At 48.9% G+C, this 56,229-nt stretch overlaps 4 protein-coding genes across 9 annotated transcripts; 2 read left to right on the top strand and 2 right to left on the bottom strand.

The window, feature by feature from the left end:
• Window positions 1-3,340: 3,340 nt before the first annotated feature.
• On the top strand, window positions 3,341-14,065 carry CDK2AP2 (cyclin dependent kinase 2 associated protein 2). 5 transcript variants are annotated; one of them, XM_072130443.1, is made up of 4 exons: window positions 3,341-3,430; window positions 11,060-11,160; window positions 13,698-13,833; window positions 13,920-14,065. In XM_072130443.1, exons 2-4 carry the CDS (start codon window positions 11,146-11,148, stop codon window positions 13,985-13,987), a joined length of 219 nt encoding a protein of 72 aa, XP_071986544.1. In that variant the 5' UTR covers window positions 3,341-3,430; window positions 11,060-11,145; the 3' UTR covers window positions 13,988-14,065. The 5 variants fall into 5 exon arrangements, with proteins under 5 accessions (XP_071986544.1, XP_071986543.1, XP_071986542.1 ...); XM_072130442.1 differs by having other exon boundaries at window positions 3,363-3,588; window positions 11,011-11,160; XM_072130441.1 differs by having other exon boundaries at window positions 3,363-3,609; window positions 11,011-11,160.
• Window positions 13,695-25,018, bottom strand: AIP (AHR interacting HSP90 co-chaperone). The gene is made up of 6 exons (XM_072130389.1): window positions 24,831-25,018; window positions 18,053-18,232; window positions 16,025-16,213; window positions 15,559-15,735; window positions 15,020-15,161; window positions 13,695-14,353 (listed from the first exon to the last, which is right to left on the bottom strand). The coding sequence occupies exons 1-6, from the start codon at window positions 24,984-24,986 to the stop codon at window positions 14,151-14,153; spliced, it is 1,047 nt and encodes a 348-aa protein (XP_071986490.1). The 5' UTR covers window positions 24,987-25,018; the 3' UTR covers window positions 13,695-14,150.
• A 19-nt stretch (window positions 25,019-25,037) lies between these two features.
• TMEM134 (transmembrane protein 134) lies at window positions 25,038-35,072 on the top strand. Of its 2 annotated transcripts, none has more exons than XM_072130411.1 (8): window positions 25,038-25,085; window positions 30,630-30,776; window positions 30,935-30,987; window positions 31,109-31,198; window positions 32,290-32,366; window positions 32,443-32,487; window positions 32,567-32,620; window positions 34,708-35,072. In XM_072130411.1, exons 1-8 carry the CDS (start codon window positions 25,053-25,055, stop codon window positions 34,788-34,790), a joined length of 582 nt encoding a protein of 193 aa, XP_071986512.1. In that variant the 5' UTR covers window positions 25,038-25,052; the 3' UTR covers window positions 34,791-35,072. The 2 variants fall into 2 exon arrangements, with proteins under 2 accessions (XP_071986512.1, XP_071986513.1); XM_072130412.1 differs by lacking the exon at window positions 25,038-25,085 and adding an exon at window positions 25,240-25,351.
• Window positions 34,958-46,010, bottom strand: LOC140106147 (calcium-binding protein 2-like). The gene is made up of 6 exons (XM_072130408.1): window positions 45,667-46,010; window positions 45,047-45,077; window positions 42,206-42,349; window positions 39,652-39,761; window positions 36,744-36,891; window positions 34,958-35,071 (listed from the first exon to the last, which is right to left on the bottom strand). Exons 1-6 carry the CDS (start codon window positions 45,949-45,951, stop codon window positions 35,043-35,045), a joined length of 747 nt encoding a protein of 248 aa, XP_071986509.1. The 5' UTR covers window positions 45,952-46,010; the 3' UTR covers window positions 34,958-35,042.
• Between the last annotated feature and the right edge of the window lie 10,219 nt (window positions 46,011-56,229).

Below are 56,229 nucleotides of genomic sequence, written 5' to 3'. Positions count from 1 at the left end.
AAAGGGCCAGCATGCCGATAATTGGGCGGCTGCCTGATCTGTTTAAATTCCAGCACCTTCCTGTGTCACCTGACGGATCCTTGCACCCGAGAGAAAGCTTTGATCCTATGCCCTGTGCTGGTATTGTGATTTCCCATTGTGAACCCCCATTCCGTTCCTAACTACGCTCCTCTGCTGCCTGCCTTGACCTTTTTCTACGTCCCCGACTCTGATCCCGAGCTGCCTTTCCTGACCTCCTCCCCGACTACGATTCTGCTTTACGTCTCTGTACCTCGCCTTGGCTGCAGCCACGGACAAAGTCGCACCTGTGGAAAGACCTGGTGATACCACGCCGCAGCAAGTCCAACTCGCTTTGCGGTGGGATCCACTTAGACTTAGTTGTGCAGGGGCTTTATTATCCAGTGCTCCTTGCATATTGAACTTATGCCAACATAGTTCGTCATGGAACGTCTAGGGTGGCTTTCATCAGCCTCCTCTCCGGGAAGGCCCTGGCATGGGCTACTCCCCTCTGGGACAGGAAAGACCCAGTTACAGCTGTCATCATCTCCTTTTTTCGCTGAATTACAGTCTGTCTTTGTGGAACCTGCAAGGGCATCATCTGCCGAGACTGCACTGCTGAACCTATGTCAAGGGGACTCGTCTGTCAGTGATTGTGCTGTTCAGTTCTGTGCTATGGCTTCTGAACTGACCTGGAATGAAGCAGCTTTAGCTTTAAAAAGGGACTTTCTGGGCCGATTAAAGACGCACTGTCTGCACGTGACCTGCCATCTACACTGAGTGGTCTCATCTCTCTGGCTACTCAGATTGACATCCGGTTTGCTGAGCGTTCTGAAGAGTAGCGTCTGGAACAACCGCAAGTCAGGACCCGATGTTTTCCCCGCCTAGCTCCTGTCTTCCAGAGACTGTCTGCCACCTTCCGTGTCTGCTGCAGAGGAACCAATACAGGTGGATAGAGCTCGTCTGACCACCTAAGAGTGTATCAGACAAAGAAAGGAGAACCTCTGTCTTTATTGTGCCAACCAGGCGCACTTTCTTGAGACTTGTCCAGCCTGTCCTCAGCGTCCGGGAAACGCACACACCTAGGGTTCTTGGGGAAAGCATCCCTAGATGAGAGTAAAGCTTCTCCATGTCTGAATATTCCCGTTCGGCTCAGCTCTGGCACAGGTAGCCAGTTCCAGATTTCTGCCTTCTTGGATTCCGGCTCTGCAGGAAACGTCGTGGATGCTGCTCTGCTCTCCCAGCATCATTTCACTGTGGTCCGTCTCAAGAAACCCCTGGCACCAAGCCTCTGTTCCTGCAAGTCGAGTGCTTCACTATGAGAGACTGTCTTTTTATGTGCTACTCCGATCCATGTCTTCTATTCTGTTGGGTCTTCCATGGTTGAAGCTCCCTGCACCCATGCTTAACTGGAAGACAAGGGAGATTCTTTTTTGGGTGCCAGTCTTGTTGTATGGTGGTTCCCCATCCTGTGTCCATCACGGTCTCTCTGGTATCCACCAAGCCTCTGAATTTTCATACACTAAGTGTCCGCTAATTGAATCTTGTATGAAGTCTTGTGGGAAGTCTTGTGGTGTGGGGCCATTGGGGCAGTCCGGGTCCTTGGCCCGGTCCAGAGGTCTGCAGGACCCTTGGGCCGGTCTAGAGGTGTGCAGGACCTTAAGTCGGTCCTGAGGTGTGCGGGCCCTTAGGTCTGTCCTGAGGTGTGCGGGCCCTTAGGTCTGTCCTGAGGTGTGCGGGCCCTTAGGTCTGTCCTGAGGTGTGCGGGCCCTTAGGTCTGTCCTGAGGTGTGCGGGCCCTTAGGTCTGTCCTGAGGTGTGCGGGCCCTTAGGTCTGTCCTGAGGTGTGCGGGCCCTTAGGTCTGTCCTGAGGTGTGCGGGCCCTTAGGTCTGTCCTGAGGTGTGCGGGCCCTTAGGTCTGTCCTGAGGTGTGCGGGCCCTTAGGTCTGTCCTGAGGTGTGCGGGCCCTTAGATCTGTCCTGAGGTGTGCGGGCCCTTAGATCTGTCCTGAGGTGTGCGGGCCCTTAGGTCTGTCCTGAGGTGTGCGGGCCCTTAGGTCTGTCCTGAGGTGTGCGGGCCCTTAGATCTGTCCTGAGGTGTGCGGGCCCTTAGATCTGTCCTGAGGTGTGCGGGCCCTTAGGTCTGTCCTGAGGTGTGCGGGCCCTTAGGTCTGTCCTGAGGTGTGCGGGCCCTAAGGTCTGTCCTGAGGTGTGCGGGCCCTAAGGTCTGTCCTGAGGTGTGCGGGCCCTAAGGTCTGTCCTGAGGTGTGCGGGCCCTTAGGTCTGTCCTGAGGTGTGCGGGCCCTTAGGTCTGTCCTGAGGTGTGCGGGCCCTTAGGTCTGTCCTGAGGTGTGCGGGCCCTTAGGTCTGTCCTGAGGTGTGCGGGCCCTTAGGTCTGTCCTGAGGTGTGCGGGCCCTTAGATCTGTCCTGAGGTGTGCGGGCCCTTAGGTCTGTCCTGAGGTGTGCGGGCCCTTAGGTCTGTCCTGAGGTGTGCGGGCCCTAAGGTCTGTCCTGAGGTGTGCGGGCCCTAAGGTCTGTCCTGGGGTATGTGGGCCCCTAGGTCTGTCCTGAGGTGAGCGGGCCCATAGGTCTGTCCTGAGGTGTGCGGGCCCTTAGGTCTGTCCTGAGCTGTGCGGGCCCTAAGGGCGCGGTCCCACGTTGCGTTTGCAAACGCAGACGCAGACCAAACCGCGGTCCAATCGCATCGGCGTTTCTCTATGTTTCTATTGAAAACGCCGATGCGATTGGACCGCGGACCGCCCGGTGGGCGCGGTTTGGTCTGCGTCTGCGTTTGCAAACGCAACGTGGGACCGCGCCCTAAGGTCTGTCCTGGGGTATGTGGGCCCTTAGGTCTGTCATGAGGTGTGCAGGCCCTTAGGCAAAACACTGGCGGCTCGTTGCCGATCGCAGGCGTTTCCATAAAAACGCCGATGCGATCGGGCCGAGGCCCGCCCCGGTGGGCGCGACTTTGTCTGCGTTTGCAAGCGCAGACAAAAGCGCCACGTGTGGCGCCGGCCTTAGGTCTGTCCTGAGGTGTGCGGGCCCTAAGGTCTGTCATGGGGTGTGCGGGCCCTGAAGTCTGTCCTTGGGCCGGTGCTGAGGTGTGCGGGCCCTTTGGCCGGTCCTGCAATGTACTTGCCCTTGGCCCGACTTGAGCCTCCATACTACAGACTGAGGTTGGCTATTGCTTGTTGTCGGTTACCATGGAGGCATACAGGGGCACACAGGGGCTGTAGACATAAGAGGTAGCACATGATTTTTGATGAGAAATTCCTGTCAGGACGGATGACAGAACCTCCTGGATGTCTCCTCACAGACGCTCAGCACAGAGGCGGCTGCATTGCGCGCGGCGCCAGGGGGCGGGGCTGGTCGGTGGCGGGCCGTGCGTCATGACGTCACGATGCGTAGGGGCTGCCGGAGCCGGGTGAGCTGAGGTGAGGGGGTGAGAGCGCTCCGGCGCCATTATCCCTGGACCGGGAGGCAGGACACAGCCGGAGAGGACACAGCGCAGCCATCAGCACCGGCAACATGTCGTACAAGCCCATCGCCCCCGCACCGAGCAGCAGCGCCCCGGGCACCCCCGTCACACCCGGTAACCGGCACAGCCCACCCAGTGTGTACCTTTATAGGGGACCCCCAAAGTGTATAGACATAAAGGGATCCCCCTGCCCAGTGTGTGTGTGTATATATATATATATATATATATATGGGAAACCCCCCAAACCCCACCCAGTGTAAATGGGGTACTCTCGCCATAACAGCCCCCCCCCAGATATAGAGTAGTCCTCTTACTATAACAGGATCCCCCAGTGTATAGATATAAAGTAGTCCTCTTACTATAACAGGATCCCCCAGTGTATAGATATAAAGTAGTCCTCTTACTATAACAGGATCCCCCAGTGTATAGATATAAAGTAGTCCTCTTACTATAACAGGATCCCCCAGTGTATAGATATAAAGTAGTCCTCTTACTATAACAGGATCCCCCAGTGTATCGATATAAAGTAGTCCTCTTACTATAACAGGGTCCCCAGTGTATAGATATAAAGTAGTCCTCTTACTATAACAGGGTCCCCAGTGTATAGATATAAAGTAGTCCTCTTACTATAACAGCGTCCCCCCAGTGTATAGATATAAAGTAGTCCTCTTACTATAACAGGGTCCCCCCAGTGTATAGATATAAAGTAGTCCTCTTACTATAACAGGATCCCCCAGTGTATCGATATAAAGTAGTCCTCTTACTATAACAGGGTCCCCCCAGTGTATAGATATAAAGTAGTCCTCTTACTATAACAGGGTCCCCCCAGTGTATAGATATAAAGTAGTCCTCTTACTATAACAGGATCCCCCAGTGTATAGCTATAAAGTAGTCCTCTTACTATAGTGGGGTCCCCCAGTGTATAGATATAAAGTAGTCCTCTTACTATAACGGGTCCCCCAGTGTATAGATATAAAGTAGTCCTCTTACTATAACGGGTCCCCCAGTGTCTAGATATAAAGTAGTCCTCTTACTATAACAGGATCCCCCAGTGTATAGACATAAAGTAGTCCTCTTACTATAACAGGATCCCCCAGTGTATAGATATAAAGTAGTCCTCTTACTATAACAGGATCCCTTAGTGTATAGATATAAATTAGTCCTCTTACTATAACAGGATCCCCCAGTGTATCGATATAAATTAGTCCTCTTACTATAACAGGATCCCCCAGTGTATCGATATAAAGTAGTCCTCTTACTATAACAGGATCCCCCAGTGTATAGATATAAAGTAGTCCTCTTACTATAACAGGATCCCCCAGTGTATAGATATAAAGTAGTCCTCTTACTATAACAGGATCCCCCAGTGTATAGATATAAAGTAGTCCTCTTACTATAACAGGATCCCCCAATGTATAGACATAAAGTAGTCCTCTTACTATAACGGGGTCCCCCAGTGTCTAGATATAAAGTAGTCCTCTTACTATAACAGGATCCCCCAGTGTATCGATATAAAGTAGTCCTCTTACTATAACAGGATCCCCCAGTGTCTAGATATAAAGTAGTCCTCTTACTATAACAGGATCCCCCAGTGTATAGCTATAAAGTAGTCCTCTTACTATAACAGGGTCCCCCAGTATATAGATATAAAGAGGACCCCCCCCCCCCTTCCTATGTATAGATATAAATGGGGTATTTTTACCATAATGGCTGCCCCCAGTGTGTGTATATAATATATAAACCCCTCCTCCTCTCCAGTAAATAGCTATAAAGGGGTCCTCTTATAACTCCCACCTTCTCTGTATACGCATAAAAGGGATTCTTCTAATAGGGCTCCTTCCCCTTAGACATACAGGGGTACTCTGATGGCCAGTGTATGGGGGATGGCTGTCCATCATGCAGGGGTCTCCTGTTCCCCTTATAAATGTGCAGTGTATAGGGGGTGGCTGTCCATCATGCACGGGTCTCCTGCTCCCCTTATAAATGTGCAGTGTATAGGGGGGGGCTGTCCATCATGCAGGGGTCTCCTGTTCCCAGTATAAATGTGCAGTGTATAGGGGGGGCTGTCCATCATGCAGGGGTCTCCTGTTCCCCGTATAAATGTGCAGTGTATAGGGGGGGCTGTCCATCATGCAGGGGTCTCCTGCTCCCCTTATAAATGTGCAGTGTATAGGGGGGCTGTCCATCATGCAGGGGTCTCCTGCTCCCCTTATAAATGTGCAGTGTATAGGGGGGGGGGCTGTCCATCATGCAGGGGTCTCCTGTCCCCCCTTATAAATGTGCAGTGTATAGGGGGGGCTGTCCGTCATGCAGGGGTCTCCTGTTCCCCTTATAAATGTGCAGTGTATAGGGGGGGCTGTCCATCATGCAGGGGTCTCCTGCTCCCCTTATAAATGTGCAGTGTATAGGGGGTGGCTGTCCATCATGCAGGGGTCTCCTGTTCCCCTTATAAATGTGCAGTGTATAGGGGGGGGCTGTCCATCATGCAGGGGTCTCCTGCTCCCCTTATAAATGTGCAGTGTATAGGGGGGGGGGCTGTCCATCATGCAGGGGTCTCCTGTTCCCCTTATAAATGTGCAGTGTATAGGGGGTGGCTGTCCATCATGCAGGGGTCTCCTGTTCCCCGTATAAATGTGCAGTGTATAGGGGGTGGCTGTCCATCATGCAGGGGTCTCCTGTTCCCCGTATAAATGTGCAGTGTATAGGGGGGGCTGTCCATCATGCAGGGGTCTCCTGTTCCCCTTATAAATGTGCAGTGTATAGGGGGGGCTGTCCATCATACAGGGGTCTCCTGTTCTCCATATAAATGTGCAGTGTATAGGGGGGGCTGTCCATCATACAGGGGTCTCCTGTTCCCCTTATAAATGTGCAGTGTATAGGGGGGGCTGTCCATCATACAGGGGTCTCCTGTTCTCCATATAAATGTGCAGTGTATAGGGGGGGCTGTCCATCATACAGGGGTCTCCTGTTCCCCTTATAAATGTGCAGTGTATAGGGGGTGGCTGTCCATCATGCAGGGGTCTCCTGTCCCCCCTTATAAATGTGCAGTGTATAGGGGGTGGCTGTCCATCATGCAGGGGTCTCCTGTTCCCCTTATAAATGTGCAGTGTATAGGGGGTGGCTGTCCATCATGCAGGGGTCTCCTGTTCCCCTTATAAATGTGCAGTGTATAGGGGGTGGCTGTCCATCATGCAGGGGTCTCCTGTCCCCCCTTATAAATGTGCAGTGTATAGGGGGTGGCTGTCCATCATGCAGGGGTCTCCTGTTCCCCCTTATAAATGTGCAGTGTATAGGGGGTGACTGTCCATCATGCAGGGGTCTCCTGTTCCCCGTATAAATGTGCAGTGTATAGGGGGGGGGGGGGCTGTCTATCATGCAGGGGTCTCCTGTTCCCCGTATAAATGTGCAGTGTATAGGGGGTGGCTGTCCATCATGCAGGGGTCTCCTGTCCCCCCTTATAAATGTGCAGTCTATAGGGGTGGCTGTCCATCATGCAGGGGTCTCCTGCTCCCCTTATAAATGTGCAGTGTATAGGGGGTGGCTGTCCATCATGCAGGGGTCTCCTGCTCCCCTTATAAATGTGCAGTGTATAGGGGGTGGCTGTCCATCATGCAGGGGTCTCCTGTTCCCCTTATAAATGTGCAGTGTATAGGGGGGGGGCTGTCCATCATGCAGGGGTCTCCTGCTCCCAGTATAAATGTGCAGTGTATAGGGGGGGCTGTCCATCATGCAGGGGTCTCCTGTTCCCTGTATAAATGTGCAGTGTATAGGGGGTGGCTGTCCATCATGCAGGGGTCTCCTGTTCCCTGTATAAATGTGCAGTGTATAGGGGGGGCTGTCCATCATGCAGGGGTCTCCTGTTCCCAGTATAAATGTGCAGTGTATAGGGGGTGGCTGTCCATCATGCAGGGGTCTCCTGTTCCCCGTATAAATGTGCAGTGTATAGGGGGGGCTGTCCATCATGCAGGGGTCTCCTGTTCCCCGTATAAATGTGCAGTGTATAGGGGGGTGGCTGTCCATCATGCAGGGGTCTCCTGCTCCCCTTATAAATGTGCAGTGTATAGGGGGTGGCTGTCCATCATGCAGGGGTCTCCTGTTCCCCGTATAAATGTGCAGTGTATAGGGGTGGCTGTCCATCATGCAGGGGTCTCCTGTCCCCCCTTATAAATGTGCAGTGTATAGGGGTGGCTGTCCATCATGCAGGGGTCTCCTGTTCCCCTTATAAATGTGCAGTGTATAGGGGGTGGCTGTCCATCATGCAGGGGTCTCCTGTTCCCCGTATAAATGTGCAGTGTATAGGGGGGGCTGTCCGTCATGCAGGGGTCTCCTGTTCCCCGTATAAATGTGCAGTGTATAGGGGGGGCTGTCCATCATGCAGGGGTCTCCTGTTCCCCTTATAAATGTGCAGTGTATAGGGGGTGGCTGTCCATCATGCAGGGGTCTCCTGTTCCCAGTATAAATGTGCAGTGTATAGGGGGTGGCTGTCCATCATGCAGGGGTCTCCTGTTCCCAGTATAAATGTGCAGTGTATAGGGGGGGGCTGTCCATCATGCAGGGGTCTCCTGTCCCCCCTTATAAATGTGCAGTGTATAGGGGGTGGCTGTCCATCATGCAGGGGTCTCCTGTTCCCCCTTATAAATGTGCAGTGTATAGGGGGGGCTGTCCATCATGCAGGGGTCTCCTGTTTCCCTTATAAATGTGCAGTGTATAGGGGGGGCTGTCCATCATGCAGGGGTCTCCTGTTTCCCTTATAAATGTGCAGTGTATAGGGGGTGACTGTCCATCATGCAGGGGTCTCCTGTTCCCCGTATAAATGTGCAGTGTATAGGGGGGGCTGTCCATCATGCAGGGGTCTCCTGTTCCCCTTATAAATGTGCAGTGTACAGGGGGTGGCTGTCTATCATGCAGGGGTCTCCTGTTCCCCGTATAAATGTGCAGTGTATAGGGGGTGGCTGTCCATCATGCAGGGGTCTCCTGTCCCCCCTTATAAATGTGCAGTCTATAGGGGGGGCTGTCCATCATGCAGGGGTCTCCTGCTCCCCTTATAAATGTGCAGTGTATAGGGGGTGGCTGTCCATCATGCAGGGGTCTCCTGTTCCCCTTATAAATGTGCAGTGTATAGGGGGGGGCTGTCCATCATGCAGGGGTCTCCTGTTCCCCGTATAAATGTGCAGTGTATAGGGGGGGCTGTCCATCATGCAGGGGTCTCCTGTTCTCCGTATAAATGTGCAGTCTATAGGGGGTGGCTGTCCATCATGCAGGGGTCTCCTGTTCCCCTTATAAATGTGCAGTGTATAGGGGGGGCTGTCCATCATGCAGGGGTCTCCTGTTCCCCTTATAAATGTGCAGTGTATAGGGGGTGGCTGTCCATCATGCAGGGGTCTCCTGCTCCCCTTATAAATGTGCAGTGTATAGGGGGTGGCTGTCCATCATGCAGGGGTCTCCTGTTTCCCGTATAAATGTGCAGTGTATAGGGGGTGGCTGTCCATCATGCAGGGGTCTCCTGTTCCCCTTATAAATGTGCAGTGTATAGGGGATGGCTGTCCATCATGCAGGGGTCTCCTGTTCCCCTTATAAATGTGCAGTGTATAGGGGTGGCTGTCCATCATGCAGGGGTCTCCTGTTCCCCTTATAAATGTGCAGTGTATAGGGGGTGGCTGTCCATCATGCAGGGGTCTCCTGTTTCCCTTATAAATGTGCAGTGTATAGGGGGGGGGGCTGTCCATCATGCAGGGGTCTCCTGTTCCCCGTATAAATGTGCAGTGTATAGGGGGTGGCTGTCCGTCATGCAGGGGTCTCCTGTTCCCCGTATAAATGTGCAGTGTATAGGGGGGTGGCTGTCCATCATGCAGGGGTCTCCTGTTCCCCTTATAAATGTGCAGTGTATAGGGGGGGCTGTCCATCATGCAGGGGTCTCCTGTTTCCCTTATAAATGTGCAGTGTATAGGGGGTGGCTGTCCGTCATGCAGGGGTCTCCTGTTCCCCGTATAAATGTGCAGTGTATAGGGGGGTGGCTGTCCATCATGCAGGGGTCTCCTGTTCCCCCTTATATATGTGCAGTGTATAGGGGGTGGCTGTCCGTCATGCAGGGGTCTCCTGTTCCCCGTATAAATGTGCAGTGTATAGGGGGTGGCTGTCCATCATGCAGGGGTCTCCTGTTTCCCTTATAAATGTGCAGTGTATAGGGGGTGGCTGTCCATCATGCAGGGGTCTCCTGTTTCCCTTATAAATGTGCAGTGTATAGGGGTGGCTGTCCATCATGCAGGGGTCTCCTGTTTCCCTTATAAATGTGCAGTGTATAGGGGGTGGCTGTCCGTCATGCAGGGGTCTCCTGCTCCCCTTATAAATGTGCAGTGTATAGGGGGTGACTGTCCATCATGCAGGGGTCTCCTGCTCCCCTTATAAATGTGCAGTGTATAGGGGGTGGCTGTCCATCATGCAGGGGTCTCCTGCTCCCCTTATAAATGTGCAGTGTATAGGGGTGGCTGTCCGTCATGCAGGGGTCTCCTGTTTCCCTTATAAATGTGCAGTGTATAGGGGGTGGCTGTCCGTCATGCAGGGGTCTCCTGTTCCCCGTATAAATGTGCAGTGTATAGGGGGGTGGCTGTCCATCATGCAGGGGTCTCCTGTTCCCCGTATAAATGTGCAGTGTATAGGGGGTGGCTGTCCGTCATGCAGGGGTCTCCTGTTCCCCGTATAAATGTGCAGTGTATAGGGGGGGGGGCTGTCCATCATGCAGGGGTCTCCTGTTCCCCTTATATATGTGCAGTGTACAGGGGGTGGCTGTCCATCATGCAGGGGTCTCCTGTTTCCCTTATAAATGTGCAGTGTATAGGGGGGTGGCTGTCCATCATGCAGGGGTCTCCTGTTCCCCTTATATATGTGCAGTGTACAGGGGGTGGCTGTCCATCATGCAGGGGTCTCCTGTTTCCCTTATAAATGTGCAGTGTACAGGGGGTGGCTGTCCATCATGCAGGGGTCTCTTGTTCCCCGTATAAATGTGCAGTGTATAGGGGGTGACTGTCCATCATGCAGGGGTCTCCTGTTCCCCTTATAAATGTGCAGTGTATAGGGGGTGGCTGTCCATCATGCAGGGGTCTCCTGTTCCCCCGTATAAATGTGCAGTGTATAGGGGGGGGGCTGTCCATCATGCAGGGGTCTCCTGTTCCCAGTATAAATGTGCAGTGTATAGGGGTGGCTGTCCGTCATGCAGGGGTCTCCTGTTCCCCCTTGCCGTGTATTCTGTATAAGGTTCTGCTGCTGGCGGCCCGGTCAGATCTGTGGTTGTCAGCAGCGGTTACATGTGTGTAGTAGTTGCCTCTGCTGAGCCTTTCTCCGGGGCAGCCGCTGGCCGATGCCTCCCCCTTCCATGGGCGGAGGGGCTCTCCCCGTTGTAAGGTTCACCACTGGCTGCTGTGCGGTCCTGTGCTGCTCCTGTAGTAACCCTTCTACCTCTCTGTCACAAATCTTTCTCCATCCACATCCGTGTCCTGTCTGTGTCCCCCGTGTAATGCTTCTTATACTGTGCACTGATAGTTGTGTGCAGCCATAAACATCTCATCCCCTCGTCTGATGTGGTTTGCAGTGCCAGGAGCCGCGGTTTCCTCTCCCTCAGGGGCTGTGTCGGTCTCTTCTTTCCGACCCATCTTCAGTGACTTCGGACCCCCGTCTATGGGCTTTATTCAGGTGAGAGACCCTATGGCAGGTGTCCATTTATCTCCATTCTCAGAGCCGTAGGGGGCGCTGCGCCTCTCGTATACTGACTTGCAGGAAGCGCAGGTCAGACGCGGCTTAGTTTTGCTCCAGGTTTGTGTGAAATCTCACCCATTTACCTTTAAAATAATCTCCCCCAAAGTCAGGAAAATATGACTCAACTCATTTCACGAGTCAGGTTTAGTGGTTGCAGGGTCAGAAGCCCCCATCGTCTGTTCTGTGGCACCTAGCAACATGCTGCTGGTGTCATATTAAAGATAAGAATTTCATCTTGTAGATTCCATATAGTTATTGGTTTTGTGGCCTACAAAATCGGAGATACAGGCGGTAAAAAAATAGATGGGAACAGGATCTTCACCTGCAGCTTACATTTCCAACTATGTCTGTAGCTGCCTGTCTATCTGGTTCTGTAGCTCTCAAAGCCATTAGCCTGATGTGATCTGAAAGAGGAGATCCTTAGCATGGGATTATATACCTTTGTTTTGGCTTTTTATGCAAGTTTGGTGGCACATGGGCACTTCTGCAACTTTTATTTGCACCCATTGCTCCCTTCAAAGTTAGCAATGGGCAAGTTTTCTGCAGTGTTTCTTAGGCTACCATCCTATTCCAGGTATTTAAGTTTTAACTCGTCTCCAACCCTGTGACCGCCGGCTCTGTAGGGGTTAATCAGAGCTGGGTCCCAGTCAAGCTCTGATCAAACATCAGCCCCCACAGAGGATGGTTTCCCCGATAACTGAGGCTCTTATAGACGCCCCCAGTTACAGGGGAAGACTTATGTAAGGGGAAGAATAAATGTAAAAAAAAAAAAGTTTTTAAAAAGCGTAAATGTCCAACAGTGGCTTTTGACACACACACAATATATAAATAATGTACATAAATAATTTCCCAATAAATAAAAGAAATCCCCATCTACAGTATAAAACCTCACCAGTCTCCCCAGTCTATACACATTTTAAAACGGCCATCACACACTGGGGAATTCATTTATAATGGTGAAAGTTAAAATATATGCACTATACATTACAAAAGGCATTTTTCCCTCTATGTAAATTAAAAAAAAAAAAAAATGGGAAAAGGCCCTTTGTGTCATGAAAAACGCTGCAAAATTTTTGAAGCAGAACTGTAAAGTTATTGACAAAAAATAGTTTTCGCACAGCTGGAAAGACTTTGATAAAAATTCCAATGGTACCTGTATTGTGCTTCTTCCTGGACTGAAAATATCTATCACCCTGTCTTATAAAAAAAAAAATCATATTCCGCTATTCCTAAAGTGGGTGTCACTTCCTGGTTGTGACATCAGCCATTCACATGAATCAGGACAGCATGTTTGTAATCAGACGGCCTGAAGCATGTGATGTGTCACATGCTTGTGACATCACTCCAGGTCCTATTTTCTTGCACTCCTCTCCAGCACGGTTTCCCATGGTTACCAGGAAGCGTGACAAAAGGAGATTAGCCTGGGAGACAAAGTAAAGCCTCTGCTAACTGCTAGCTGCAATTAGAGTAAATTAGAGAATTTTTTGCTTAGCACAGAGTTAGGCAAAAGTTTTCATACTTGTACATTAATGTAGCACACAAACCAAAAGAAGTTATGGCCTTTAAATTGCTAGGTACAGAAATTTGTTAAAAATGCCCCCAGGCCATTAAAGCCTTTTCAGACTTGGTCAGCTGCAGGCGACTTTAGTGGTTTTGAACAAGAAAAAAAAAAGTCCCCACCAAAAACCTCAGATGTATAAAAAATTAAAAACTCCTAAGACGCACCTGACCAGCAGGAAAGAAAGATACATACAATAGGACAAAGATGAGCTTAAGATACGTGTACCTCCATGTTTCTAGGTGCTATAGAACAGAAGATGGGGCACCCCCCCTCTCCTGCAGCCTCTAAACTTGACTCGTCTCATGTGAAAATGAGAAGACACATACTAGCCTAACTTGTTATTTCTCATAAAAGGACCTGAACTGAGAGGCCTAGTACTTTAGTGGGGTAAAACCTACTGACCAAAAGAAGTGGACCACAGATAACGTGCACATGCCATATAAGCGCCCTCTGGCTGTGTTCACACATTCAGGTTTTTTGATGTCCACAGTAGTAGAAGAGTGAAAGAAAATGCAGTGGTGGCCGGCCTCAATGATATGTTCTCACAAATTATCCATGCATCAGAAAACCTGAATGTGAGAGTGGGGTAGCTGGAGGGAGGGTTTGGTGACGGTCCATATCCAAAGACCTCCGAGGTCCCATGTACCCAGTCTGTAGGCACAAAACAAAACCCCTGCCCTCGTCACATCCGTAATTATAATCTGCAGTAGTATTCCATGTGGACATGCTGGGATAAGAGGTGTCCTGCAGTATTTCGATAACTCTGAATGAACAGCGCCACATGTGGTCACACTCAGACACTGCAGAGATATGTACATTTCATTTATTGAGTACACAGAAAGCATGCAGTGATATAAATATACAAACGATACAAAAAAAAAAATGTGACATGGAGCATCCCAATCTATTCCAGGGAGTGAAGCCGGCGGTATCACAGGCCGTGTCCCAGGGGACCTATAGCGATCTGCTGTCTGTCATCGAAGAGATGGGGCGAGAGATCAGACCGACCTACGCTGGGAGCAAAAGTGCAATGGAGAGGTTAAAAAGAGGTGAGTGGGGGAAAAACAATGGTGGCAACTAAAAGCCGCGGCTGCTGAGTGCCGCCCTGACTAATGGGAGTCTTCTATTGCCGCAGGTATCATTCACGCCAGGGCTCTCGTGAGAGAGTGCCTCGCCGAAACAGAACGCAACGCACGTACGTGACCATCCCCGAATCTGCACTTTGTTACACTTTCCACTTTTTATATATATAAGCGAATAAAGTTCCCATTGTTGACAGAAGGATGTGTGCCTTTATGTGGAGCAGATTACACTGTATGACGATGCCTCACGCTGTCCTATGTCAGAATGGAGCCCCAGCCAATAGTCACTTGAAGATGCCCCGAAACCTGGCTTTGTCCTCTTCGTCTTTTTCACTCATAAGTTTCTCCAGCTTCTTTAGCTCTTTGGCCACCAGGGGTGCGAGGGAAGGGTCCAGTTCTACAGCCCGGGCAAAGTCTCGCTGTGCATCCTCCGCGTTCCACACCGCTGCGTGCGCTCGCCCTCGCTTAAACAAGGCTTTTACGTTATCTGAAACGAAACGGGGTAGACTGCTAATGGAGCATTCTAGTTACACGATGACTCGTTACATACACAGTATCCAGGTTAAGACCAGGAGACCATATATCAGCTGGATTTTATGGAAGGACCTGAACTGCCAACATCTATAATGTCAGGAGTTGCTGCAGGGGCTCCTAGCATCATAAGTGCTTGGATCCCAGGGCAATGCCCCACTGTAGCTGTTGGGCAGTCTGATCACAGGTGGACAAAAATGTGCGATAGGAGAATATAGTCACTTGGTACGGTGGCTGAGTGGGTAGCACTTCTGCCTTGCAGCACTAGGGTCCTGGGTTCCAATCCCACCCAGGTCAACATCTGCAAAGAGTTTGTACGTTCTCTCCGTGTTTGCGTGGGTTTCCTCCCACACTCAAAAACATACTGTTAGGTTGTTTAGATTGTGAGCCCCATGGGGACGGGGACCAATTTGACATGCTTTGTGCAGCGCTGCGGAATCTGTGCGCTATATAAATAAAGAATTATTAGTATAGCCACCTACACATACAGCAGGTCTGGCTATGCAGATGCTTGAAGCAACACTATGCCTAGAAAGAAAGCAAATGATCTTGCCCCAAAGGGTTTGCACAATCAAAGTAGTTCCCTGCGGCTCTTACCAGTTGGCCCTGGCAGTGTACCTACCTGAGTACTTGTTGAGTATTGCAGTGCAGTGCTCCAGCACTTGGTAGTATTCCCCCTCCAGCAGTTTGCACTGACAGTAGTTAAGCAGCAGTGGAGTGATCTTTGTGTCCAGGTTGATCCAGTCTGGAGATCCTGGCTGCTCCTGCAACAACAGATCCAAAACGATGTATTATAGCGCCATCCCCAGGTCGTGTGCCGGAGCAATTACTGCTGAAAACAAGTGCAGAGATACTGAGGGATTTCATCCTCCCACGTCATGCGTCAAATTCCCATACACGGAGAGGCTTCTAGGCTGAAACGCAGCATTTCACGTGGCCATATATACAGAGAAGATTAGGTCAGTGGTTTGCATCTTAGTGCTGCCTAGAAGATGCACAATCACTAGTAATGGTGCAGGGAACAAGTACACTGCCATAACCTGGCCTCCCCTGCACCGGAGAAGTGGACAACTAGCGCTGACTGTATGTACCCGGCCACAGCTATAGTCACCATGTAGAAGAGTCTGACAACTAAGTATCCTGGGGTCTGCCATCACCTACCTTCATCTGTAAGGACTTCAGGCAAGCAATAGCTTCATAGTATTTGGCAGCTGCTTCTGGAATATTCCCCTCCTTGAATAAGTGGTTTCCTTCTTGGTGGAGAAGCGGCACAGCATCCAGTTTTTCTTGATCGGACATTGCCCACGCGTCTTGTCTGTATGATCCCGGCTCCTCTACCTGGAAGAGAAGATCAGGTATTCTCCATGAAGAAGCAGGCACGACTGTATGTATGTGTGGGGGAGGGGGTACAGTGCTGGTTATATGGCATGTATGGGGGATGGTACGGCAGTAGTTTAGTGCATAGTTCAGACTATCAGTCGGTGCTGTGTAAGCCGCTGAATGCAGGGCCAGTGCTTGCATGACGTGGCCCCAGACTTACAGCGAGCAGTGCCTGATGGGATGCAGGTGATCCGCAGATGATGTGATGTCACAGGCTGCAGCCTTCATGTACCACTAACCACCTTACCTTTAATAGTGTGATGACAAATATCAGGGGCTGAGGGTCTTTCTGCAGTGCATCGAGGTCTGGATAACCCAGGGAATGGTCGTGGAGCTGTGCGATCCCCCCGCAGCAGTGCCTTTGGCCATCACGAGGGTCCTGTCCTGCTGCGATCCGCCGCAGACTACGAGAGACTTGAGGGTACTCGATGACGTGCTGGAAATGTATAGGGAAGAGGCAGCATTATATACGGGGTATCGGGCCATATACAAGACCCCCACCCCCCATTACATGAGATTACCAGTCAGGGCTGGTGCTCCTGGTGCCTATATGTACATAGCAGAGAAAATTGTTCACAGCTTGATGAATGAAAGAAAAACCCACATCCCAATAGTCCAGTATTTTTATTCTTGGGTGTTTTGGGTGATTATCCCATTGCAGGCCGTGGCCCGATACGCAGCACAGGATCAATCAGACAACCTAGGATAAAAGTACCCCAGAGATTCTAAAAAATAGTGAAATGGTTTTAAAAAAAAAACCCTAAAAATTCATATCGCCCCCTTTTTCCTTGAACTGATATAAATAAACAAACAGTAAAAATCATAAAACATGTCAGGTATCGCTGACTCCCAAAATATAATAATTGTTATTCCCGGTGTTTAACCACGTAACGGAAAATAGCGCCCAAAGTCGAAAGTAACACTTTTTTTCCCCATTTTGCAAAATAGAAAAAATTGAGTAAAAAGTGATGAAAAGGTCGTACAGTCCTCAAAATGTGCTGCCAGCCTAAAGTATGAAAAGGTTATTGGCGCCAGAAGACGGCAACACAATTTAATTTTTTTTGTACAGGAAGTTTTAATTTTTGTAAACATATGAAAACATAAAACCTGTACATATTTATCCACGTGATCATACCGACCCAAAGAATAAAGGAGAGCTGTCATTTGGGGCGCACAGTGAAAGCAGTAAAATCTAAGCCCGCAAGAAAACGGCGCAAATGTGTTTTTTTTTTTTTTTTTTTTAAACCAATTTCACTGCATTTGGAATTTTTTTCTTGCTTCCCAGTACACGGCCTGGAATACTAGATACCAATATTCACAACAGGGAGGGACGGGCACTACCAATGTAAACCGCTAGTTGAAAAGTCCCAACATCCCAAACAATTAGACCATATAAAAAACAGAAACAGATGGATGTGTAGGTTGGACATAAGCAAAGACGGGACAGACAATTGTTAAAAACCACTTAAAGGTGACACCAGAAGGGTGGACAAGGCTATCTTGATAAATCCATGTGGAAAGGGCTGTAGAATAAGGTCCGAGAGCCAGGGAGGCGGTGAGCCCAACACGTATCGTCACCTCGGGGTGACTCGGCTCTCTGACCTTTTTCTACAGCCCTTTCCACGTGGATTTATCAAGATTTGGGCTCATTCACTCGGCCGCCTGGGGGATGTACATACGGCTGCATATACAGCTCCATAGACGGCAATGGCGACGGTACGGTGCCTCCTCGCCAGCACACGCCTGTGAATGTACCCTAACCCGGTCGGGTATAGGTAAGTAGCTTGGATTAGTGGCTCTTGTCCATTCACTTATATCACTACATGGTTTTTGCATGGTAGACTGAGCTAGGGAGTAGGTGGTCATATTCTGACCCGTGGCAGCCTGGTCCACCCTTCTGGTGTCACTTTTAAGTGTTTTTAACAATTGTGTGTCCTGTCTTTGCTTATTTTTTCTATTTTGTTTCATAATAAAAATTGTTATTATTCTCAAGTCCTACATCCGCATCCATCTGTTTCTGGGTTTTTATGAATACTAGATGCCCTCGTACAGCTCTCTTCATGTAAAAATACAAAAAATTTATGAAGGTGTAAAAAATGCAAAAAACGAACAAGGAGCTGGTGGTTGAGGGGTTAACAATCCTGGTGAAGCGGGAGGTGAAGCGATGTCTGCCTCTCATGTGTGTGTTTGTGTACACATTTATACTTTTGTTAGATACAAGTTATTTGCCTTGTGCGTGTATATAATGTATACAGTTAGATGTTACTGGCCGCACCGGGGTGTCACACAGGAACTCGGCCACCTCGCCCTCCTTCATGCTGCGGATGATGGTCTCCCACACCGGAAGCTTAAACTTCTTGCCGATGATGAGCTCCATGGGTTTGTCTCTGGTGGAGCTGTCGTCCAGCATGGTGCGCTTCTCATCACACAGCAGCGTGCGGTAGTGGAAGGTAGCCTGCGGGAGAGACAGACGCGTCAGTATGAGAGGCGCTACTATACATCATCCCCCATATACAAGACGCGTCACTATGAGAGGCGCTACTATACATCATCCCCCATATACAAGACGCGTCACTATGAGAGGCGCTACTATACATCATCCAGCATATACAAGACGCGTCAGTATGAGAGGCCATACTATACATCATCCCCCATATACAAGACGCGTCACTATGAGAGGCCATACTATACATCATCCCCCATATACAAGACGCGTCAGTATGAGAGGCCATACTATACATCATCCCCCATATACAAGACGCGTCAGTATGAGAGGCCATACTATACATCATCCCCCATATACAAGACGCGTCAGTATGAGAGGCCATACTATACATCATCCAGCATATGCAAGACGCGTCAGTATGAGAGGCGATACTATACATCATCCCCCATATACAAGACGCGTCAGTATGAGAGGCCGATACTATACATCATCCCCCATATACAAGACGCGTCAGTATGAGAGGCGATACTATACATCATCCAGCATATACAAGACGCGTCAGTATGAGAGGCCGATACTATACATCATCCCCCATATACAAGACGCGTCAGTATGAGAGGCGATACTATACATCATCCAGCATATACAAGACGCGTCAGTATGAGAGGCGATACTATACATCATCCCCCATATACAAGACGCGTCAGTATGAGAGGCCGATACTATACATCATCCCCCATATACAAGACGCGTCAGTATGAGAGGCCGATACTATACATCATCCAGCATATACAAGACGCGTCAGTATGAGAGGCCACACTATACATCATCCAGCATATACAAGACGCGTCAGTATGAGAGGCCATACTATACATCATCCCCCATATACAAAAGACGCGTCAGTATGAGAGGCACTACTATACATCATCCCCCATATACAAGACGCGTCAGTATGAGAGGCCGATACTATACATCATCCCCCATATACAAGACGCGTCAGTATGAGAGGCCATACTATACATCATCCAGCATATACAAGACGCGTCAGTATGAGAGGCGATACTATACATCATCCCCCATATACAAGACGCGTCAGTATGAGAGGCCGATACTATACATCATCCCCCATATACAAGACGCGTCAGTATGAGACGCCGATACTATACATCATCCAGCATATACAAGACGCGTCAGTATGAGAGGCCAAACTATACATCATCCAGCATATACAAGACGCGTCAGTATGAGAGGCCACACTATACATCATCCAGCATATACAAGACGCGTCACTATGAGAGGCCATACTATACATCATCCCCCATATACAAGACGCGTCAGTATGAGAGGCCATACTATACATCATCCAGCATATGCAAGACGCGTCAGTATGAGAGGCGATACTATACATCATCCCCCATATACAAGACGCATCAGTATGAGAGGCCGATACTATACATCATCCCCCATATACAAGACGCGTCAGTATGAGAGGCCATACTATACATCATCCCCCATATACAAGACGCGTCAGTATGAGAGGCCGATACTATGCATCATCCCCCATATACAAGACGCGTCAGTATGAGAGGGCGATACTATGCATCATCCAGCATATACAAGACGCGTCAGTATGAGAGGGCGATACTATGCATCATCCCCCATATACAAGACGCGTCAGTATGAGAGGCCGATACTATGCATCATCCAGCATATACAAGACGCGTCAATATGAGAGGCCGATACTATGCATCATCCAGCATATACAAGACGCGTCAATATGAGAGGCCATACTATACATCATCCAGCATATACAAGACGCGTCAGTATGAGAGGCCGATACTATGCATCATCCAGCATATACAAGAAGCGTCAGTATGAGAGGCCGATACTATACATCATCCCCCATATACAAGACGCGTCAATATGAGGCCATACTATACATCATCCAGCATATACAAGACGCTTCTCTATGAGAGGCCATACTATACATCATCCAGCATATGCAAGACGCGTCAGTATGAGAGGCGATACTATACATCATCCCCCATATACAAGACGCGTCAGTATGAGAGGCGATACTATACATCATCCAGCATATACAAGACGCCTCAGTATGAGAGGCCATACTATCCATCATCCAGCGCATACAAGACGCGTCAGTATGAGAGGCCGATACTATCCATCATCCAGCACATACAAGACGCGTCAGTATGAGAGGCCATACTATCCATCATCCAGCATATACAAGACGCGTCAGTATGAGAGGCCATACTATACATCATCCAGCATATACAAGACGCGTCAATATGAGAGTCCATTCTATACATCATCCAGCACATACAAGACGCGTCAGTATGAGAGGCCATACTATACATCATCCCCCATATACAAGACGCGTCTGTATGAGAGGCCGATACTATGCATCATCCACAATATACAAGACGCGTCAGTATGAGAGGCCATACTATACATCATCCCCCATATACAAGACGCGTCTGTATGAGAGGCCATACTATACATCATCCAGCATATACAAGACGCGTCAATATGAGAGGCCATACTATACATCATCCACAATATACAAGACGCGTCACTATGAGAGGCCATACTATACATCATCCCCCATATACAAGACGCGTCACTATGAGAGGCCATACTATACATCATCCCCCATATACAAGACGCGTCACTATGAGAGGCGATACTATACATCATCCCCCATATACAAGACGCGTCACTATGAGAGGCCATACTATACATCATCCCCCATATACAAGACGCGTCAGTATGAGAGGCCATACTATACATCATCCCCCATATACAAGACGCGTCAGTATGAGAGGCCATACTATACATCATCCCCCATATACAAGACGCGTCAGTATGAGAGGCCATACTATACATCAGTGATGGCTAACCTATGGCACGGGTGCCAGAGGTGGCACTCGGAGCCCTTTCTGTGGGCACTCAGGCCATCACCAGAGATGACTCCCGGTATCTTCCTGCAGTCCCAGACATCCCAGGACTTGCTGTGCACAGAGGTATTTTAAAGTGACAGCTCGACCTGGGACTATTTTCTGCTTTATTGGTGTCCTCAGGTGCTGGTATCAATGAAAACTGTGACAGAGAAGGGAGTATAAATCACAAATTGAATTTCTGTGTTGGCACTTTGCGATAAATAAGCGGGTCTTTGTTGTAGTTTGGGCACTCGGCCTCTAAAAGGTTTGCCATCACTGCTATACATCATCCAGCATATACAAGACGCGTCAGTATGAGAGGCCATACTATACATCATCCAGCATATACAAGACGCGTCAGTATGAGAGGCCATACTATACATCATCCAGCATATACAAGACGCGTCAGTATGAGAGGCCTTACTATACATCATCCAGCATATACAAGACGCGTCAGTATGAGAGGCCTTACTATACATCATCCAGCATATACAAGACGCGTCAGTATGAGAGGCGCTACTATCCATCATCCAGCACATACAAGACGCGTCAGTATGAGAGGCGCTACTATCCATCATCCAGCACATACAAGACGCGTCAGTATGAGAGGGCGATACTACAGTCATGGCCAAAAGTTTTGAGAATGATACAAATGTTAATTTTTTACAAAGTTTACTGCATCAGGTGTTATAATGGTAATTTGCATAAACTCCAGAATGTTATAAAGAGCGATCATCAAAATGAACTTATTCCCCCAAAACACATTTCAACTTCATTGCAGGAGCCTTAAAAGGAGCAGCTAACATCATTTCAGTGATTGCTCCAGTAACACAGGTGCGGGTGCTGATGAGGACAGGGCTGGGGCGTGGAGTAGCCGGACTCCACGCCCCAGTAGCCACGTTACTCCGCCTTCCATTTCATTTTCGGCCGAAGATGAAATGGTAGGAGGAGAAAAGAGGCTACTGGGGGGTGGACTAGCCGCTTAAAAAAAATGTACATATCCGCGTATTAAAGTTTTCTCAAAGAAAGCCGGGACGTGAGGATTAGCCCAAAAAAGGTCTATCCTCACGTCCCATTCATCCACCTACCACCCGATCTACCTTTATAGGGAGAATCGTGGTGGTAGGTTCTCTTTAAGTAAGAATCACATCACTGGAAACTGTAAAAGGAGGCTGGTGCTTGGCATCATTGTTTCTCTTCTGTTACCCATGGTTATCTCTAAAGAAACACGTGGAGTCATCATTGCACTGCACAAAACTGGCCGAACAGGGAAGAGTATCGCAGCCAGAAAGATTGCACCTCAGTCACCAATCTATCGCTTCATCAAGGAATCCAAGGAGAGAGGCTCCAGTGTTACCAAAAAGTCTCCAGGCGCCCAAGAAGGACCAGCAAGTGGCAGGACCGGCTCTTAAATGGGTTTCAGCTTGGGGATGGGGCTCCCAGCATCGCAGAGCTCAGGAATGGCAGCAGCAGGTGTGAGGCATCTGCACGCACTGTGACACTGCGGAGACTCCTGGAGCAAGGCCTGGTGTCCAGGAGGGCAGCAAAGAAGCCGCTTCTCTCCAGAAACCATCACGGACAGACTGATATTCTGCAGGAGGTGCAGGAAGTGGACGCTGAGGACTGGGGGAAAGTCATTTTCTCTGATGAATCCCCTTTCCGATTGTTGGGAGCAGACAAGGTGAGCGATACCACCAGTCTTGTCTCATGCCAACTGTAAAGAATCCCCCAACCATTCATGTGTGTGTGTGTGGGGGGGGGGGGGGGGGGGCTTCTCAGCCAAGGGAATCGGCTCTCTCACAGTCTTGCCTAAAAACACCTCTATGAATAAAGAATGGGAGCAGAATGTCCTCCAAGAGCAACTTCTCCCAACCCTCCAGGAGCAGATGGTGATGAGCAATGGCTTCTCCAGCATGATGGAGCACCGGCCATAAAGCAAAGGGGAGAACTAAATGGCTCCGGGAACAGAACACAGAGATTCTGGGTCCATGGCCTGGAAACTCCCCAGATCTTATCCCATTGAGAACTTGTGGTCAATCATCAGGAGACGGGGGACAAACAAAAACCAACACATTGTGACAGAATGCAGCAGTGATTGTGCAGGAATGGACGGCGATCAGTCAGGATCTGGTGCAGGAGGTGAGTGACAGCTGCCAGGGAGAATTGCAGAGGTCCTGGAGAAGAAGGAGAGGTCCTGCAGATACTGACTCGCTGCAGTAACTCCTCCTACCTGACAATAAAAGCTTCTGCTCCCCATAATATGATTGCACTTGTATCTCTGTATGTGATAAACATCTGACAGACCAGAGGGACACATCATGTGACAATAGAAGATTTGTATTATTGTATTTGTTTCATTCTCAAAAGTCCAAATAATCGTGATCTATGATCACATATTTACAGACCTGCTCTACTCCCGATGCGTTGGCCTTCTTTCGCCAAGGTATAAAGGAAATTAGTAAAGATGAGGTCCGCGGACCTCGGGGGGACATTAATTTTAGTCTGTTAGACTGTTTTGAGCATTTTTTGGCGGAGAAATCTGCCGCATCTCGTTAATTTGGTGCATTTATGCAAAGTTCAGCACTTAGTGGTTCTGAGTCCCTGCGCCTTATCTGACATAGTGAGAGCTTCCTATACAGATGTTTGCTCGGCATCGATCACTAATTTGCGCCTAAAAAGGCGCAAAAAATGCACCTACTCTGAGCAGGTGCACTTTCAAAAAAAAAAAAATCACTTTTCATTACTAAAAAACATAAATATTCGTTTGCCAAATGAAGAATCACCTCTATGCAACATGGAAAATCCTTCAGTGCAGTTTTATAATGTAAAATTTCTCCAGTAACGACTCCATCATTGTCTATGGGATCATCTCTGGGAGTGATTATTGTCTTATTGTACAGATCTGTGAATATTATCAGTCTCCATTTCATGTAAATTATAATAAAAAAGGAAAAGACTCATTTCAGCAAGAATTTTTTTTTTCCATCTCTGTAACTTTTAGTCCCTGCAGTTACATCACAATGTGGTCTGGACATTGTACAAGCTGAGACTTTATGTGCAGAGATGAAGCCCTGAACGTTCTGTCACATTTTCTCAGTCTCCTTTCAAATAAGATCTAATAATTTGAGACAAATTTGGCGCAAATGAATGGGACATGAGACAAATCCAAAGTGCATTTACTAAGGCAGAACCAGATCCATCATAGATCAGGAGCCAAAAAGAAGAGCAAACCAGGCGCAAAAATAGGCGAACCTGAGACCCACTATGATTAATGTCCCCCCTTGTCTTTACTAATTTCTATCATTCTCAAAGGTTATGGCCATGACTGTACACATCATCCACAATATACAAGACGCGTAAGTATGAGAGGGGGTGGGGGCCGTCACCATCTGCTATAGAAGCCGCTGACCCCCTGCAGCAGTATGACGTCACATGTGTGCTGATGACATCATAGCACTGCATTACATCGGTAATAACACACTACTCCTCAGTGGAAGGCAAGATACAGGCCTGATCATTACGACACACACACAGAGATCAGTTGGAATAATCAGCGGCCGGCGATGACGTCACGCCCCCCATGCTGACGTCATTTCAGCCGTCACATAGCCTCCCGCCGCGGGCCTGGGTCAACACCACAGTCTTTTTACCTTGGTGCCATCTTGGTATTGAGACAGTGCGGCATTGCTGGGCGTCGTTACGCGTTTCCTGATGCCCTCACCCACAGACACAACCCCTGTCGCCATCTTCACCGGGTGATGACGTCCGGGCGTCCATACACCAAGAATAAAGGACCGTGTGCGCATGCGCGGAGCCGCCAGTCCCCAGCCGCCCTTACGGAGCATGCGCGCGGGAGGGGGGGGGGTGAGCGGATGCCGGCGGCCATTTTGTGTTGCCGGAGAAATGTAAACAAAGACGTGAAAACGTCCTGATAACGAGTATAACGTACAATAGACGGGGCTCTCCGCCGCCACACACACGCTCCCGCCGCTTACTACATGGCAGTCTTGTAGATCAGTGGAAGCGCGTTACCGGCTCCGTGTGAATGCGGCCGCAGGGGGAGGGTCACGTGACCGAGGGGGAGGGGGGCTGAACTTGTGAGGAAAGTTTGCAGGATGTTAGTGAGGGAGGAAGGAGCGGAGGGCTGAGGGCAGCAGCTGCTGTACTACAGGTGGGTGAGGGGGCGAGAGGCCGGGTACCTACCGCGGGTCATGTGACTGCGGTGTCACTGACCTGCCCCACGGGGGGGCGCTACAGGACAATAGAGGGGAGAGTCCGCATAACTGTACAGTAGGGACATGTTCACACATGCAAGAGCCATACACAACCGCATAACTACTGCACTGTCTACAGGTCTGGTCCCCAGAGCTTACACTCTATGAGGAGAGAGAGACACAGGAGCTTACACTCTATGAGGAGAGAGAGACACTGGAGCTTACACTCTATGAGGAGAGAGAGACAGGAGCTTACACTCTATGAGGAGAGAGAGAGACACAGGAGCTTACACTCTATGAGGAGAGAGAGAGACACAGGAGCTTACACTCTATGAGGAGAGAGACACGGGAGCTTACACTCTATGAGGAGAGAGACACGGGAGCTTACACTCTATGAGGAGAGAGAGAGATACGGGAGCTTACACTCTATGAGGAGAGAGAGAGACACGGGAGCTTACACTCTATGAGGAGAGAGACACGGGAGCTTACACTCTATGAGGAGAGAGAGAGACACGGGAGCTTACACTCTATGAGGAGAGAGAGACACGGGAGCTTACACTCTATGAGGAGAGAGAGACACTGGAGCTTACACTCTATGAGGAGAGAGAGACAGGAGCTTACACTCTATGAGGAGAGAGAGACAGGAGCTTACACTCTATGAGGAGAGAGAGACAGGAGCTTACACTCTATGAGGAGAGAGAGAGACACAGGAGCTTACACTCTATGAGGAGAGAGAGAGACACGGGAGCTTACACTCTATGAGGAGAGAGACACGGGAGCTTACACTCTATGAGGAGAGAGAGAGACACAGGAGCTTACACTCTATGAGGAGAGAGACACAGGAGCTTACACTCTATGAGGAGAGAGAGAGACACAGGAGCTTACACTCTATGAGGAGAGAGACACGGGAGCTTACACTCTATGAGGAGAGAGAGACACTGGAGCTTACACTCTATGAGGAGAGAGAGACAGGAGCTTACACTCTATGAGGAGAGAGAGACACAGGAGCTTACACTCTATGAGGAGAGAGAGAGACACAGGAGCTTACACTCTATGAGGAGAGAGACACAGGAGCTTACACTCTATGAGGAGAGAGAGAGACACAGGAGCTTACACTCTATGAGGAGAGAGAGAGACACAGGAGCTTACACTCTATGAGGAGAGAGAGAGACACGGGAGCTTACACTCTATGAGGAGAGAGAGAGACACGGGAGCTTACACTCTATGAGGAGAGAGAGAGACACGGGAGCTTACACTCTATGAGGAGAGAGACACGGGAGCTTACACTCTATGAGGAGAGAGACACGGGAGCTTACACTCTATGAGGAGAGAGACACAGGAGCTTACACTCTATGAGGAGAGAGACACAGGAGCTTACACTCTATGAGGAGAGAGAGACACTGGAGCTTACACTCTATGAGGAGAGAGACACGGGAGCTTACACTCTATGAGGAGAGAGAGAGACACGGGAGCTTACACTCTATGAGGAGAGAGACACAGGAGCTTACACTCTATGAGGAGAGAGACACAGGAGCTTACACTCTATGAGGAGAGAGACACGGGAGCTTACACTCTATGAGGAGAGAGACACGGGAGCTTACACTCTATGAGGAGAGAGACACGGGAGCTTACACTCTATGAGGACAGAGACACGGGAGCTTACACTCTATGAGGACAGAGACACGGGAGCTTACACTCTATGAGGAGAGAGAGAGACACAAGAGCTTACACTCTATGAGGAGAGAGAGAGACACAGGAGCTTACACTCTATGAGGAGAGAGAGAGACACAGGAGCTTACACTCTATGAGGAGAGAGAGAGACACAGGAGCTTACACTCTATGAGGAGAGAGAGACACGGGAGCTTACACTCTATGAGGGGAGATGGAGGGGCGCAGGAGCTTACACTCTATGAGGAGAGAGAGACACGGGAGCTTACACTCTATGAGGAGAGAGAGAGACACGGGAGCTTACACTCTATGAGGAGAGAGAGACACAGGAGCTTACACTCTATGAGGAGAGAGAGAGACACGGGAGCTTACACTCTATGAGGGGAGATGGAGGGGCGCGGGAGCTTACACTCTGAGGAGAGAGAGAGAGAGACACGGGAGCTTACACTCTATGAGGAGAGAGACACGGGAGCTTACACTCTATGAGGAGAGAGACACGGGAGCTTACACTCTATGAGGACAGAGACACGGGAGCTTACACTCTATGAGGAGAGAGAGAGACACAAGAGCTTACACTCTATGAGGAGAGAGAGAGACACAGGAGCTTACACTCTATGAGGAGAGAGAGAGACACAGGAGCTTACACTCTATGAGGAGAGAGAGACACGGGAGCTTACACTCTATGAGGAGAGAGAGAGACACGGGAGCTTACACTCTATGAGGAGAGAGAGACACAGGAGCTTACACTCTATGAGGAGAGAGAGAGACACGGGAGCTTACACTCTATGAGGGGAGATGGAGGGGCGAGGGAGCTTACACTCTGAGGAGAGAGAGAGAGACACGGGAGCTTACCCTCTATGAGGAGAGAGAGAGAGACACGGGAGCTTACCCTCTATGAGGAGAGAGAGACACAGGAGCTTACACTCTATGAGGAGAGAGACACAGGAGCTTACACTCTATGAGGAGAGAGAGAGACACGGGAGCTTACTCTATAAGGAGAGAGAGAGACACGGGAGCTTACACTCTATAAGGAGAGAGAGAGACACGGGAGCTTACACTCTATGAGGAGAGAGAGAGAGACACGGGAGCTTACACTCTATGAGGAGAGAGAGAGACACGGGAGCTTGCACTCTATGAGGGGAGATGGAGGGGCGCGGGAGCTTACACTCTGAGGAGAGAGAGAGACACGGGAGCTTACACTCTATGAGGAGAGAGACACGGGAGCTTACACTCTATGAGGAGAGAGAGACACTGGAGCTTACACTCTATGAGGAGAGAGAGAGACACGGGAGCTTACACTCTATGAGGGGAGATGGAGGGGCGCGGGAGCTTACACTCTATGAGGAGAGAGAGACACGGGAGCTTACACTCTATGAGGAGAGAGACACGGGAGCTTACACTCTATGAGGGGAGATGGAGGGGCGCAGGAGCTTACACTCTATGAGGGGAGATGGGGGGGCGCAGGAGCTTACACTCTATGAGGGGAGATGGAGGGGCGCGGGAGCTTACACTCTGAGGAGAGAGAGAGACACGGGAGCTTACACTCTATGAGGAGAGAGAGAGACACGGGAGCTTACACTCTATGAGGAGAGAGAGACACAGGAGCTTACACTCTATGAGGAGAGAGAGAGATACGGGAGCTTACACTCTATGAGGAGAGAGAGAGATACGGGAGCTTACACTCTATGAGGAGAGAGAGAGACACGGGAGCTTACACTCTATGAGGAGAGAGAGAGATACGGGAGCTTACAATCTATGAGGAGAGAGAGAGACACGGGAGCTTACACTCTATGAGGAGAGAGAGAGATACGGGAGCTTACACTCTATGAGGAGAGAGAGAGACACGGGAGCTTACACTCTATGAGGAGAGAGAGACACAGGAGCTTACACTCTATGAGGAGAGAGAGAGATACGGGAGCTTACACTCTATGAGGAGAGAGAGAGACACGGGAGCTTACACTCTATGAGGAGAGAGAGACACGGGAGCTTACACTCTATGAGGAGAGAGAGACACGGGAGCTTACACTCTATGAGGAGAGAGAGACACAGGAGCTTACACTCTATGAGGAGAGAGAGAGACAGGAGCTTACACTCTATGAGGAGAGAGAGAGACACGGGAGCTTACACTCTATGAGGAGAGAGAGAGACACGGGAGCTTACACTCTATGAGGAGAGAGAGACACAGGAGCTTACACTCTATGAGGAGAGAGAGAGACAGGAGCTTACACTCTATGAGGAGAGAGAGACACAGGAGCTTACACTCTATGAGGAGAGAGAGACACGGGAGCTTACACTCTATGAGGAGAGAGAGACACGGGAGCTTACACTCTATGAGGAGAGAGAGAGACACGGGAGCTTACACTCTATGAGGAGAGAGAGAGACACGGGAGCTTACACTCTATGAGGAGAGAGAGAGACACGGGAGCTTACACTCTATGAGGAGAGAGAGAGACACGGGAGCTTACACTCTATGAAGGGAGATGGAGGGGCGCGGGAGCTTACACTATGAGGAGAGAGACACGGGAGCTTACACTCTATGAGGAGAGAGAGAGATACGGGAGCTTACACTCTATGAGGAGAGAGAGAGACACGGGAGCTTACACTCTATGAGGAGAGAGAGAGACACGGGAGCTTACACTCTATGAGGAGAGAGACACGGGAGCTTACACTCTATGAGGAGAGAGAGAGAGACACGGGAGCTTACACTCTATGAGGGGAGATGGAGGGGCGCGGGAGCTTACACTCTATGAGGAGAGAGAGACACGGGAGCTTACACTCTATGAGGAGAGAGACACGGGAGCTTACACTCTATGAGGAGAGAGACACGGGAGCTTACACTCTATGAGGAGAGAGACACGGGAGCTTACACTCTATGAGGAGAGAGACACGGGAGCTTACACTCTATGAGGAGAGAGACACGGGAGCTTACACTCTATGAGGAGAGAGACACGGGAGCTTACACTCTATGAGGAGAGAGACACGGGAGCTTACACTCTATGAGGAGAGATGGAGGGGCGCGGGAGCTTACACTCTATGAGGAGAGAGAGAGACACGGGAGCTTACACTCTATGAGGGGAGATGGAGGGGCGCGGGAGCTTACACTATGAGGGGAGATGGAGGGGCTCAGGAGCTTACACTCTATGAGGAGAGAGAGAGACACGGGAGCTTACACTCTATGAGGAGAGAGAGAGACACGGGAGCTTACACTATGAGGGGAGATGGAGGGGCTCAGGAGCTTACACTCTATGAGGGGAGATGGGGGGGCGCAGGAGCTTACACTCTATGAGGGGAGATGGGGGGGCGCAGGAGCTTACACTCTATGAGGGGAGATGGAGGGGCGCGGGAGCTTACACTCTATGAGGGGAGACACGGGAGCTTACACTCTATGAGGGGAGATGGAGGGGCGCAGGAGCTTACACTCTGTGAGGGGAGATGGAGGGGCGCAGGAGCTTACACTCTGTGAGGGGAGATGGAGGGGCGCAGGAGCTTACACTCTGTGAGGGGAGATGGGGGGGCGCAGGAGCTTGCACTCTGACCCTGTGACCTCTTCTCCGGGGTGTCCTGCAGGTCGGGCCGCGCTGTGACTCGGATTTCATGGGGAACTTCAGCATTGATGATGCGTTTGAGATGTCTATAGAAGATACTGGACCCAGATTCGGGGCTCTGCATTTCGGGGGGGATAATGAGACCCAACAGAACCGCCACAAGTACAAGGTGAGTGTGTGGTGGAGCCTCAGTCACAGCGTCATATAGAAGTCTGTACACGGCCACATTGGACCACTAGGGTGCGCTATCCCGCACCTCCATGTCTGGATGAGCTGCCTCCTCCCTCGCGTCTCTTACACATTCTGACCATTATCTCTTTATACTAGAACCTGGAGAACGATGAGGAAACGGAAAACGTGAAGATGAAAGATGTGGAGAGGTACGGAATATTACCCCATGTACAGCGCCACACACTGTGGTGGCCGTGCCAGGGTACTGCAGCCTGTGATCACACAGATACATGTATGTTGTACAGTGACCTCAATGCCTTCTCCTTGTAGAGGTCTCCCGACACTGTCCTCCCGCAGCTCCCAATGTTCATTCAGCACCATCAGTAACACCACCCAGCTGTCCACACAGGAGTGCTTCAGGTAAGTCATCTGCCAACTGCCCCTCTGGGGGGGGGTGTTTCTTGGGGGGCGGCCCCTGCCCCTCGGGTGGATGTGTCGTGGGGGGTGGCCCCTGCCCCTCGGGTGGGTGTGTCGCGGGGGGCGGCCCCTGCCCCTCGGGTGGGTGTGTCGCGGGGGGCGGCCCCTGCCCCTCGGGTGGGTGTGTCGTGGGGGGCGGCCCCTGCCCCTCGGGTGGGTGTGTCGTGGGGGGCGGCCCCTGCCCCTCGGGTGGGTGTGTCGTGGGGGGCGGCCCCTGCCCCTCGGGTGGCTGTGTCGTGGGGGGGCGGCCCCTGTCCCCCGGGGGGGGGGGGGGTGTCGTGGGGGGCGGCCCCTGCCCCTCGGGTGGGTGTGTCGTGGGGGGCGGCCCCTGCCCCTCGGGTGGGTGTGTCGTGGGCGGCGGCCCTGCCCCTCAGGTGGGTGTGTCGTGGGCGGCGGCCCTGCCCCTCAGGTGGGTGTGTCGTGGGCGGCAGCCCTGCCCCTCAGGTGGGTGTGTCGTGGGGGGCGGCCCCTGCCCCTCGGGTGGGTGTGTCGTGGGGGGCGGCCCCTGCCCCTCGGGTGGGTGTGTCGTGGGGGGCGGCCCCTGCCCCTCAGGTGGGTGTGTCGTGGGCGGCGGCCCTGCCCCTCAGGTGGGTGTGTCGTGGGCGGCGGCCCTGCCCCTCAGGTGGGTGTGTCGTGGGCGGCCCCTGCCCCTCGGGTGGGTGTGTCGTGGGGGGCGGCCCCTGCCCCTCGGGTGGGTGTGTCGTGGGGGGCGGCCCCTGCCCCTCGGGTGGGTGTGTCGTGGGGGGCGGCCCCTGCCCCTCGGGTGGCTGTGTCGTGGGGGGGCGGCCCCTGTCCCCCGGGGGGGGGGGGTGTCGTGGGGGGCGGCCCCTGCCCCTCGGGTGGGTGTGTCGTGGGGGGCGGCCCCTGCCCCTCGGGTGGGTGTGTCGTGGGCGGCGGCCCTGCCCCTCAGGTGGGTGTGTCGTGGGCGGCGGCCCTGCCCCTCAGGTGGGTGTGTCGTGGGCGGCAGCCCTGCCCCTCAGGTGGGTGTGTCGTGGGCAGCCATTACTCCTCACGTCTTCTTGCATCTCCCGCAGCTGGACCAGACATCCTCTTGTACAGAAGAATAAGAAGGTGGTTCTGTCGTCGTTCCTCCTCCTGCTCCTGGGTTTGGGTGAGTCACATTTCGCACCCCATGTGACCTGATTGCATCCTTCGCTGCTGACACCTGTGTTCTCTGTTTCCGGCAGTGTTCGTCTTTGTAGGGGTAGGACTACAGGTCAGCCCCTCGCCAGGTATACAGCGCTGTACTGTATTACATTATGTTGCGCGCACCCTCACACCATGACTGACCACTATTGTCTCTCCTCACAGCCGTATCAAGTGCCATCTTCTTCGTGCCTGGTTTACTGTTGTTGATTCCAGGAGGTGAGAATGTGCCCTTTACTCTTTCATTTAGAACTTTATAGCTGCGTTCACTAAGTGGTTTCCAACAAGTAATGTCATGTATGTACACAGTGACTGCAGCAGAATAGTGAGTGCAGCTCTGGAGTATAATACAGGATGTAACTCAGGATCAGTACAGGATAAGTAATGTCATGTATGTACACAGTGACTGCACCAGCAGCAGAATAGTGAGTGCAGCTCTGGAGTATAATACAGGATGTAACTCAGGATCAGTACAGGATAAGTAATGCCATGTATGTACACAGTGACTGCAGCAGAATAGTGAGTGCAGCTCTGGGGTATAATACAGGATGTAACTCAGGATCAGTACAGGATAAGTAATGTCATGTATGTACACAGTGACTGCACCAGCAGCAGAATAGTGAGTGCAGCTCTGGAGTATAATACAGGATGTAACTCAGGATCAGTACAGGATAAGTAATGTCATGTATGTACACAGTGACTGCACCAGCAGCAGAATAGTGAGTGCAGCTCTGGAGTATAATACAGGATGTAACTCAGGATCAGTACAGGATAAGTAATGTCATGTATGTACACAGTGACTGCACCAGCAGCAGAATAGTGAGTGCAGCTCTGGAGTATAATACAGGATGTAACTCAGGATCAGTACAGGATAAGTAATGTCATGTATGTACACAGTGACTGCACCAGCAGAATAGTGAGTGCAGCTCTGGAGTATAATACAGGATGTAACTCAGGATCAGTACAGGATCAGTAATATCATGTATGTACACAGTGACTGCACCAGCAGCAGAATAGTGAGTGCAGCTCTGGGGTATAATACAGGATGTAACTCAGGATCAGTACAGGATAAGTAATGTCATGTATGTACACAGTGACTGCACCAGCAGCAGAATAGTGAGTGTAGCTCTGGAGTATAATACAGGATGTAACTCAGGATCAGTACAGGATAAGTAATGTCATGTATGTATAGTGACTGCACTAGCAGCAGAATAGTGAGTGCAGCTCTGGGGTATAATACAGTATGTAACTCAGGATCAGTACAGGATAAGTAATGTCATGTATGTACACAGTGACTGCACCAGCAGCAGAATAGTGACTGCAGCTCTGGAGTATAATACAGGATGTAACTGTATAGGCGGTGGTGTTGGGAGGACGGGGGGGGATGTATAGGCGGCAGCGTGGATAGGACGGGGGGATGTATAGGCGGCGAGGGGAGAAGGGGGGATGTATAGGCGGCAGCGTGGGGAGGAGGGGGAAAGTATAGGAGGCGGCGTGGGGAGGACGGGGGGGGAGTATAGGTGGCGGCGTGGGGAGGACGGGGGGAAGTATAGGAGGCGGTGTGGGGAGGACGGGGGATGTATAGCGGGCGGTGTGGGGAGGAGGAAGGATGTATAGGCAGCGGTGTGGGGAGGACGGGGGGATGTATAGGGGGTGGTCTGGTGAGCAGGTGATGTATAGGTGGTGGTGTGGGGAGCAGGTGATGTATAGGGGGCGGTGTGGGGAGCAGGTGATGTATAGGGGGCGGTCTGGGGAGCAGGTGATGTATAGGGGCGGTCTGGGGAGCAGGTGATGTATAGGGGGCGGTCTGGGGAGCTGGTGATGTATAGGGGGCGGTCTGGGGAGCTGGTGATGTATAGGGGGCGGTCTGGGGAGCTGGTGATGTATAGGGGGCGGTCTGGGGAGCAGGTGATGTATAGGGGGCGGTGTGGGGAGCAGGTGATGTATAGGGGGCGGTCTGGGGAGCAGGTGATGTATAGGGGGCGGTCTGGGGAGCAGGTGATGTATAGGGGGCGGTCTGGGGAGCTGGTGATGTATAGGGGGCGGTCTGGGGAGCTGGTGATGTATAGGGGGCGGTCTGGGGAGCTGGTGATGTATAGGGGGCGGTCTGGGGAGCAGGTGATGTATAGGGGGCGGTGTGGGGAGCAGGTGATGTATAGGGGGCGGTCTGGGGAGCAGGTGATGTATAGGGGGCGGTCTGGGGAGCAGGTGATGTATAGGGGGCGGTCTGGGGAGCAGGTGATGTATAGGGGGCGGTCTGTATATTTGTGTGGTGACCTCTTCTCACGTGTCTCCTCTCCCCTCAGTCTATCATGTGATATTTATATACTGCGCTGTCAGGGGCCGCCACGGTTTCCAGTTTTTCTACCTCCCGTATTTTGACAAGTGATGAACCTTGTGACCTTCCCCACACACTGAACACTATGGAACCACTATGGACCCTGGTACCGGACTACTGGAGGGCAGCGCCCGGACACTTGTGTCTCACCCACAGGATTCTGCTTTTTTATTTAATTGTTTGTAGATGTTTAATGGATTTATAAAGACGTGGAAAGATTTTACTACAAAAATCAGATGCACTTTAATAGCATAAGAGCGAATGTATAGACCCCCGCGGGAGGACGGACGTCCGCAGCCTCGCTCATCTGGAGGACAACATCATGACGAACTCTGCAAGACAGGAGAGAAGGACACACAAGGTCAGGAGACGTCCGCCTCACTCAGGGGGTCCCACACTGTGACCTGCAACATTTTACTGGGGGGTTCCTGAGAGTCAGTGTTATCCCATAGACACAGGATGATGGGGGTCATCCTACCCTGCAGGAATGGGGCAGCAGGTAACCGGCTCTGTTACCCCGGAGCTACCTCCTCCCACTGCTGCTTTCACTTCACCTGATCGGTGGGTCCCTGTCGTCTCGCCCCCTGACACACCAGCCCATGGGGTTGGGGTATGACATTGACTCCTGGGTTTACCCCTTTTAGTGGTTGTCCAGCTGAGGGAAATCTCAGACACCGCTGCCACTCTTGGCGTCAGGCTGTGGCTGGTATTGCAGCGTTCACCAATCACAGCCGCAGCTTTTTGTGGAGTCTGTATTTTTCCCTACGACTGACAATCCCTTTACCTCTTACTCTCCAAATCTGGGAGAATCTTGGGATCTGTTACATTTAGGATGATATGATGGACCCGACCCCCTCCACTGGACCATAAAGAGCAGTATGAGGCCTGTATGGAGGGAGGGTGCGGAGTCCAGATAACTAAATGTCAGAGGGGAGGGGGGGGTGTTTTTTTTTTATGGTTTTAATAAATACATTTGTCTTAATAAAGATTTGTCTTCCTAGATGTTTATACAATGTGGTTAAAGCCGCACTGTGCTTGGTTACACAGCTCTGAGAGGAGAGGATTTACTCCTTCGCTTTCATAGCTCCTCAAGTTTCCTACCATAGAGTTGTGTATTCCAGCCTGTACGGTGTGGGTCTATAGAGGCTGTGGGACCTCACAACTAATCTCCCTGTTGGTTACACAGCTCTTAGATGGGAGGATTTACTCATTCACTTTCATAACTCCTCACGCTCCTCCCTCCCATAGAGATGTGTATTCCACCCTGTACAGTGTGTGTCTATGGAGGCTGCATGAGGTCACATCAAACTACTTGCGTTTGGTTACACAGCTCTTAGATGGGAGGATTTACCCCTTCACTTTCATAACTCCTCACGCTCCTCCCTCCCATAGAGATGTGTATTGCACCCTGTACAGTGTGTGTCTATGGAGGCTGTGGAAGCTCACAACTAATCACCCTGTGTTTGGTTACACAGCTCTGAGAAGGGAGGATTAATCCCTTCACTTTTAGCTTATAGTGCTCATAGCATACTATAGCCAGGGAGAGTACAGCACAGCTGTGTCACACAGGAGAGAGACCCGTCTTAAATCCTGTAGACAGATTTCCCTTAGCAACTTAGAAGACGCATTGTAACTAAGGGGCACTTTCCCGTCTTTTTCTTTACAAACTAAGGAGTATTTCTTAATGAAATGTATTACCCCCACAAATCATCGAAAACGCCGGTTACTCTTCCAGGCCCCCGGACATGACCATAATGGTGGCCACTATTGTGGTCTATGGCACCTGGTCACGGCACAGGCAGCACACCATGTCTCAGGGTTCTTCTGGGTGCCAGCTCTGGTGAGCACAAGGATATGTGCAGGAAACCTAAGAGTGACAACCCTAGAAACCCAGCACCGGCCTGGATGCCAGGAAGGGTGTGGAGAGATGCCGCAGCACCGGTGGCGAGCCGACATCTGACCTCCGTATGTGACCTATGACCTGACCCAGTGCAGAATACTCACCATCAAAGTCCACTCTGCCGTCACCATTCAGGTCTACGTCATGGATAATCTCCTGCACTTCGCTCGGGTTCAGCGGTTCTCCTAAGAAGCTCTGAGCGGCGTCATGTAGCTCCAGGCCGCTTATATGGCCGTCTCCATTCATATCAAACTGGGGAGAAATTACAAGGGTCAAAGTTCTCCAGGTGCTCAAACTTTGCAGTACCAGTCTCCACCATTAGAGGCGCCGCAGTAATGGTGGGGGCAGGGAGACCCTCCATGCTGTGTATCCGACATTAACTGCGTCTTCTAATCACTCTCAGTTGTGCCATCGGGGGCTGTCGTGCTGACTACGGCCCCATTACAGATAATCCTATAGATAATCCTGCCATCAGTACATCAGCACGTGGCATATTCTGTTCTCAGGCTGCCGCTAAATAACAATGCTGCTACTGTGCCCCCTATAATCACTAGGGTCAGCAAATAATCTATACATATAATACTGCCAGTATATTGTCTCCAGACCCTACACAGCCAGGTAAGTCATATCATCCATTAGTGTCCCAATATATAATACCGCCTGCTGTATACACTTTGTAAACAAATCTGTTAACAAGGAAGCAATACATCCAAGAAAAGTCTATAACGGTGAAAGTAGAGTAAACCCTTGGACAATGTTTCCTCAATAATACCGCCTGCATAGCCATAAATAATACAGCAATCAGGGCCACTCCATAAATAATACCGCAATCAGAGCCACTCCATAAATAATACCGCAATCAGAGCCACCCCATGAATAATACCATAATCAGAGCCACTACATAAAAGATACCGCTATCAGAGCCACCCCCTGAATAATGCCGCAATCAGAGCCACCCCATGAATAATACCACAATCAGAGCCACTCCATAAATAATACCACAATCAGAGCCACTCCATAAATAATACCGCAATCAGAGCCACCCCATGAATAATACCACAGTCAGAGCCACTACATTAAAGATACCGCAATCAGAGCCACCCCATGAATAATACCACAATCAGAGCCACTACATTAAAGATACCGCAATCAGAGCCACCCCATAAATAATGCCGCAATCAGAGCCACCCAATGAATAATACCGCAGTCAGAGCCACGCCATAAATAATACCACAATCAGAGCCACCCCATGAATAATACCACAATCAGAGCCACCCCATGAATAATACCACAATCAGAGCGACCCCATGAATAATACCACAATCAGAGCGACCCCATGAATAATACCACAATCAGAGCCACCCCATGAATAATACCACAATCAGAGCGACCCCATGAATAATACCACAATCAGAGCGACTCCATGAATAATACCACAATCAGAGCCACTACATAAAAGATACCGCAATCAGAGCCACCCCATGAATAATACCACAATTCGAGCCACTACATAAAAGATACCGCAATCAGAGCCACTCCATAAATAATACCACAATCAGAGCCACTCCATAAATAATACCGCAATCAGAGCCACCCCATGAATAATACCACAATCAGAGCCACTACATTAAAGATACCGCAATCAGAGCCACCCCATGAATAATACCACAATCAGAGCCACTACATTAAAGATACCGCAATCAGAGCCACCCCATAAATAATGCCGCAATCAGAGCCACCCAATGAATAATACCGCAGTCAGAGCCACGCCATAAATAATACCACAATCAGAGCCACCCCATGAATAATACCACAATCAGAGCCACCCCATGAATAATACCACAATCAGAGCGACCCCATGAATAATACCACAATCAGAGCGACCCCATGAATAATACCACAATCAGAGCGACCCCATGAATAATACCACAATCAGAGCCACCCCATGAATAATACCACAATCAGAGCCACCCCATGAATAATACCACAATCAGAGCGACTCCATGAATAATACCACAATCAGAGCCACTCCATGAATAATACCACAGTCAGAGCCACCCCATGAATAATACCGCAGTCAGAGCCACCCCATGAATAATACCGCAGTCAGAGCCACCCCATGAATAATACCACAATCAGAGCCACCCCATGAATAATACCACAATCAGAGCGACCCCATGAATAATACCACAATCAGAGCGACTCCATGAATAATACCACAATCAGAGCCACTCCATGAATAATACCGCAGTCAGAGCCACCCCATGAATAATACCGCAGTCAGAGCCACCCCATGAATAATACCGCAGTCAGAGCCACCCCATGAATAATACCGCAGTCAGAGCCACCGCATGAATAATACCACAATCAGAGCCACTCCATGAATAATACCGCAGTCAGAGCCACCCCATGAATAATACCACAATCAGAGCGACCCCATGAATAATACCACAATCAGAGCCACTCCATGAATAATACCACAGTCAGAGCCACCCCATGAATAATACCGCAGTCAGAGCCACCCCATGAATAATACCGCAGTCAGAGCCACCCCATGAATAATACCACAATCAGAGCGACCCCATGAATAATACCACAATCAGAGCCACTCCATGAATAATACCGCAGTCAGAGCCACCCCATGAATAATACCACAATCAGAGCGACCCCATGAATAATACCACAATCAGAGCGACTCCATGAATAATACCACAATCAGAGCCACTCCATGAATAATACCGCAGTCAGAGCCACCCCATGAATAATACCGCAGTCAGAGCCACCCCATGAATAATACCGCAGTCAGAGCCACCCCATGAATAATACCGCAGTCAGAGCCACCCCATGAATAATAATGCCCACAGTGATTCATACTCCTAAAACGTCCTGCCAGCAATGTCCCCCATTAACAATACTGCTGGAAAAGTGAATTATACCGCTACGAGACTGCGGCCCATCAGAGTCCTATGATTCCCACATACAGGACAGGTCATAGCTCCAGTATCTTCTCACCTCTCTGAACGCAATCTTCAGCTCTCGTACTCCCACCATGTTTTCGGTTTCTGCCAGCATCTTTGGTCCAATCAATTCTACAAAATCTTCAAAGTCCACACGACCACCCACTGCAAACAGGACATGAGAGGGAATTAGAATGTCAGCAAGTAAACAAATACTGCAGAAAATAAACAGTGTATGCTAATAGGGAGGAGGAGCTAACTACACACAGCCTGCACTGCAAGGCTTCATGGGGATTGGAGTAATATAGACAGTGTAATACTTATCCAGGTAATGTGTGCCGCCATATGGTACCAACACCTGTAAAATGCTATATGTACCTAATAATTCCTGTAGAGGTGAACTTTCCAAGATGGGGGTCCCTTTTCTGGCATTCCATTTTAAACAGAGCTCCTATCCTTCAGTTTAAGCCTTGATACATGAGAGTGTTATACCCAAGGTAACCTTCTTCATGTCATATATCTGGGTACACAGCAGGGCACAGGGGGAAGGAGCGCTGCTTGGACTCCAAATTACAGATTTGGACTGTTTAATGTCTGAACGCCATGCCCAATTTGTAGAACCTCTCAGATGCCAGTACAGGCAGTCCCCAGGTTACGTACAAGATAGGGTCCGGAGGTTTGTTCTTAAGTTGAATTTGTATGTAAGTCGAAACTGTATATTTTATAATTGTAGATCCAGACAAAAAAAAAATTGGCCCCAGTTACAATTGGAGTTTTTTGCTGTAATGGGACCAAGGATTATCCATAAAGCTTCATTACAGACACCTTACAGCTGATCATTGCAGCCTGGGACTATAGTAACATCCAGAGAGGTCACCAGAGGTCACAGTGGGCAGAGGGGTCTGTCTGTAACTATGGGTTGTCTGTAAGTCGGGTGTCCTTAAGTAGGGGACCGCCTGTATAGTGGATTTCCCTGCACTCCAAAGTTTCACTGGTGATAACCCAATGATTAGTTTTTGGTGTATGATTCCCTATTACATATTGGGCTGACAAGAGGTGCGATAAATGTAAATTTGGGTTTTGCACCATCCACATTGCATTACTTTTTGGGAAGAACAGATGAGGTCAAAATGTGCACTAAACCAGGTGATAACTTTCCGTTATTTTTTGTGTAAAAGTATGAACACCAAAATTCTAAATGTGAAAATGTGAAATTTCACCTTGATTCTGGTTTAATAACTCTGAAGTTCTTAAAAGGGTTAATAAGCTTTCTCAAGGCCGTTTTTAATTGCTTGAGAGGGTGCAGAAAATAGAATGATTTATAGGTGGTTCTGAGAACAGTCAAATATAAAATGGGCCCGAAATAATTGGTTCAGACATTTCCTTGATAATTTGGAAAAAAAAATAAAAAAATCGCTCAATTTCTTAAGGGACATTTAAAAAAATGCTGCCGAGATGAAACAGAGATAGGGAAAATGTAAATGTGTAACTAATTGGGGTGTAAAGACTCGAAAGTCTGAAAAGCAGATTATTCAGAATTTTCTAAATGGTACATTTTTTAAAATTTGAGTTTTTTAAATTAATTTATAAATTTAACAAAGCCAAATCAACCAAAATATGCCAATAACGTGAAGCACAACACATCGAAAAAAAACTATCTCACATTTACACAGGTTTGGATAGACAGGGCTGAACTAAAGACCTAAGCTGGTCCTGTTCTCACAGAAATGGGCTAAACTAGAAGCTGATGGGCCCCAGTGCAAAGTCTGGGTCAGGACCCCCGACTATAATGTATGGTTTATAGTACTAGTCTTCTCATATGGGAAAGTGACTCCATAAGGGCCCCCTAAACCTCTTGGGCCCGGTTGCGTCCGCACCCTGTGCACCCCCTCAAGTTGCGCCCCTGGGGCTAAAAATGTGCACTAGGGCATCTTTTTATTCTAACTCGTAAAAGTATTGAAAAGTGCCGTGAAAATCCTAAATATACTGAGATAAAAGGATCTGGGAACAATGGGTGAGTCTCATGGGGCAGAGGGTGCGGTCACAACTGGGCCCAAGAGGTTTAGGGGGCCCTTATGGTGTCACTTTCCCATATGAGAAGACTATTACTATAAATCATACATTATATTCGGGGGCCTGGCAGAGATTTTGCACTGGGGCCCATCAGCTTCTTGCTACGCCACTAGCGAGCCCGCTCTTTCCAATGTAGCAGTCAAAAATGGGGAGGAATAGCTTCTGACTGTTGCATAGTCATAAAAATAGATGCCCCAAGGCGGAGGTCCTACACGTCCCTGAGGTCTATCCTAGTGAATGAGATTCCCCAGTGAAGAGCTAAATCTCATGATTCCAATAATCCCATGACTAAAGCTTTTAATCTATAGTAATTGCTAATTGATCGGGGACTTCACTACTTCACCTTTCCTCTGTCAGGCTGCTGTCCATGTGATGTGTCAATCATCATTAAATGGGTTGGTCCTAAGATAAAACCCAACCAACCCAATCTACCGCCTATCCCTTACCCTCCAACCAAATATAAAGCAAAATGACAAATGGGCACTGGTTACTCATGATGGTGGGCCATATCTTACATGGTAAAGTAAACCACTTACTCCTCATTTTGATGTGCTGGGAGATCTCTATCAGTTCCATTTCGGTTGGCATGTATCCCATTGTTCTCATGCACTCGCCTAGTTCTTTATACCCGATGAATCCATCTTGATCAGCGTCAAACTCCACAAAGGCGGCATGTAATTCTATGGAGAGGAAGCCAAGAATCTGAACCGACAAGAAAACATCATACATAAAGAAGATAAAACCTCCAGGGTTCAGATTCACTGGCCACTAGTCTGCCATTTCCAAATGTGGAGCCGCCACATCCCCCTCACAGGATGCAGTGACTCGTTCCATTCCTAGACAGATAACCCCAAAGATGCCATATTTAGTGCAGGCCATGGCAAACCCACCGCCTACCTGTGAGACAAACATCACAGATTGCAATGACAACCAAGCACCCAATAGGGTCCCCATGATCATCCTGGACTAGGGCATTGCTTACTGCAGCCCTCCTAGTGGGAATAAGTAAAACTATAGCTTGCTCCACAAATAACAAGCCCCTACAGAGCTTCAATGACAAAAAACTACAGCTCGCTCCATAAATAACAAACCCCCACAGAGCTTCAATGACAAAAAACTTCAGCTCGCTCCACAAATAACAAGCCCCCACAGAGCTTTATTGACATAAAACTACAGCTTACTCCACAAATAACAAGCCCCCACCCCACAGAGCTTAGTCGACAAAAACTACAGCTTGCTCCACAAATAACAAGCCCCCACAGAGCTTTATTGACAAAAAACGACAGCTCGGTCCATAAATAACAAGTCCCCACAGAGCTTCATTGACATAAAACTACAGCTCACTCCATAAATAACAAGCCCCCACAGAGCTTCAATGACAAAAAACTACTGCTCGCTCCATAAATAACAAGCCCCCACAGAGCTTCAATGACAAAAAACTTCAGCTCGCTCCACAAATAACAAGTCCCCACAGAGCTTTATTGACAAAAAAACTACAGCTCACTCCATAAATAACAAGCGCCCACAGAGCTTTATTGACAAAAAACTACATCTTGATCCATAAATAACAAGCCCCCACAGAGCTTCAATGACAAAAAAACTACAGCTCACTCCATAAATAACAAGCCCCTACAGAGCTTTATTGACATAAAACTACAGCTTACTCCACAAATAACAAGCCCCCACCCCACAGAGCTTAGTCGACAAAAACGACAGCTCGCTCCACAAATAGCAAGCCCCCACAGAGCTTCATTGACATAAAACTACAGCTCACTCCATAAATAACAAGCCCCCACAGAGCTTTATTGACAAAAAACTACAGCTCAGTCCATAAATAACAAGCGCCCACAGAGCTTTATTGACAAAAAACTACATCTTGATCCATAAATAACAAGCCCCCACAGAGCTTCAATGACAAAAAAACTACAGCTCACTCCATAAATAACAAGCCCCTACAGAGCTTTATTGACATAAAACTACAGCTTACTCCACAAATAACAAGCCCCCACCCCACAGAGCTTAGTCGACAAAAACGACAGCTCGCTCCACAAATAGCAAGCCCCCACAGAGCTTCATTGACATAAAACTACAGCTCACTCCATAAATAACAAGCCCCCACAGAGCTTTATTGACAAAAAACTACAGCTCAGTCCATAAATAACAAGCCGCCACAGAGATTCATTGACAAAAAACTACAGCTCACTCCATAAATAACAAGCCCCCACAGAGCTTCAATGACAAAAAACTACTGCTCGCTCCATAAATAACAAGCCCCCACAGAGCTTCAATGACAAAAAACTTCAGCTCGCTCCACAAATAACAAGTCCCCACAGAGCTTTATTGATGAAAAAACTACAGCTCACTCCATAAATAACAAGCGCCCACAGAGCTTTATTGACAAAAAAACTACATCTTGATCCATAAATAACAAGCCCCCACAGAGCTTCAATGACAAAAAAACTACAGCTCACTCCATAAATAACAAGCCCCCACAGAGCTTCATTGACATAAAACTACAGCTCGCTCCACAAATAACAAGCCCCCACCCCACAGAGCTTAGTCGACAAAAACTACAGCTCGCTCCATAAATAACAAGCCCCCACAGAGCTTCATTGACATAAAACTACAGCTAACTCCACAAATAATATTTTTTTTCTTAGTCACCCAAAAGCAAAATATAATATATTTATGCTCATAAAAACTACACATCGTCCTACAAAACACAAGAGCCCCATTGGCTACAATGAAGGGTTAAATAAATGGTGTTAACTGTTGAACACAGGAGATGGGTATTAAAGGCGAACTAACAAAAGAACTGCTCTCCAGGGAAGAGGTAAAATTAAAGTAAGACCCCCTGCACCCACATGTTTTATTCTGGCCATGTGCTGCCCGTACCAATAAGACCACATTCACTTCAATGGGCAATGCAGTCACCCATATTGACCACTGTACTGTATCTGAGCGGTGTGGAGAGGGGTGACGAGCACTCACCCACACTCCCTCCTGCACCCGGCAAGTGCTACACCGAGTACGGCCCGGGGGCCTAAGGCATAACCACTGTGACCGCTGAGGGCCACTCATTGGTCTCAGTGCTGAATAGACGGATGCCTGAATGCCTTCTTCTTTCATTTTACACCTCCGCACATCTAAAAACATTATTCCATTGTGACATTTTTGGGCAGTTTTCATCCCATGCCCAAAACTAAAGTTGAAAAAGACTTTAAAAAACTTCCAAAATAGTCATTTAAAAACCAAGTGTGTTGACCCCGGACTGATCTCCCGCTTACCAAGGATCACAGTATTAAGCTAAATACTCAGAATCACAGCAGAACCCCCCGGGTTATACAACAAGTTAATCATAAGCTCCTCAAACTCACCGTCCATTTCTTCCGGGGCCAAATCCCGCTCCTACATGATAAAAAGAGAAGAGACCATAAGGCAGCACACAACCTAGACATGGGTACAGAAGTGACGTACAACTTACAGTATGTGGGCCCAACATAGGAACTCATTTATAAGGACCATCATATTCGAAGCCCCAGAGGACCACAGAACATCTACTTGGTCTCCAAAACAAATCAGCAGATATTGGTGGAATTTTTGGGCCCTGTTCCCACTAGCTCCATGACAAGACAGGGCCGGAGTGAGATTGCCACCATTTGGGCATTGTTGGCATATTGCCAGGATGAACCTATCTAACGTGAGACAATCTTTAGAGAACATTTAGCCTCAATATGGTGCAAGTTTTTGTCATCCAAAAAAAGCCGGAGCAGTTGTCTGGTGAAGAGACGTAACCCAAACTGTATAAAGCACCAGACATGATCCGATTGTACTAGGAGGATATAACAACAAAGCGGCAACTTTCTAAAAAGTAGTGGCTGACACTTCGGCAGACACCTCCCCGATGCCCTTCTTTCTACGGGGCCTCCAGAGTTGATTCTGTGACCGTACGATTAAAGGTTTTTTCGGCCTTTTCTACAGGCAGCAGTTCACCTACCTTGCTGAAAAGTGAATTGAGGAACGGAGAGTAGGTCTTGGTTGTGATGCTCTGGGTGTCGCTCACCCTCTTGCCTTTGTGGTGACCTTTCCCAGTTGCGTGGTGTTTATCGTCATGGCCATGGTGGGGGCTCTTCTTCTCATGACCTCCTGTTATAGCCTTGTGGTCCCCATCGTGTCCCTTCTTGGCACTAGCTTCTCCACTTTTGCTCCTTGCCCCAGAGTGGCTTTTTGCCACGTCTTTTTCTGGGGTGCTGGATGTCTTGGCTCCGGTGCTGTGAGACATAAGATGGTTTCAGGTGGACTGTTCCCGGAGAGCGTTGTCCAGACCAGTAAAGCACACAAGGGATTAGCAGTAATCTAATAACATCAACTTGTTCTGAGCCACGTAAAAGACTTTAAAGGGATTAGTGAAGGGACATGTGACCAGCACCTCGCTCTTCTCATAGATAACAGAACGTTTTCATGGCCAGAAGACATTACTAGATTCCAATAGTGTCCTACAGGTTCTGGTGCCAATGGGGGGGGGGGGGGGGCACTGAAGTATAGAGACGTCTAGAGTAGAGCGGGGAATATTGTAGAAGGACGTAGAGTCTGTAGCAGCGCAAACTGTAGAATAGAGCAGAAGCTACAATTGTGCCTCCGTAACAAGAGCATCATTGGAAAGGACTGGAGCCTCACCCTCCCCAAGAGTAGCTCCAACAATTAATCAAAAGTGTGGAAGAACTTACTCCAGATTGGAGCTGGGGCCAAAGTTGTGTACAGTATAAGTCCTCAGGCCCACAAACGTTTTTCTCTTTTTTCGTGGCTACACATGTCCCCATGTTTTCCTTTTGGATCATGCCCATGATCGTTGTATGCACCATGCCATGAGAGAGCTGTATATACTGCATGCATGTGTGTATGTGGTGTGCCTATACTGTATGTATGCGTATATATGGTGACGATCTACTGTATGTCTAAGTATATGATTTATATATACTCTATATGTATGTATATAATGTGTATGTACTGTCAGGATCAGGGGTAGTGGATCCTCTGTACCACCGCGGACGATGACATAAGCCGACACCTGGGGGCGAAATCTAAGTGGCACCCGGTTTTCACCAGAGCTGATTCGTCCAGATTTAAAGGGCCAGCGCCCTCCCAATTTGCGCAGGCTAATCTGGCGCTCCCTTATAATTCGGCACCTCCCGTCACTCTCCGCCGAAGAGTCATTTCCCTGAAGTCAAAGCCCTTCTGTGTTACCTAGTGTTCCAGCGTTCCCAGGATTCCTTGGTGTGTCTGTACTGTGTTCCTCCGCGTTCCTGTATTCCTGTGGCAGTCCTGTGTTCCTGTGGTGGTCCTGTACTCCTGTGGCAGTCCTGTACTCTTGTGGCGGTCCTGCCATCCAGAGGTCCTGCAGTCCCAAGGTCCTGCCTTCCCGAGGTCCTGCCTTCCCTGTGGTTCCTGTTTCCTACTTCCCTACCTTGGCTGCCGCTGCGGGCCTAGTCGCACCCGTGGAAGACCTGGTGGCTCCTCCCCGCCGCAGAAAGACCATCCCGCTTTGCAGTAGGCTCTGGCGAAGACCAGGTGCCACTTAGACTCTGGTCACGGGTTGCGGCTAGTACCATCATCCCCCGCGGTGGTCCAGGGAGTCCACATCCTCTTTCACATCATCCCCTTTGGCCTCCCCCTCTTCTTGGTCTGAAAAAACCTCTGCCAGGACCTCTCCTCAGGCCCGAACCCCTTGCAGTCGACGAGAAAGAACTGCTTTCCTTTGACCAACTTCATATAAAGGACCTTCATTACCTCATAGGTTGCATCAGCCTCAGGAGCAGAGGAGGTACGTGTCGGGAGAAGCAGTTCATGATGACTGGCTTCAGGAGGACGACATGGCAGGAGTTCGGGGTGTGAATGGTGGGAGGAAGCTTGTAGGCCACAGGGTTGATGTAGTTTATCACCTCGAAAGGACCCAGGAAACATGACCAAAGTTTATAGCTGGGAATCTTCAGCCGGACATATCTGGAGGAGAGCTACATTTTATCACCTGGAGAAAAAACTGGGAGAGGTCTGCGTTTCTTATCAGCCCGAGTTTTGGTAGAGATTGATGACTCTGTTCCCAGATGGACTTAAGGTCCTCTACAATCTCTTCCACGACCGGAACATCAGCAGACACAGGGAGAGGAAGCGGTGTGTGTGGATGTCGTCCATAAACAATAAAGAAAGGAGAGGCACCGGCAGAGTCCAGAGAGTTGTAGGAGAAATCTACCCATGGCACGGATGTTGGGTATCGACAATGGCAGAAGAAGACCAGCAGGCTTGAGACGAGATGGCTTGTTTCGGGCACAGAGCAGGAGCCCACAAAATCCTGTACATCCTTTACCAGATCAGGCAAGCAGTAGAAATGGGAAATGAGGACGGCAGAGCGTTGCACCCCAGGGTGCCCAGCCACATGAGAGCAATGTCCCCAATTCAGTATTCTTGTTCCGAAGGGCAGGTCGGACGTATGTCTTGCCAGGAGGAAGATGCCACAGGTCTACAGGAGCAGCAAGTACCAGGCATTCAGGTGGAACAATATGTTGGGGAGCAAGATCTTCCCCAACAACATCTGAGGCACAAGAGAGAGCATCAGCTTTAATATTCCTCTCTGCAGGACCGAAATGTATCAGGAAGTTGAAGCGGGGAGAAGAAGAGAGAGCAACAAGCCTGTTTTGGATTGAGACGCTGAGCAGTCTGGAGGTACAGGAGGTTTTTATGATCAGTATAGATACTGACTGGATGACGAGCTCCCTCCATAAGATAGCACCATTCTTCCAAAGCAAGTTTAATAGGCAGAAGCTCCAGATCACCAATAGAGTGGTTCCTCTCTGCAACTGAAGAGCCCACAGGTGTTCGGCCTTTGGGCCCCTTCTGGGTGAGAACGGGTCCAGCACCAATGGATGAGGCATCAACCTCTAGCATGAATGGTTTCTCAGTATCAGGCCGGGTGAGAATGGAAGCAGATGAAAAGGCAGACCTCAGCTTAGTGAAAGCTTCTTCAGCCGCCGGAGGCCAGAGTTTAGGGTTGGCGTTCTTCTTGGTCAGCGCCACAATGCGAGACACCAGAGAGGAGAAATGTGGGATAAACTGCTGGTAGTAATTGGTGAAGCCCAGGAATCTTTGGATGGATCTTAGTCCCACTGGACATGCCCACTGAAGTACTGCGGACAACTTTGCAGGAACTATCTGTAGTCCCTTGTCTGTGATAATATATCCTAGGAATGGGAGACTCTTCTGATGGAATTGGCACTTCTCGAGCTTGGCATATAGACGACTGACCCTTAGGCGCCTGAAAACTTGCCGTACATGAGCCCCATGGGCCGGGCACATCTCCTCCACGAGGTCAAGTGTATCCTCTATCTGTTCCCATGGCCATGTTGGCCTATGTGACGGAGAACCTGCAGAAGGGCTTTATAGGCAAGTCTTCTTCTCCTGCTGGTGCAGGATTCTTTTTCTTGGGCAAGAAGGATGGTTATCTCCGTCCGGGCATCAATTACCGCAGTCTCAATAAAGTCACAGTGAAAAACCGCTACCCACTACCCCTGATCACGGAAATGTTTGATTGTCTACGTGGTGCCAAGGTTTTCACCAGGTTGGATCTACGGGGGGCGTATAGCCTCATCCACATCCATGAAGCCAATTAATTAATTTCTGTATGTGTGTGTAAATGTATGGATGTGTACATACTGGGGCACATTTACCTACCCGGCCGCTGGAGTTCACACAAAGTGCATTGTCCGACTATAATGCTGTGTGCCACGATTCACTGAGATCGTGTGTCCAATATCCTGAATGTGTCGCTTCCCTGCTCAAGTCCGACAGAGTTCACCATCTTTTTACTGGTGCATGTTAGGGCTAGGGCTTGCGACAAGATTTTCATGTTAAATAAGGCGCTCAGTCCGAATCAGTTGGAATGACCGACGACACGCCCCCTAAATTTGTGTCGCATGGAAGCCAGTGCACCTGTGCCAAAAAAAGGTTAGCGTGCCACAATCCCAGCGCACACACTTCTTAAATACCTGTGCCAGCTGTTTTATCTCTGAAAAAGGTGAACAGTCCGACAAAAGTGCAGCGCGACCCTTAGTAGATGACCCCCACTGTGTGTATATACTGTATGAGTTTGAAAATACTGTACACATTAGTGTATTGTATGTATGTATAGATATATGAGTACATAAAAAAGTGTGTTTATATAATTGTATAAATGTATGTATGTGTGTAAGAGTGTTTAACCCCTTAACGCTCTGCGCCGTAGCTCTACGGCGCAGAGGTATAAGGGTTGTATGAAGAGGGCTCACGGGCTGAGTCCTCTTCATACAGAGGTGGGGGTTTTTGCATTTTGCACAAAACCCCCACCGCTAATAACCGCGGTCGGTGCTTGCACTGATCGCGGCTATTAACCCTCTAAACGCCGCCCGCAAAGTCGCGGGCGGCGTTTAAAAGACGGTGGCGCGCGGGCGCCGCCATCTTTTTTTCGATCGCCACGCCCCCGAACGTCATCGGGGGCCGGCGATCGGTTACCATGGTAGCCTTGGGTCTTCTTTTGACACGAGGCTACATGGTTTATGCAGGTTCGTTACAATGAGCAAGTGGCTCATTGTAATGTTTGACCTGCAAAAATGCCATATATTGCAATACTGTAGTATTGCAGTATATGGTAGGAGCGATCTGACCATCTAGGGTTAATGTACCCTAGATGGTCTAAAAAATAGTGAAAAAAAAAGAAAAAAAAAAGGATAAAAAATAAAAAAAATTAATAAAATATTAAAAGTTCAAATCCCCCCCCTTTCCCTAGAACGGATATAAAACATAACAAACAGTAAAAATCACAGACATATTAGGTATCGCCACGTCCCAAAATGCCCGATCTATCAAAATATAAAAACGGTTACGGCCGGCGGTGACCTCCGAGGCGGGAAATGGCGCCCAAATGTCCGAAATGCGACTTTTACACCTTTTTACATAACATCAAAAATGAAATAAAAAATGATCAAAATGTCGCACAGACCTCAAAATGGTAGCAATGAAAACGTCGCCTCATTTCGCAAAAAATGACCCCTCACACATTTCCGTGCGCCAAAGTATGATAAAAGTTATTAGCGTCAGAAGATGGCAAAAATTTTTTTTTCTTTTTTGTACACATTCGTTTAATTTTTGAAAATGTATTAAAACACAATAAAACCTGTATAAATTTGGTATCACCGCGATCGCACCGAACCAAAGAATAAAGTAGGCGTGTTATTTGGAGCGAAGAGTGAAAGTCGTAGAAACTGAGCCCACAAGAACGTGACGCACGTGCGGTTTTTTTTCAATTTTTCCACATTTGGAATTTTTTTTCAGCTTCGCAGTACACGGCATGTTAAAATAAATAACATTACGGGAAAGTAAAATTTGTTACGCACAAAATAAGCCCTCACACAGGTCTGTACACGTAAAAATGAAAAAGTTATGGATTTTTGAAGTTGGAGAGCGAGAAATTAGCCAAAAAACCCTCCGTCCTTAAGGGGTTAAATGTGTGTATAGAACTATAGAACTTTATGGGGCACATTTACTTACCCGGTCCCTCGGAGTTCCCGAATGTGTCTGTTTCTAAGTATACAAATGTGTGTATATATGAGTGTAGAAATGTGTGTGATTGTATAAACGTGTGTGTACAAATATGTCTTTATTTAAGGGGAAGGGGGGCCCCATGCATAATTCTGTTATGGGGTCCAGCCTCTCCTAGCTATGCCCCTGCCTACCCTGCTAACCCAAGGCACGGTCCGTAGCCCTACTAATCCCGCTATCCATAGCTCACCACCGAACATAGGGAGGTAAACGTGGGGCTCAGCTACAGCCACGCCTGGCGCACAGACGCTTGTACATCTGGTACATGTCCATTGATGTGACATTTACATTGTGTCGAAACAATTGTATTCTTTCCTGCAGAATCCCAGGCTGTGATTGGTTGGCAGCTCAGCATGATTTGGAATCTATAACAGGAGCTCATTTCAAAGTTATGAGTCTTTGGTCTTTGACTTGTATACAAGCCGTCCCTTACGCAAACCCAACTTACAGACGACCCCTAGTTACAGACTGTCCTCTTTGACCTCTGGTGCAGCTCCTTGGATGCCGGTAATTTACTGAAATTTGGCCCCAGGCTGCAATGCTTAACTGCAAGTGTGATGAAAGGAACCTGCAAACACAAACTAAATAAGATTTATCCAAGTTATCCACGCAAACGCTGCAAAGAATGTGAAGTTCCCGCCACCCAACTACTGTACGCATGTGGTGGAGATATCCTAAAGTGGCTCTATCATGGGGACACGGGTTTGAATGGATCTCTAAAATTTGTGGACAGAAAATTGATCCTTGCCCGGCGTCATCTATATTGAGCATTTCCTTTTGTAAAATCCTGATAGAAAATATTTGGCTAGTAAACAGAATTTGTGCAGTTATTCGGGCACATATAGCTAAATATTGGAGGGCCGAAATTTTGCCAAATTTGGACTTGGAAATGAGGAAATGGAAAAATGTTACTTTTATGTAAAAAATATGTGGAATTTGGAATTATCAAAAGTATTGATGGGCAACACGGAGGCTGAGTGAGTAGCACTTCTGCCTTGCAGCGCTGGGGACCTGGTTTCAAGTCCCACCCAGGTCAACATCTGCAAAGAGTTTGTATGTTCTCTCTGTGTTTGCGTGGGTTTCCTCCAGGTCCTCCGGTTTCCTCCCACACTCCAAAACATACAGGTTGGTGATTAGATTTTGAGCTCCATCGGGGACAGGGACTGATTTGACAAAACTCTGTGCAGCGCTGCGGAATCTGTGTGCGCTATATAAAATGAAGATTAATAATAATATTGACATAAGTAGAAAATGGGTCGAGTGGCATAAAGTGAAAAGCTCTGGACTTTTTCACATTTGAAGGGAAGGTGAGGAAAAAGGGAAGGGAAGGGGGAAAAGAAAAAGAGGGAGAAAGTTGGGGAGTTGGATGTTCTTAAACTTAGTTCTTTTTGCTGCCTTGGATTAATGTGCAGATATTGTTCAGTTATTGATTATGGATAAAGTTGTGCATATTTTCAATCTGAAATTCAATGTCTATGTTGTGTGTATGGTTGATAAAATAATCATTAAATTAAAAAAAATGAAAGGAATCTGCAATTGTAACGCCTTGGAGTTGGGTCATAGCTAAAATAACTTGGTGTTCATGTAGGTCAACCCAGATGTTAAGCCCACCGGTCCCAGTAACTCAGGTGTCTTCCTACCGGCCCACCCTGGAATATAATTACATCTTCTTCCCCCTAGTGCAGTGATGGTAAACTTTTAGAGACTTGGTGCCCAAACTACAGCCAAGCCCCACTTATTTATTGCAAAGTGCCAGCACAGCAATTTTTGTACCGTATTTTTCGGACTACAAGGCGCACAAAAAATCCTTTGATTTTCTCAGAAATCAAAGGTGCGCCTTATAGTCCAGTGCGCCTTATATATGAACCCTACTTACAGACAACATCTGCCTTGTACTGTGCACAGGTCTGCCACCTGCTGGTCATTTATCCTTATAATCAGGTGCTCCTTATAGTCCAGCGCGCCTTATATATGAACCGTACTTACAGACAACAGCTGCCTTGTACTGTGCACAGGTCTGCCACCTGCTGGTCATTCATCCTTATAATCAGGTGCACCTTATAGTCCAGTGCGCCTTATATATGATCCGTACTTACAGACAACAGCTGCTTTGTACTGTGCACAGGTCTGCCACCTGCTGGTCATTCATCCTTATAATCAGGTGCACCTTATAGTCCAGTGCGCCTTATATATGAACCGTACTAACAGACAATGGGGTTGATTTACTTACCCGGTCCTGTCGCGATCCAGCGGCGCGTTCTCCGTCGAGGATTCAGGTCTTCCGGCGATTCACTAAGGTAGTGCGCCCGATGTCCACCAGGTGTCGCTGCTGCGCTGAAGTTCACCGGAGTTTACCTTCCTATTGTGGGTGCAGGTAAGTGCGTGTCAAGCAACACTTTTTTTTAAATACCGCGGTTTTGGTGAATCTTTTGGGTTTTCCGACGGCCACGCCCCCCGATTTCCATCGCATGCATGCTGGCGCCGATGTGCCACAATCCGATCCCGTGCACCAAAAACCCGGGGCAATTCAGGGAAAAAACGCTGCAAATAGGTAATATTCAGGAGACCCGACGAAAAATAGCGATTCGGGCCCTTAGTAAATGACCCCCGTTAGCTGCCTTGAACTGTGCACAGATCTGTTACCTGCTGGTCATTCATCCTTATAATCAGGTGCGCCTTATAATCCAAAAAATGGTACGGCAGTCATTTATTCATTCACCTGTTCTACAATAACTTTCACTCATATCGGCCTCTTGAGCTCAACCAAACATTTGAAAGAAGGGCAAATTAGGACTGTCGTTGTAGCACCTCGCTATGGTCCCCCTGCACAGGAAGAAACGTGGGGCCAGCAGGAGCTCGAAAGATAATCCGCCCTTTCCACACGTGAATTAGCATTGAGAGCAGCATTTCTGGAGTTGCCCGGGACTGCTGGATGAGTCCTGTCTGGCCAACTCTTTGCTATGTTGTTGACTTGGGTGCCCAAAAAGAGGCGTCTGAGTGCCATAGGTTCGCCACCACTGCGGCTCCTCCGTGTCATAGGCTGTGGTGTCATACAGCATTGTACTCATGGTTTGCTATGCTGGTCCATTGCTCTGCTCCACTTGTGATACAACACTCCCACCAGGTGCCAGACGGCAGTACTGCTCCCTATAGATCCCTATGTATCTGATATTATGCAAAATGTCATTGTTCTCTATTGACATTATTTTTACAGAATGCGCCACATTTATTAGTGTTTGTGCCAGTTTTCGTGTAATCTACTTGTGTGTTATGTCGTATAATGGGGGACATTAATCATAGTTGGTCTCAGGTTCGCCTGTTTTTGCGCCTGGTTTGTTCTCTTTTTTGGCTCCTGATCTATGATGGATCTAGTTCTGCCTTAGTAAATGCGTTTTTGGAATTGTCTCCTGTCCAATTCATTTGGTGAAGTTTTTTTAAGTGCAGCTGCTCATAGTAGCTGCATTTTTGCGCCATTTTTGCGTCTTTTTAGTGATAGATGCAGAGCAAACATCTGTATAGGAGGCTCTCACTATGTCAGATAAGGCACAGGGACTTAGCCGTAAGTGCCGGACTTTGCCGTAAGTGCCGGACTTTGCCATGCACCAGAAAATGTCGCAAAAAAGCGCCAAATTAACGAACTGCGCCAGATCATTGCGCATAAAAACGCTAGAAACAGTCTAAAAAACTATGATTAACGCCTCCCATGTAATTATGAAGTGTATTTCAAGTATTATGTCACGTCTGCACTGTGTCCAACACGCCCCAAAATTCTGCACCTAAAGGTTCCCGTGCTGAGTCGGACTGTGCACCACGTTTATTACTGCAACTTGACAGAATTGTGTTGCACACTGTGGGGCTTATTTACTAAGGGTCTGCGGATCGCATTTCCGTCGGACTGTTCATGGTATTCAGGATTTGCTGGGATAGCTATCATTTTTGGCAAATGGTTTACCTGGGGGCGATCTGCACTTGCTGGATGGTGTGGGGTTGCCCTGGAGCTGGAGCTGTTTGCACGGAAAGAAAATTCCAGTTCTTGACTACATCAAATGTTGGGGAATCATCATCATTAATCTTTCATCTGTTCGAATGTTTCCTTTGATGTGCAACCATTCAAGTAAAGGAACTTGATGACTGCTTTGTATTATTATCATCCATTATCAGACCTCACACCACGTCAGCATCTCTAAAAGCAAGACTGTTATCAGTTCTCAGGTGCCAAGTGGCAGGTAACCTATAGAGCAGTGATGGCGAACCTTTAAGTGACCGAGTGCCCAGACTACAACCGAAATCTGCTCCTTTATCACAAAGTGCCAATATAAGCTGTCATTTATTTATTTGTTGAACTGTTCTCCCACAATTTTCAATCATACCTGCCTCCGGGGGACACCGATATAACCGAAAGCAGGAGGGCAAATTCGGACTATGACTGTAGGTTCTCTCCAGGGTCCTGCTGTACAGGAATAGTCATGGGACCAACAGAAGGACCATAAAATATAATCTGTTCCTCTCCAAACCTTTAAGCATTTTCTGCAGTCCCAAGCAGCCAAGAGATTTTAAGTGCCAGGGATCCAAAGTTATGGCTCATATGATCCAGGATGTATCTTCTCTCCAGGGTCCTGCTGTACAGGAATAGTCATGGGACCAACAGGAGGACCTTCAAATATAATCCGGTCCTCTCCAAATGTTCACGCATTTCCTTCAGTCCCAAGCAGCCAAGAGATTCTAGGTGCCAGGGATCCAAAGTTATGGCTCATATGATGTAGGACATATCTCATACAGGCTTGGCCAATAAGGTGCCACCCTGTGGGGACATACAAGATATATGCTTAGTAATTAAAGGGTGAAAATAGCAGTCTGCAAGATTGCGTCTTGACTTGTGTGTTGGACTGCAGTTAGATTCTTTGAGTCCTGTCTGGGGTGGTAGTTTAAGCGCCCA

This window comes from Engystomops pustulosus, chromosome 11, assembly GCF_040894005.1.
Source record: "Engystomops pustulosus chromosome 11, aEngPut4.maternal, whole genome shotgun sequence".
In the NCBI taxonomy this organism is placed as follows: domain Eukaryota; kingdom Metazoa; phylum Chordata; class Amphibia; order Anura; family Leptodactylidae; genus Engystomops; species Engystomops pustulosus.
The sequence above is the reverse complement of the archived record's forward strand: the minus strand, read 5'-3'. Positions and strand labels throughout refer to the sequence as shown.

Coding starts and splice junctions, on each gene's coding strand:
- CDK2AP2 (XM_072130439.1), top strand. CDS start 3,525: ATGTCGTACAAGCCCATCGCCCCCGCACCGAGCAGCAGCGCCCCGGGC. Junction 3,610..11,059: donor TAACCGGCACAGCCCACCCA/GTGTGTACCTTT, acceptor TGTGGTTTGCAG/TGCCAGGAGCCGCGGTTTCC. Junction 13,834..13,919: donor AATGGAGAGGTTAAAAAGAG/GTGAGTGGGGGA, acceptor CTATTGCCGCAG/GTATCATTCACGCCAGGGCT.
- AIP (XM_072130389.1), bottom strand. CDS start 24,986: ATGCGCACACGGTCCTTTATTCTTGGTGTATGGACGCCCGGACGTCAT. Junction 16,214..18,052: donor AGTTCCTGTGTGACACCCCG/GTGCGGCCAGTA, acceptor ATACATTTCCAG/CACGTCATCGAGTACCCTCA. Junction 15,162..15,558: donor TGAAGTCCTTACAGATGAAG/GTAGGTGATGGC, acceptor CTGTTGTTGCAG/GAGCAGCCAGGATCTCCAGA.
- TMEM134 (XM_072130411.1), top strand. CDS start 25,053: ATGCCGGCGGCCATTTTGTGTTGCCGGAGAAAT. Junction 30,988..31,108: donor AAGATGAAAGATGTGGAGAG/GTACGGAATATT, acceptor TTCTCCTTGTAG/AGGTCTCCCGACACTGTCCT. Junction 32,367..32,442: donor CCTCCTGCTCCTGGGTTTGG/GTGAGTCACATT, acceptor TGTTTCCGGCAG/TGTTCGTCTTTGTAGGGGTA.
- LOC140106147 (XM_072130408.1), bottom strand. CDS start 45,951: ATGTCTCACAGCACCGGAGCCAAGACATCCAGCACCCCAGAAAAAGAC. Junction 42,350..45,046: donor GGCCCCGGAAGAAATGGACG/GTGAGTTTGAGG, acceptor TCCTCTCCATAG/AATTACATGCCGCCTTTGTG. Junction 35,072..36,743: donor CGGCAGAGTGGACTTTGATG/GTGAGTATTCTG, acceptor CCTGTCTTGCAG/AGTTCGTCATGATGTTGTCC.